This window comes from Urtica dioica, chromosome 3 (genome assembly GCF_054948205.1).
Source record: "Urtica dioica subsp. dioica isolate 48M chromosome 3, U.dioica_male_clone48M_v1_H2, whole genome shotgun sequence".
Lineage (NCBI taxonomy): Eukaryota > Viridiplantae > Streptophyta > Magnoliopsida > Rosales > Urticaceae > Urtica > Urtica dioica.
Genome location: NC_142758.1, coordinates 27,390,979 through 27,462,756, shown reverse-complemented (window position 1 = coordinate 27,462,756; position 71,778 = coordinate 27,390,979). Strand labels below are relative to the sequence as shown.

Here is a 71,778-nt window from a genome sequence, read left to right as displayed (position 1 = left end):
AGAGCTTAGTCGCTCTCTTAAGCCATCGCCACGCTCAATGCGTTGGGCGGTGAGGTGATCCCTAAGATTGGGGCTGGACATACGGAGGCGCAGGCTTTGTCTGCGACGATGCGCTCTCTGCGTGCCCTGACTCTCCGTAACATTCTCCCTTTGACCTAGTCGGTCGAAGGCCGAGCGTCGGGAGTTTCCCTCTTGAGAAGCAGCCGGTGCGTCGCCTTTCCGGGGTAGGGGATTCGAAGGACCGGCTTCAAACACGGCGGGGTGTTCCCCGTCCTTCGTGAGAGAAGTCTCGATATCCTCTAAATCGCCAGTACCCTCGTAATCAGGGTCGCGGTCGCGGCTTTCCTCGTTGAGGTTCTCAGGATCCCCGTTGGGGATTATCGCGTCACGCATAGGTTGCTTTATAGCCAGTTGGCTGTGGTACCTTGCGTTCCTCGCCTTTAGTTGGCGGATACTCTCCTCTAACTCCATGATGCGGTTGTCCCTGCTATCAGGAGATGGAGATGGTGAGCGGGTCGAGCTCTCTTCGTGGAGCGACTCTTCGTCACCATGCGCTCGGGAGCGCAAGAAGTATTTCTAGGTCCCAGTGACGTTTTCGGGGTTGTTCTCGCCCTCAGAACGTACAGGTGGTTGGTTACTCATCGTTTCTCAAGTTCGAGAAGGTTGAGTTTGCAGAAGAAAAGAAGAAGATGAACAGAAGGGATTTCGGGCTGAATAGGTCGGGAAGTCCCCTCCTTCTAGCGCCAAAATGTTGTCGCACGAAAATGAACAACTATTTAAAACCTCAGGCGGTTCGATCCAAGGCCGGACCAAGTGATCGCACCCGGGCCAAGAGTGGGAACTCGATAGTCTCGAGCTAGGGTTTTCTCCGATCAACCCGCCTCTCGGGAGAGGTAGGGGGTGAGGAGGAGGAGTGACCGTGCCTTGGTTGTCGGCTGCCTACGTACCCGTGCATGGGATCAGGTCAGAACGTAGTTCAAGCGCGTGAGACGCAGTATGAGCCGCGGAGCCTTGGTGGAGAGGCGTGCTCGATGAAGGAGACGAGGCGCGGAGGAGTCCTCGGCGACGTCTCAGAACTTCTGAGATTGCGTATGCGAGAGAGAATGTGTGTTTTCTCTCTTTTGGAGACGTGGAAGACTCTAAGTCAAGAGTTCCTTGTTGTGGCGGAGATTCCGGACGCGTAGGCGATTCCTAGTTGGAAATGCCGGACGCGTAGATCGCGCGTGCGTCTAGCGTGTTAGACGCGCGAGGGTAACTCTAGTTGAGAACCCTAGGGGCGTGCTTGAGCACCGGAGAATGTTCGGTCAGAGGGAGCGACGTCCGGGAAGTCCCCGTGAGTGCTTCGGAACCTCTGAGAACGAGGGAGGGAGAAGAGAGACTGCTTCAGGCCAAATATGGCATCCAGAGAAGCAGAGAAATCGAGCGTGTCGATAGGAGATGAAGAGAATTCTTGGATTGAATGGGATGGCTTTCCCCTCAATGGGAGGGGGTTTATATAGTGTTTGGCGGCCTTAGAAGGTCCCTTTTTCGTCCATGTGGGACTAGGAATGCGTGTGGCATCAAGTGGAGGCGCACGGCGCGCGCGGCGCACAAAGGGCGGCGCACAACGCGCGGTGCGCGGCGCAGGGGGCGCGGCGCGCGGGTCACCGGGCGCGGCGCGGGACGCGCGGCGCAGGGTGCCTTGACTGGCGCGGCGCGCTGCCTGGCCGGCACGGCGCGCTGCTTGCTGCCCGGCTGGCCGGCACAGCGCGTTGTGTGCGTAGTGGGCGGCTCGTCTTGCCGGGCTCTTGCGGGCCTTCGAATGTCATCCTTCCCACGTGAAATATGAGGATTTCCTCTTGACGAGAGTGACTAGTGGCTTGACTCGAGGAGCGACTCGAGAATGACTCGAGGCTCGACTCGAGGAGATTGACTCAAGGCTCGAGTCGAGGAGCGAAGCTCGACTCGAGGAGATTGACTCAAGGCTCGACTCGAGGAGCGAAGCTCGACTCGAGGAGATTGACTCAAGGCTCGACCTGAGGAGCGAAGCTCGACTCGAGGAGTCAAGAGTTTGGGCGAGGGCTTGGAGACTTGCCGCTCTTCAGGACCTCCGGCCTGACCATCGGCCCTTTGAGCGACGTGCCTTCTTGGCATCTCGGGTTTTCCGAAAACGACCGACAACAGTTACCGAAGCATGCTTAGTAGCTGATAATGTATCAACGTGGATTCTTGACTCCGCTGCTACTAACCATATTTGTTGTTCCTTGAATGGTTTCAAGAAAACCAAAAGCTTAGAGGAAGGCGAGTTCTGTTTCAAATGGGGTGATGGGAGCCTGGTGTCTGCGAAGGCTGTGGGATCCGTGACGCTGTCTTTTGAAGACCGTACTTTAAACTTGAATAATGTTTATTTCGTTCCTTCCTTTGGAAAGAACTTAATATCTGTTGCTCGTCTTCGTGAGCAAGATTATTGTTTAAAGTTCATTAAGAATGGAATTCGTATTTCGTTTCTGATAATTCTTTTGTCACTGATGCATGTATGAAGAATGCTCTTTTCTACATCTATCCCACTCAACCTTCTCTTTTAGACATCGAAATAGATAATGATCTAATTAGGGAGCCAAAGAGGATCAAACTTTCTGAATCCTCCGATCTAACAAAATCAACACACCTATGGCACTTAAGACATGGTAATATCAGTCTAGATAGGATTAAGAGACTCGTGAGGGATGGTCCACTCCAAGCCTCTGCAATAGGTTCACTACCTACTTGTTAATCCTGCATAGAAGGAAAAATGACTAAGCGACCTTTCTCCGATAAGGGTCGAAGAGCCACTGAGTTGCTGGAACTAATACATTCTGATGTATGTGGTCCGCTCAGCCAACAGGCACGTGGGGGATACGAATACTTCGTTACCTTCACCGATGATTAGTCGCGATATGGTTTTGTCTATTTGCTCAAACACAAATCCGAGACCTTTAACGTATTTAAGGTCTTTAGGGCTTTAGTGGAAAAGCAAACTGGCAAAGTGATCAAAACACTTCGATCTGATCGAGGTGGTGAGTATATGTCTGTAGAGTTCGATGACTTTCTTAAAGAAGAAGGAATCGCTTCTCAGCTTACCGCACCTGGCACACCTCAACAAAACGGAGTGTCAGAGAGAGGGAACCGAACTCTTATGGAGATGGTTAGATCAATGATGAGTTACTCATCACTCCCTCTTTCCTTTTGGGGATATTCCCTCGAAACAGCCGCCTACATTCTGAACCAAGTTCCATCCAAGACGGTTCCTGGTACTCCCTATGAACGATGGACTGGCCGTAAAGTAAGTTTGGGCCACATTCGAATTTGGGGTTGCCCTGCACACATGCTAAGGCAAAAGACTAGCAAGTTGGCTAGTAGTTCAGAATTGTGCTTGTTTGTGGGATATCCAAAGGAAACCAAGGGTTTCATCTTCTATAGTCCCGAGGAGGATAAGACTTTCGTTAGCACGAATGCTCGTTTCCTTGAGGAGGAGTTTATGAAGGATGCAAAACCTAGAAGCAAAATTGTGCTTGAAGAAAAGTTGGGTGAGGAAGCTTGTACCTCATTTGTAAGAACTGTTCTTACCCAAACTGAAACACAACCTAACTCATCAGAATCTCGTCAAGTAGTACTTAGACGTAGTGGGAGGGCTACTCAAAAGCCTGACAGGTACATGTCTTATGGAGACTCTCTTGTAGCCGTCTCTGACATGGATGATCCTGTTTCCTATAGCCAAGCGATGGCTTGTTCTGAATCAAACCTTTGGCTTCACGCCAAGAAAGTTGAAATGCACTCGATGTATGTCAACAAAGTCTGGAAACTTGTAGACCTTCCTGAAGGGATTAAACCCGTAGGCTGTAAGTGGATATACAAGAAGAAAACGGGTCCTGATGGGAACGTCGAGACGTTCAAAGCAGGACTTGTGGCGAAGGGTTATACCCAACAAGAAGGGATTGACTATGAAGAAACCTTCTCGCCAGTCGCGATGCTTAAATCCATCTGCATACTCCTATCCATAGCTGCAGCTCTCGACTATGAGATCTGGCAAATGGATGTCAAGACAGCCTTCCTGAATGGCAATCTTGACGAGCTCATTTACATGGCTCAACCAGACGGTTTCGTGGAAGAAGGTCAAGAGACCAAGGTTTGTGAGTTACTTAAGTCCATTTATGGACTAAAGCAAGCATCTAGGTCATGGAATATTAGATTCGATGAAACTGTAAAGAGCTTCGGCTTTGAACAGTCAATAGATGAGCCTTGTGTTTACAAGTTAATACACGAAGGCAAAGTTGTGTTTTTGGTGCTATATGTCGATGATATACTACTCATTGGTAATGACGTGGGTAAGTTATCTGAGGTTAAGGTCTGGCTGGCAAAGCAATTCGATATGAAGGATCTAGGAGAAGCCGCGTACATTCTGGGAATCCAAATCTTTCGAGATAGGAAAAACCGGACCCTGTCGCTCTCTCAAGCATCTTATATTGATAAGGTAATGGATCGCTTCTCGATGCAAGACTCTAAGAAGGGCCAAACACCCTTTAGGCATGGAGTTTCACTCTCTAAGGACCAGTCTCCCAAGACTGCACAAGAGATTGAGGACATGAGGACTGTTGTCAATGGTGCCCACAAGAAGAGTTGTAGTCTTTATTTTGAACATTTGATGTAATAAAGTCTCATAAAGACTCTTGCTTGAAATTGCCTATTCATTCATTAATAAAGTTGAAACGTTCATTCAATCTTCCTTGTCTGAAGCTTTATGATAAAACCATAGTCTTTTAGTCCATAAACAAACTTAACAACTTACGAAGAGACAAATGTAGATTTGCATGAACAAACTCTTCGTAGTTTGCTTAAAACGATATATTCGCAATCTTAGGGTCAAAGGACTATTGACCTCAGTATGATTGTTAGAAGAATCTATGATGTCTGGTTATGAGGCATTGAGAGTTAGGAACTCTATAGTTCTTCTAGGTATCTTCCGAAGGTACTGAATTGACCAGTGCACTTCTAGAGACAAGATAAGAACAAACCATTTAACCTCTTATGTCTCGAAGTCACTATGTATGAATTGCATCATGCTTACCTTAATCCTGAAATGAGACATGCCATTTCACACCTTAGTATTCTCATTTGAGAAAGTCAAAGTTCGGACTCACTATGTGATTCCGAACAAGGCCTATTGGTGAAGTACTAAGTTGTGAGTCTGTCATGAGTAACTTTGTGAAGTTCTCATAGATATGGAATTCATGTACAAGATTGCTGAAATGCAATGTATGTCACCTCATGCTTTGTTCCTTGGAGTGTGAATAAATGAACTGGCCAGTGTCCAAATTGAGTCTTGACTCTTTTGGATGAAACAATGTGACTTGTTAGCTCCTCGTCAATACATTGTTTCTAACTTATTCACAAGCGACAAAGGAGTTGAGGAAATAACAGCTAGAAGGGTAAAATGGTAATTTAGTAAATCCCGACTAGCTGATGACATTCATGAAGGGTAAACATAGATAATATTCAGTGGATCCGCTCATCATAATTAGGTCGAATTCTTGAGTAGAAAATAAATTCATTTGAACCGAGAGATTTTCAGTGTCAGCTCTTTAGTGGAGTCAGTTGGCATTAAGCTAAACTTGGAAAAGGTTTGTGAACTTTTGAGTCCAAGTGTTTAGCTAAAGCTTTGTTCATTTGGGTCCATGAGGTCACTGTCACGAATCACATCGATAGGAATAGTTAAACTGGAAGCTAAGCCAAAACAAGAACGAAAATAGTTAAAAGGGTATTTTTGTCTTTTGAGACATAAGGATGAAATGGATGTCAATAAATTTTGACAAGTTCATTTGATGATTTAATGTCACTCGGCCATAATATGATTAATTGGGCCTTGTGAATTAATTTCATTTCATAAGAATTTTATTGAAAACTCTTAATGGGCCTTTTTCATGTTCTCATGAATAAATGAAGAAGCTTCTAGAAGCTCCTTCTAGAAGTGAAATGGGCGCCCATAATACCCAAGGAAAGAGAGTTTATTTTGTGCATAAATGTATTTAGATACTTGCCAAAAGAAAAAGAGGAAACAAATTTCCCACACATGCTTGTAGGAAATTCGGCCAAGTGAGAAAAGGGAAAGCCAAGGAACAAAAAAGGAAACAAATCCTAGCCTCTAGGAGGCAGCCTTGGGCGCCCAACATGGAATGGGAAATGAAGGATTTTTGCTCATGAATATGTGATATTCTATAGAAGAGGAAACTACCTTATTGAAGGTGAGACCTCTCCTATAAATAGGAGCCCCATTTCCTCACAATTCATTCATCCAAGTTTAAGAGATTTGAGAGACTCTCTCTCTAGAACTTGGCCGAAGTCCTCTTCTCTCTCTCTCTAGTTTATTTTCGGTTTTCTCTTGTCTTGGCACCTAGGTCCTCACTCGACCTAGTCTTTAGCTCTGCGACTTCGAGACTCGTTCTCAAGTCGTAGTGTTTAAAAGTGCCCACTCACTAATTCCTTCTTTTCGAGTGATTTAGTGATAGAAACTATCGTGGTTGCTCGAGTTCCCGAGGAAAGAAAAGAGAGACGTGCTGCGAGGGGAGACGAACGTTGCCAACCTTCCAAAGGCTCATCAACGTTCAAGCATCAAAAAGGTTAGTAACTTTTATAGCTCATATTAGTTTTTATTTACATGCATATGCTCTTGTCTAGGTTAGTAAAAACTAGTTTTACTTAAAAAGAAAATTTTTAAAATTCCGCCGCTTAACGAAGCGTTAAACTTTTTCTCAAACCCTAGATCGATTCCAACAAATGGTATCAGAGCTATGGTCAAAGGAATGCATGTGCATGTTTTTAAAATTATGAGCTTGAAAATCGTTTTCGAAAGTTTACTAATTTTGTGACAAGTTAGAATTGTAATCTTAGATTTTTTTTTTAATTTATTGCTCATGCCTTTAAATTAAAAACCATGTTGATTTTCTATGAGTTTGGGATGATGTTAAAACACATTAGAATCAGTTCTAAAAGTTTTTAATTTTTTATATTGAAAAACGTGTTTTAAAGGTTTGAGAATTTTCGAGTAAATTTTGTGACTAGTTTTATTTTCTTGCTAGTTTCGTTTATTTACTTGAATCGTTTTATGCATGTTGTTATTTCTTTTATTCTATGTTATTACCCTGCTAATAAAACACAAATAAAAGCTTTAAACAACTTCATAAAACGTTCCGTTACACTCGATTCTTTTTCGCACCTAAAAGGACAAAGCTTTAATTTATTTCTTTTTCTTCGAGCTGGAATGTAAACCCGCATTAAAAGCGGCATAACTCTCTGCTCAGAAATCTAAATTTAATGATTCTTGAATCAAATTAAATCTCTGTCTGTCCTCTGTCCAATGCCACCGGTTTCGGCTCAAAAGGACATCGGAGCCGCCAGATATGGCGATTTTACTCCGACGTGCGCGGCTGTCTGAAACTCCAGTTTTTTAGAAATCCGGATTTTCAAACCCCACTACCATGAGTTATAGAACTCTAATGAGAAAATTTTCTTGAGCAAAAATGTTTTTCATATGATTATAAACATGATGTGTAAAGATTAAAAGTTTTGATTTTTGAAAGATTAATTGAAATTGAATTTTTACAAAACTAGTTTGAATTTTGAAAAACCGTTTTCACTTTCAAACTTGAAAATATTTTGTCATCCAAATCAAATAAATTTTCAAAATGTTTTCAAAACTATATCTATATCACATATGTTCAAAATCTATATGCTCTTGAAATTTTGAGTGGGAGGTCTCTTTGTAGACAAAGCCGAAAAATAAAAAGATGTGTAATCTCAAACATTCAAGTGTTCGAGTGAGTTGAAGTTCACACTTCCCTCACGCACTTTCCCGAAATAGAAAATAGGAAAAGATCGAGTATGTACCTTGTGCCTTTATGCACTAATACTGCTCTGAACATGTCGATCTAGGATTCTCTTCTAGTTGTCCGCTCTGTCGCTCTCTAACTAGGAAATTTGTTTCCGAACTTATAAGAGTCGATGAACCAACTCCAAAAACTAAGTGGGAGGGTTATATTCGTTGTTTGTAACCCGCGATCCCCAACACTAGTGAAAGATGCAATAACGTGGGACTAAGAGCCGCTCTTGCGACCCTCACTTAAATGTGAGTACTCCAAGGCGTTATTGCTTCGATCATTGCTCAATGAGCTACGTCCGATAGTGATGCAATGATGGCAAGGCCTCCCCTTGGGGGATTGTTTTTCAAAGCTGATCTTTTGGACTAAGTGGTTGGTTGCACACTTAGGCTCAATCCCTAGTATCCTTCCTTAAGGCTCTGCGAAAGGATGTGAGTGATCAAACCAATTTACAAGGTGGCTAGTCAAAATGATGTACTGACATCTTGGCTTAGCATTAATGATGTGTCATTTACTTATAAATGGAGATTTTTTGCGGCCTTCTCTTGAGGGAGTAAATTATCGTTTGGTTTATAACACCTTTGGATTTTATAAAAGTCTTAATGAAACTTAAATCCTAAACCAAAGACTAATCATAAACTTGTTTCAACTTAAATAAGCAACTTGTCTCTCAAACATCTCTCAATCTTTCTTCGATCAAACTCGAAAACGAAAACTACGTAGATTCGAAACGTAACCTCGACATAATACCTACCATTAACAAGCACAAATGGGTACTCACCACCCTGTGTCCTCCTCTGACAAATGATGATTCAACTCAAGAGGACAATGACGCCTTAGCGGCCTGGCTTCGATCCGATGAGATTGTGAGGTGCTATATCTTGGCATCTATGAACAATGTGCTGAAAGTGCAACATCGTGACATCGAGACTACCGCTGACATGCTCTACAATCTCCTTGAGATGTTTGGAGGGCAAAGGCGTCAAGCAAGGCAACAAGCAGTCCGACAGTTTATGAACTGTCATATGCAGGCTAGGACTCCTATAGGAGACTTTATGATATTGATCATTAGTCATCTGAGTAAAATGGAAATCCTAGGATCTGAGATTGATGGGAAGAATGTCATAGATGTGATCTTAGAAACTCTCCCCGCATCTCTTGATACCTTAAAGATGAACTACTCCATTAACAAGCTAGAGTACACTGTTACCAAGCTTATGGAGGAACTTCACACTGCTGTAGGTTTCACTAAGAGAAAGAGGAATCAAGGAGAGGCACATGCTACTGAGCAAAAAGCCTCCGCCTCTGGAACTGTGAAGAGACCTTACAAGGCCGATAAAAAGAACTGTCCCGCCTATCTCAAAGCAAAGGAACATAGTATTGTACTAGTTACCGAAGCATGCTTAGTAGCTGATAATGTATCATCGTGGATTATTGACTCCGCTGCTACTAATCATATTTGTTGTTCCTTGAATGGTTTCAAGAAAACCAAAAGCTTAGAGGAAGGCGAGTTCTGTTTCAAATGGGGTGATGGGAGCTTGGTGTCTGCAAAGGCTGTGGGATCTGTGACGCTGTCTTTTGAAGACCGCACTTTAAACTTGAATAATGTATATTTTGTTCCTACCTTTGGGAAGAACTTAATATCCGTTGCTCGTCTTCGTGAGCAAGATTATTGTTTAAAGTTCATTAAGAATGGAATTCGTATTTCGTTTCCTGATAATTCTTTTGTCACTGATGCATGTATGAAGAATGCTCTTTTCTACATCTATCCCACTCAACCTTCTCTTTTAGACACCGAAATAGATAATGATCTAATTAGGGAGCCAAAGAGGATCAAACTTTCTGAATCCTCCGATCTAACAAAATCAACACACCTATGGCACTTAAGACTTGGTCATATCAGTCTAGAAAGGATTAAGAGACTTGTGAGGGATGGTCCACTCCAAGCCTTTGCAATAGGTTCACTACCTACTTGTGAATCCTGCATAGAAGGAAAAATGACTAAGCGACCTTTCTCTGATAAAGGTCGAAGAGCCACTGAGTTGCTGGAACTAATACATTCTGATGTATGTGGTCCGCTCAGCCAACAGGCACGTGGAGGATACGAATACTTCGTTACCTTCACTGATGATTACTCACGATATGGGTTTGTCTATTTGCTCAAACACAAATCCGAGACCTTTAACGTATTTAAGGTCTTTAGGGCTTTAGTGGAAAAGCAAACTGGCAAAGTGATCAAAACCCTTCGATCTGATCGAGGTGGTGAGTATATGTCTGGAGAGTTCGACGACTTTCTTAAAGAAGAAGGTATTGCTTCTCAGCTTACCGCACCTGGCACACCTCAACAAAACGGAGTGTCAGAGAGAAGAAACCGAACTCTTATGGAGATGGTTAGATCGATGATGAGTTACTCATCACTCCCGCTTTCCTTTTGGGGATATGCCCTCGAAACAGCCGCTTACATTCTGAACCAAGTTCCGTCTAAAACGGTTCCTGGTACTCCTTATGAAAGATGGACTGGCCGTAAAGTAAGTTTGGGCCACATCCGAATTTGGGGTTGCCCTGCACATGTGCTAAGGCAAAAGACTAGCAAGTTGGCTAGTAGGTCAGAATTGTGCCTGTTTGTAGGATATCCGAAGGAAACCAAAGGTTTTACTTTCTATAGTCCCGAGGACGATAAGACTTTCGTTAGCACGAATGCTCGTTTCCTTGAGGAGGACTTTATGAAGGATGCGAAACCTAGAAGCAAAATTGTGCTTGAAGAAAAGTTGGGTGAGGAAGCTTCTACCTCATCTGTAAGAACTGTTCTTACCCCAACTGAAACACAACCTAACTCATCAGAATCTCGTCAAGTAGTACTTCGACGTAGTGGGAGGGCTACTCAAAAGCCTGACAGGTACATGTCTTATGGAGACTCTCTTGTAGCCGTCTCCGACATGGATGACCCTGTTTCCTATAGCCAAGCGATGGCTTGTTCTGAATCAAACCTTTGGCTTGACGCCATGAAAGTTGAAATGCACTCGATGTATGTCAACAAAGTCTGGAAACTTATAGACCTTCCTGAAGGGATTAAACCCGTAGGGTGTAAGTGGATATACAAGAAGAAAAGGGGTCCTGATGGGAACGTTGAGACGTTCAAAGCACGACTTGTGGCGAAGGGTTATACCCAACAAGAAGGGATTGACTATGAAGAAACCTTCTCGCCAGTCGCGATGCTTAAATCCATCCGCATACTCCTATCCATAGCTGCAGCTCTCGACTATGAGATCTGGCAAATGGATGTCAAGACAGCCTTTCTGAATGGCAATCTTGACGAGCGCATTTACATGGCTCAACCAGACGGTTTCGTGGATAAAGGTCAAGAGACCAAGGTTTGTGAGTTGTTTAAATCCATTTATGGACTAAAGCAAGCATCTAGGTCATGGAATATTAGATTCGATGAAACTATAAAGAGCTTCGGCTTTGAACAGTCAATAGATGAGCCTTGTGTTTACAAGTTAATACACGAAGGCAAAGTTGTGTTTCTGGTACTATATGTCGATGATATACTGCTCATTGGTAATGACGTGGGTAAGTTATCTAAGGTTAAAGTCTGGCTGGCAAAGCAATTCGATATGAAGGATCTAGGAGAAGCTGCATACATTCTGGGAATCCAAATCTTTCGAGATAGGAAAAACCGGACCCTGTCGCTCTCTCAAGCATCTTATATTGATAAGGTGATGGATCGCTTCTCGATGCAAGACTGCAAGAGGGGTCAAACACCCTTTAGGCATGGAGTTTCACTCTCTAAGGACCAGTCTCCCAAGACTGCACAAGAGATTGAAGACATGAGGAAAATTCCTTACGCCTCTGCCGTAGGAAGCCTCATGTATGCTATGCTTTGCACCCGACCTGATATATGTTTCGCCGTTGGCGTAGTTAGCCGTTTCCAATCCAAACCTGGACCCGAGCACTGGATTGCTGTTAAGCATGTTCTTAAGTATCTTCGAAGAACTAGGAACTTGATGCTTACATACTCAGGTACTGACCTGACTATGACGGGATATACCGACTCCGATTTTCAAGAGGATAAGGATTCCAGGAAATCCACTTCGGGATCTGTGTTCATCCTTAATGGTGGAGCTGTTGTGTGGAGAAGTATTAAGCAATCTTGCATTGCTGACTCCACAATGGAAGCAGAATATGTGGCTGCTTGTGAAGCATCCAAAGAGGCTGTATGGCTTAGAAAGTTCCTTAAGTATTTGGAAGTTGTTCCAAACGTCGACGAGCCCATGACCCTTTATTGTGATAATAGTGGGGCTGTCGCTAACTCAAAGGAACCTAGAAGCCATAAGCGCTCTAAGCATATTGAGAGGAAATACCATTTGATTCGAGAGATCGTGCAGCGCGGAGACGTGGAAGTGAAGAAGATCTCAACGGTGGACAACCTCGCAGATCCATTCACCAAGGCCCTAGCGAACAAGGTCTTCGACCAACATCGTGAGGGATTAGGCATGAAGGACTACACACACCTTCTTTGAGTCAAGTGGGAGTTTGTTGTCAATGGTGCCCACAAGAAGAGTTGTAGTCTTTATTTTGAACATTTGATGTAATAAAGTCTCATAAAGACTCTTGCTTGAAATTGCCTATTCATTCATTAATAAAGTTGAAACGTTCATTCAATCTTCCTTGTCTGAAGCTTTATGATAAAACCATAGTCTTTTAGTCCATAAACAAACTTAACAACTTACGAAGAGACAAATGTAGATTTGCATGAACAAACTCTTCGTAGTTTGCTTAAAACGATATATTCGCAATCTTAGGGTCAAAGGACTATTGACCTCAGTATGATTGTTAGAAGAATCTATGATGTCTGGTTATGAGGCATTGAGAGTTAGGAACTCTATAGTTCTTCTAGGTATCTTCCGAAGGTACTGAATTGACCAGTGCACTTCTAGAGACAAGATAAGAACAAACCATTTAACCTCTTATGTCTCGAAGTCACTATGTATGAATTGCATCATGCTTACCTTAATCCTGAAATGAGACATGCCATTTCACACCTTAGTATTCTCATTTGAGAAAGTCAAAGTTCGGACTCACTATGTGATTCCGAACAAGGCCTATTGGTGAAGTACTAAGTTGTGAGTCTGTCATGAGTAACTTTGTGAAGTTCTCATAGATATGGAATTCATGTACAAGATTGCTGAAATGCAATGTATGTCACCTCATGCTTTGTTCCTTGGAGTGTGAATAAATGAACTGGCCAGTGTCCAAATTGAGTCTTGACTCTTTTGGATGAAACAATGTGACTTGTTAGCTCCTCGTCAATACATTGTTTCTAACTTATTCACAAGCGACAAAGGAGTTGAGGAAATAACAGCTAGAAGGGTAAAATGGTAATTTAGTAAATCCCGACTAGCTGATGACATTCATGAAGGGTAAACATAGATAATATTCAGTGGATCCGCTCATCATAATTAGGTCGAATTCTTGAGTAGAAAATAAATTCATTTGAACCGAGAGATTTTCAGTGTCAGCTCTTTAGTGGAGTCAGTTGGCATTAAGCTAAACTTGGAAAAGGTTTGTGAACTTTTGAGTCCAAGTGTTTAGCTAAAGCTTTGTTCATTTGGGTCCATGAGGTCACTGTCACGAATCACATCGATAGGAATAGTTAAACTGGAAGCTAAGCCAAAACAAGAACGAAAATAGTTAAAAGGGTATTTTTGTCTTTTGAGACATAAGGATGAAATGGATGTCAATAAATTTTGACAAGTTCATTTGATGATTTAATGTCACTCGGCCATAATATGATTAATTGGGCCTTGTGAATTAATTTCATTTCATAAGAATTTTATTGAAAACTCTTAATGGGCCTTTTTCATGTTCTCATGAATAAATGAAGAAGCTTCTAGAAGCTCCTTCTAGAAGTGAAATGGGCGCCCATAATACCCAAGGAAAGAGAGTTTATTTTGTGCATAAATGTATTTAGATACTTGCCAAAAGAAAAAGAGGAAACAAATTTCCCACACATGCTTGTAGGAAATTCGGCCAAGTGAGAAAAGGGAAAGCCAAGGAACAAAAAAGGAAACAAATCCTAGCCTCTAGGAGGCAGCCTTGGGCGCCCAACATGGAATGGGAAATGAAGGATTTTTGCTCATGAATATGTGATATTCTATAGAAGAGGAAACTACCTTATTGAAGGTGAGACCTCTCCTATAAATAGGAGCCCCATTTCCTCACAATTCATTCATCCAAGTTTAAGAGATTTGAGAGACTCTCTCTCTAGAACTTGGCCGAAGTCCTCTTCTCTCTCTCTCTAGTTTATTTTCGGTTTTCTCTTGTCTTGGCACCTAGGTCCTCACTCGACCTAGTCTTTAGCTCTGCGACTTCGAGACTCGTTCTCAAGTCGTAGTGTTTAAAAGTGCCCACTCACTAATTCCTTCTTTTCGAGTGATTTAGTGATAGAAACTATCGTGGTTGCTCGAGTTCCCGAGGAAAGAAAAGAGAGACGTGCTGCGAGGGGAGACGAACGTTGCCAACCTTCCAAAGGCTCATCAACGTTCAAGCATCAAAAAGGTTAGTAACTTTTATAGCTCATATTAGTTTTTATTTACATGCATATGCTCTTGTCTAGGTTAGTAAAAACTAGTTTTACTTAAAAAGAAAATTTTTAAAATTCCGCCGCTTAACGAAGCGTTAAACTTTTTCTCAAACCCTAGATCGATTCCAACAAGGACAATTCCTTACGCCTCTGCCGTAGGAAGCCTTATGTATGCTATGCTTTGAACTAGACCTGACATCTGTTTCGCCGTTGGCGTAGTTAGCCGTTTCCAATCCAACCCTGGACCCGAGCACTGGATTGATGTTAAGCATGTTCTTAAGTATCTTCGAAGAACTAGGAACTTGATGCTTACATACTCAGGTACTGACCTGACTAAGACGGGATATACCGACTCCGATTTTCAAGCGGATAAGGATTCCAGGAAATCCATTTCAGGATCTGTGTTCATCCTTAATGGTGGAGCTGTTGTGTGGAGAAGTATTAAGCAATCTTGCATTGCTGACTCCACAATGGAAGCAGAATATGTGGCTGCTTGTGAAGCATCCAAAGAGGCTGTATGGCTTAGAAAATTCCTTAAGTATTTGGAAGTTGTTCCAAACGTCGACGAGCCCATGACCCTTTATTGTGATAATAGTGGGGCTAATGCTAACTCAAAGGAACCTAGAAGCCATAAGCGCTCTAAGCATATTGAGAGGAAATACCATTTGATTCGAGAGATCGTGCAGCGCGGAGACGTGGAAGTGAAGAAGATCTCAACGGTGGACAACCTAGCAGATCCATTCACAAAGGCCCTAGCAAACAAGGTCTTCGACGAACATCGAGAGGGATTAGGCATGAAAGACTACACACATCTTCTTTGAGTCAAGTGGGAGTTTGTTGTCAATGGTGCCCACAACAAGAGTTATAATCTTTATATTCTACATTTGATGTAATAAAGTATCATGAAGTCACTTGCTTGTAATTGCTTATTCATTAATAAAAAGTTGAAACGTTCATTCAATCTTCCTTGTCTGAAGCTTTATGATAAAACATTAGTCTTTAGTCCATAAACAAACTAAACAACTTACGAAGAGACAAATGTAGATTTGCATGAACAAACTCTTCGTAGTTTGCTTAAAATGATATATTCGCAATCTACGGTCAAAGGACTATTGACCTCAGTATGATTGTTAGAAGAATCTATGATGTCTGGTTATGAGGCATTGAGAGTTGGAGACTCTATAGTTCTTCTAGGTATCTTCCGAAGGCACTGAATTGACCAGTGCACTTCTAGAGACAAGATAAGAACAAACCATTTAACCTCTTATGTCTCGAAGTCACTACGTATGAATTGCATCGTGCTTACCTTAATCCTGAAATGAGACATGTCACTTCACACCTTAGTATTCTCATTTGAGAAAGTCAGAGTTCGGACTCACTATGTGATTTCGAACAGGGCCTATTGGTGAAGTACTAAGTTGTGAGAATGTCATGAGTAACTTTGTGAAGTTCTCATAGATATGGGATTCATGTACAAGATTGCTGAAATGCAATGTATATCACCTCATGCTTTGTTCCTTGGAGTGTGAATAAATGAACTGGCCAGTGTCCAAATTGAGTCTTGACTCTTTTGGGTGAAACAATGTGACTTGTTAGCTCCTCGTCAATACATTGTTTCTAACTTATTCACAAGCGACAAAGGAGTTGAGGAAATAACAGCTAGAAGGGTAAAATGGTAATTTTTGTAAATAAGGGATTTTTGAGGAAATAACAACTTATTCCAAGAAGGGAATGGGAAATAAGGGATTTTTGCTCATGAATATGTGATATTCTATAGAAGAGGAAACTACCTTATTGAAGGTGAAACCTCTCCTATAAATAGGAGCCTCATTCCACACATTTCATTCATCCAAGTTTAAGAGATTTGAGAGACTCTCTCTCTAGAAGTTTGGCCGCCCCTCTCCTCTCTCTCTCTAGTGAATTTCGTTTTATTGTTTTGGCACCTAGGTCCTCATTTGACCTAGTGTTTAGCTCTGCGACTTCAAGACTCGTTCTTAAGTCGTAGTGTTTAAAAGTGCCCACTCACTAATTCCTTTTATTTCGAGTGATTTAGTGATAGAAACCATCGTGGTTGCTCGAGTTGCCGAGGAAAGAAAGAGAGACTTGCTGCGAGGGGAGACGAGCGTTGCAAACTTTCCAAAAGCTTCTCAAAGTTCAAGCTTCAAGAAAGGTTAGTAAACTTCTATGCTCATAATAGTTTTTATTTATATGTACTTGCTCTTTGTCTAGGTTGGTAAAAAACTGTTTTTACTTGAAAAGAAAATTTTTAAAATTCCGCCGCTTTGCGAAGCGTTAAACTTTTTCTTAAACCCTAGATCAATTCCAACACGCGCCTCGCTCACCTCGGTGTCGTGGGCACGGCCCGGGCTTCCTATGCGCGCGGCCTTGGCCTCCACAAGTGGGCACAGCCCACGCCCGGTCGATCTCGATCATTTGGGCCAAGCTCGTCGCGCCCACCAACCCTAGGGTTAACGCCGGGCCGCCATCTCCTAGGCCTCCCCGGCCCTCATCGCCGGAAACGGCCAAGCTGCCACCGCCTCAACCCTCGCCGGTGCCGCGGAAGAAGTCCGAGACCGCCGGCCCGTGTGCCCCGGCACCCTCGGCCACTGACGCCCCCTCCGGCCCGGCCGAGCCGCGCAGCCTAGTGCCCATGGCCGAATGCACCTCGCCCGGCCTGCTCGGCTCGCGCGTCCCAGCATCCTCGGTAGCCGACGCCTCCTCCAACATTGCCGACCCGCGCAGCCCAGAACCCCTGGCCGCCCGCATCTCGCCCGACCTGGTCGACCCGCGCGTCCCGGCGCCCTCGATCACCGACGGTCCCCCTGGTCCGGCTGGTCCACACAACATGACGCTCCCGGTCGCCCGCGCTTCGTCCAGCCCATTCGACTCGCGCCGCCTTGCGATCTTGGTCGACAGCGCCCCGTCTAGACCCGCCGGCTCGCATGCTCCAGCGCCGGCGCCCACGTAGATCCGAGCCAATGGTGCTCCCACCGCCTCGGACAGACTACGCGCTCCAGCGCCCCTGGCAGCCTCGCCCTCCGCCGCCAGCATCTCCACACCACCAATCCAAGCATCCACCATTGAGTGATTGTCCTCCCCGATGTGCATGTCTCGCCTAAGGCCCGAGTTGTAAGGGGGAGGAAAAAAGGGAGTTTGGAATTGTTCCCAAAACTTGTCTAGATGGGGTTGAGAGAATAAGAGAAAGGAAAATGTATCCCCATCGATTGGACCCTCGTGAAGATGATTCGGGGATCCCATAGCACATGAGCGGCACGTGTTACGCATGCATCACGACTTAAAAGAGAAATAAAAAAGGAGAAGATGATAAGGAATAGCGGGACATAACGTTTCGTGTCGGCTTTCCTGGATTTGCAACCGCGACGCATCTCGTTAGCCCAGCGCATCATCATGGTATTGAGTTTGCCGTCCGAATTTGCAATTTCGAAGCAAACTCAAATGGATAATGTTGTCGGCACATCTCGAGCCGACGAGATTTAAAAACAGTTGCCACAAGGCACCCTCCATGGCTCGGCCGGAGTAACCAATCATCCCGACAAAAAGACTGGGTAGAGACTCTAGACCATTGCCCAAGGACGGCTCAGCCACGCAGCGCTTCCTGATCCTTCGCCAAGTGACCGTTCGGCCGTCCAGCAGGCGACTTGGCCGTCTAGTAGGTCACTCGGCCATCCAAAAGGCCACTCATCCAACCTGTAGGCATCTCGGCCGTCCAACAGGCCGCTCGGCCATCCAGCAGGCAGCTTGACTGTCCAGAAGGCCACATGGCCATCCAGCGGGCCGCTCGGCCGTCCAGCAGGTAGCTCGGCCGTCCAGAAGGCCACTCGACCTTGCACTTCTACAGACAGAAAAAGAACAAACCATTTAACCTCCTATGTCTCGAAGTCACTATGTATGAATTGCATCATGCTTACGTCAATCCTGAAATGAGACATGTCATTTCATAGCTTACATATTCTCATTTGAGAAAGTCGGAGTTCTAGATTCACTATGTGATATAGACGAGACCTATTGGTGAAGTACTAAGTTATGAAGATGTAATGAGTAACTTTGTGAAGATCTCATAGATATGGAATTCATGTACAAGATTGCTGAAATGTAATGTATATCACCTCATGCTTTGTTCCTTTGAATGTGAATAAATGAACTGGCCAGTGTCCAAACTGAGTCATGACTCTTTTGGATGAATCAATGTGACTTGTTAGCTCGTGATCAATACATTGTTTCTAACTTATTCACAAGCGATAAAGGCGTTGAGGAAATAACAACTAGAACGGTAAAATGATAAGTTTGTAAATCCCATCTAGTTGATGATGTTCATGAAGGGTAAACAGAGATAATATTCAATGGATCCACTTATTACAATTAAGTAGAAGTCTTGAGTAGAAAATATATTCATTTGAATCGAGAGATTTCAGTGTCAACTCTTTAGTGGAGTCAGTTGACATTAAGCTAGAACTTGGAAAAGGTTTGTGAACTTTTGAGTCCAAGTATGCTTGCTCAAGTCTTGTTCATTTGGATCCATAAGGTCACTACCACAAGTCTTTATAGTAGGATTAGTTAAATATGAAAGCTAAGTCAAAATAAGTTCAAATGTTGAACTAGACAAGTTTTACAAAAATTGGCTAAAGGGTTATTTTGTCTTTTTGACATGGGATGGTATGAATGTCTATAAATAAGTTTTTGGAGATTGTCATATGATGACAATGAAATCATGTCACACGGCCAAATTGAGTGTTTGGGCCTTGAGGATTGAACTTCACTTCATGGAATTTTATTTGAAAATTCTTAATAGGCTTTTCTTATGTTGTCATGAACCAATAAACAAACATCTAGAAGCTTGTTCTAGAGCCCCAAGACCGTGGCCATCATAGAAGAGAAGGGGAATTTATTTTGTGCATTTATGTATGAAGATACTTGCCAAAAGAAAAAGAGGAAACAAATTTGCTTCTAGAATTAATGGGATTTTCGGCCAAGAGAGAGCAAGCAAAAGAGGAAACAAATCCATGAGGCAATAAGGGCATGTTAGACATGCAAAGGAAGGGAAAAGAGGAAATTAGGATTTGCTCATGAATATGTGATATTCAATGGAAAAGAGGAAACTACCTTTTCAAGGCAAACCTCCTCCTATAAATACCTCACCTCATCCACAATTCACAACACACAATTTTAGAGATTGAGATCTTCTCTCTCTATGTTGGCCGCCCACCCTCTCTCTCTAGAATCTCTTATTGTCCTTTTTGTTTTGGCACCTAGGTCCTCATTAGACCTAGCATTTTGTTTTAGCTCTTTGGCTCAAAGACTTGTTCTTGACTGATTGTGTTTAAAAGTGCCCACACACTAAATCCTAACCATACTCAAAGACTCTAGTGGTAGAAAGTTTTATGGTTACACACAGGTTCAAAGAAGACTAGTGGGAGAGGCGAGCTGCATGGGGTGACGAGCGTTTCAACCTTTCCTAAGGCTTCTCAACATTCAAGCTTCATTCAAGGTTGGTACCGAGTAAAAACTAAATGTAGTTTTAAAATTTTAAATTATACGCTCATGCACTTTGTCTAGGTTGTAAAAACGTTTTACGAGTTTTAAAGAAATTTATTATATTCCGCCGCTAGCTAGAAGTGATAAATGTTTTCTTACTCGTAGATCTATTCCAACAGAATCGGCTTCCGATGCTGCTATTGTTGCAAGTGTTGTTGCAAGATCATCTTGAAAAGTTTGTGGAGCATCCTATTGAACATCTTCTGGAACATCTTCTGGTACATCTACTAGAATTGCTGATGAAGACTCTGTTGTCAATGGTGCCCACAAGAAGAGTTGTAGTCTTTACTTTTGTACATTTGATATAATAAAGTCTCACGAAGACTCTTGCTTGTAATTGCTTATTCATTAATAAAAAGTTGAAACGTTCATTCATTATTCCTTTGTGAAGCTTTATGATAAAACCTTAGTCTTTAGTCCATAAACAAACCTAACAACATACGAAGAGACAAATGCAGATTTGCATGAACAAACTCTTCGTAGTTTGCTTAAAACGATACATTCATGTATGAAGATACTTGCCAAAAGAAAGAGAGGAAAAAAATTTCCTCTAGAAGGAAATTCGTATCGGCGGCAATCAGGGTCAAGGAGAAGCAGGATAAAAGAGGAAACAAATACCTTGGACGTCCACATGGAGAGAAAGAGAGGCAATATTTGCTCATGAATATTTGATATTCTATAGAAGAGGAAACTACCTTCATGAAGGTAATCCCTCCCCTATAAATAGAGGCCACATTCTCATTGTTTTCTCATTCCACATAAGTTAGAGATTGAGAGCTTCTCACTCTAGACATTGTGGGCGCCCGAACCTCTCTCTCTCTCTCTAGTTCTTTTCGTTTTTGTTTTGGCACCTAAGTCCACATTTGACCTAGTGATTTAGCTCTTCGATTCTTAGACTTATTCTTGAGTCGTCGTGAATAAAAGTGCCCACACACTAATTCCTTTCTTTCTCTAGTGATTCTAGTGATAGAAACTTTCGTGGTTGCTCGAGTTCCCGAGGAAAGAAGAGAGACGTGCTATGAGCGGAGACGAACGTTTCAACCTTCCAAAGGCTCCTCAACGTTCAAGCTTCTCAAAGGTTAGCAAACATGTATTTCTCGTTTATAATTTTAATTTATATGTACTTGCTCTTTGTCTAGGTTAGTAAAATCGTTTTACTTCTTTTAAAGAAAATTTTTAAATACCGCCACTTGCTCGAAGCGTTAAATCTTTTCTTAACCCTAGATCAATTCCAATAAATGGTATCAGAGCTATGGTAAAAAATATGCATGTACATGTAATTAAAATTATGAGCTTGAAAATCGTTTTCGAAACTTTACTAATTTTCTGAGAAGTTAGAATTGTTTTTTTAGATTTTTTTTAATTTATTGCTCTTGCCTATAAATTAAAAATCTTGTTCATTTTCTATGAGTTTGGGATGTTATTAAAACACATTAGAATCAGTTCTAAAAGTTTTTAATTTTTTATATTGAAAAACGGGTTTTTAACTTTGAGAAAATTTCGTGTAAATTTTGTGACTAGTTTTCTTGTCTTGCTAGTTTCTTTAATTTACGTGAATCGTTTTATGCTTGTTGTTATTTTTTTATACCATGTTATTACCATGTTAATAAAACACAAATAAAAGTTTTAACAACTTCCAAAAACGTTATGTTACACTCGATTATTTTTTTTTCACACTCAAAGACAGACCTTTAATTATTTCAAGTTTTCTACGAGCTCGAGAAAACCTGCAGTAAACGTTGCATAACTCTTAACTCAGAATTCTAAATTTAATTATTCTTAAATCAAATTGAAGGTCTGTTTCTCCTCTTTCCAATGCAATTGGTTTCGGGTCAAAATGACATTGGAGCCGCGAATTATGGCGATTTTACTCCGAGGTGCGCGGCTGTTCCGAAAGTCTAGTTTTTTAGAAATCCGGATTTTCAGCCCCACTACCATGAGTTATAGAAATCTACTGAGAAAATTTTCTTGAGTAAAAATGTTTTTTTGTAAGATTATAAACATAATGTGAAAGTTTAAAATTTTTTGATTTTTGAAAGTTTAATTGAAATTGAATTTTTACAAAACTAGTTTGAATTTTGAAAAACCGTTTTAGTTTTCAAACTTGAAAATATTTTGTCATCCAAATCAAATAAGTTTTAAAAATGTTTTCAAAACTATATCTATATCACATATGTTCAATATCTATATGCTCTTGAAAAATTTGAGTGGGAGGTCTCTTCGTAGACAAGCCGAAAAATAAAGATTTGTAATCTCAAACTTTCAAGTGTTCGAGTGAGTTGAAGTTCACACTTCCCTCATGCACTTTCCCGAATAGAAAAAAGGAAAAGATCTGAGTATGTACCTTGTGCCTTTATGCACTAACACTGCTCTGAACATGAACCTCTATGATTCTTTTCTAGTTGTCCACTCTATCGTTCCATAACTAGGAAATCTGTTTCCGAACTTATAAGAGTCGTTGCACCATCTCCAATAACTAAGTGGGAGGGTTATACTTGTTGTTTGTGACCCACGATCCCCAACACTAATGAAAAGAGTACTCAAAGGTGCTTTGCTCTGATCATTGCTCAATGAGCTACGTCCGAGAGTGAGACGATGAAGACAAGGCCTCCTCATAGGGGATTGTTTTTTCAAAGTTGACCTTTTGGACTAAGTGGTTGGTTGCACACTTAGGCTCAATCCCTAGTAATCCTCCCTTGAGGCTCTGCGAAAGGATGTGAGTGATCAAACCAATATAAAAGGTGGCTAGTCAAAATTTGTGTTGTCGCTCATTTTCGGATACCTATTTAGGAGCCAAAAGCAGATAGATCCAAGGCCGGACCAAGTGATCTCGCTTTGGCTCGAGCGTGTCGAACTTGGTATCCCAAGTCGTCCCTCAGCTATCGATGATGACTACCTCGTCTCAACACCTGAAAAGAAGGAAAGAATGTGTGAACGACAAACGGGAAACAGAGGCGACCAAAGGGGTGTTTTAGGTCTTTAGAGAGGCCAAAGATGAGCACAACGAGTGAAGTATGAGTTCGGCAGCGTTTCTGGACTAAAAAATGGATTACCTTTGGGAGAGGATGGACCTCTCTATTTATAGGCGACCAAAGGGGTGTTTTGGGCAAGCCTTGGGCCGGCCAATGGCCGAGGGAAGCCTTGGGCCGGCCAATGGCCGAGGCAAGCCTTTGGGGCGGCAAATGGCCGAGGCAAGCCTTGAGCCGGCCAATGGCCGAGGAAAGCCTTGGGCCGGCCAATGGCCGAGGCAAGCCTTCGGCCGGCCAAGGGCTGAAGCAAGCCTTGGCCAGCCAATGGCCGGGGCAAGCCTTTGGGCCGGCCAATGGCCAGGGCAAGCCTTGAGCCGGCCAATGGCCGAGGGAAGCGTTGGGCCGGCCAATGGTTGAGGCAAGCCTTGGTCCGCCCAATGGCCGAGGAAAGCCTTTGGGTCGGCCAATGGCAGAGGCAAGCCTTCGGCCGGCCAATGGCTGAGGCAAGCCTTTAGGCTGGCCAACGGCCGAGGCAAGCCTTGAGCTGGCCAATGGCCGAGGCAAGCCTTGGGCCGGCCAATGGCCCGGGCAAGCCTTGGGCCGGCCAATGGTCGGGGCAAGCTTTTGGGCCAGGCAATGGCCGGGGCAAGCCTTGAGCCGGCCAATGGCTGAGGCAAGCCTTGGTTCGGCCAATGGCTGAGGGAAGCGTTGGGCCGGCCAATGGCTGAGGCAAGCCTTGGGCCGGCCAATGGCCGAGGCAAGCCTTTAGGCCGGCCAATGGCCGAGGCAAGCCTTCGTCCGGCCAACGGCCGAGGCAAGCCTTTGGGCTGGCAAACGGCCGAGGCAAGCCTTGGACCGGTCAATGGCCGAGGTAAACCTTGGGCTGGCCACTGGCCGAGGCAAGCCTTTTGCCGGCCGGGAGTTGGCCGGACGGGACTTATTTTCTCGACTTATCAATGAAGGCTTTATCGACTCGCACGTCTTGGAGGTGCGCGGCTTATTTTCTCGACTTACCAATGAAGGCGTAATCGATTCGCACGTCTTGGGGTGTGCGGCTTATTTATTCGACTTACCAATGAAGGCGTAATCGATTTGCACGTCTTAGGGGTGCGTGGCTTATTTTCTCGACCTACCAATGAAGGTGTAATCGATTTGCACGTCTTGTCCTCGAGGGGCCTCGGTGCCATATTGCGTGACCAGGTTTTTCGTCGACGCTAGCTAGACCAGTTTTGTCCGGCGGACGCCGGCCTTTGAAACCCATATGTGACTTGCTGCCTATTAGCGCATGAGCTGGGAGGCGAGCGTGACTATACCACATGAGCGTGGCACCCTTGGGTGCGCGTGTCATGTGATAGACGGGGTTAGGCGTGGACTTGATCCCCCGGCGAGTGTCGCACCTTAGTGCAGTGGTCGCGTTTTTGGGTTGAGTCTCTTGGGTCGAGTCTTATGCCCTTGTGAGCGCAACGCCAGGGCGTGCGTGTCACGTTTGGGGACTCAATTGGCCCATTCTTTCTCTCTCAAGAGGGTCGTGGAGCGAATTTTTGTACGTCGTTAGGGGCGACTTAAGCATGTCGTTAGGGACGATTTTTCTGTTGCTTGTAGGAGAGGATGTAGATTTGTCATAGAGACTTGTGAGTCTATCGTTGATTGGTGAGTCAAGAAATCGTGGATGTTTGATCCGAGGACTCGTAAGTCGAATCTTTGACTTGGAACTCAACTTGAGGAGTTACGCGTAAAGTTGAGGAGAGGATTTGTCAATCGACGTGCGAATCGAGACTCGGCTCGAGGAGCGGACTCAACTCGAGGAGTTATGTGTAGAGTTTGCATGATGACTTATCAGTCGACTCAAGGACTTAGAACTCAACTCGAGGAGTGAACTCATCTCGAGGAGTTATGTGTAGAGTCGGCACGATGACTTATCAGTCGACTCGTGGACTCGGAACTCAATTCGAGGAGTCACCTCAACTCGAGGAGTCGTGTGTAGAATCGGCACAAGGACTTATCAGTCGACTCGTGGACTTGGGACTCAACTCGAGGAGTCGTGTGTACAGTCAGCACGAGGACTTATCAGTCGACTCGTTGACTAGGGACTCAACTCGAGGAGTGAACTCAACTCGAGGAATCGTGTGTAGAGTCGGCAGGAGGACTTATCAGTCCACTCGTGGATTCGGAACTCAACTCGAGGAGTGAACTCAACTCGAGGAGTCGTGTGTAGAGTCGCCACGAGGAATTATCACTCGACTCATGGACTCAGAACTCAACTCGAGGAGTGAACTGAACTTCAGGAGTCGTGTGTAGAGTCGGCACGAGGAATTATCAGTCGAATCGTGGAGTCGGGACTCAACTCGAGGAGTGAACTTAACTCGAGGAGTCACGTGTAGAGTCGGCATGAGGAATTATAAGTCGACTTGTGTACTCGGGACTCAACTCGAGGAGTGAACTAAACTTGAGGAGTCGTGTGTAGAGTCGACACGAGGAATTATCAATCGATTCGAAACTCAACTCGAGGAGTGAACTCAACTCGAGGAGTCGTGTATAGAGTCGGCAGGAGGAATTATCTGTCGACTCGTGGAATCGGGACTCAACTCGAGGAGTCGTGTGTAGAGTTGGCACGAGGAACTATCAGTCGACTCGTGGACTCGGAACTCAACTCGAGGAGTCATGTGTAGAGTCAGCACGACGAATTATCAGTCGACTCGTGGACTCGGAACTCAACTCGAGGAGTGACCTCAACTCGAGGAGTCATGTGTAGAGTCGGCACGAGGACTTGTCTATCGACTCGTGGACTCGGAACTCAACTCAAGGAGTGACCTCAACTCAAGGAGTCGTGTGTAGAGTCGGCACGAGGACTTATCAGTCGACTCGTGGACTCGGAACTCAATTCGAGGAGTGGCCTCAACTCGAGGAGTCATGTGTAGAGTCGGCACGAGGACTTTTCAGTCGACTTGTGGACTTGGAACTCACCTCGAGGAGTGACCTCAACTCGAGGACGTCGCGACCATTAATGTCGTCACCTCTTCGGGGGTTTTGGACGCAAATGGTTAGCTCGGAGCATCCCTTTCGAGACCCTGAGATTGAGGGTCCTCGGTTATTGCGCGATATTTGACGCATTGATGTGGTCTCTCAAGAGTGTCCCCTCGAGGGCGCATGAGTGTGTTCACCCGGCGATTGATGTCTTGCCACGGTTGCCTGAGGGTGTCCCCTTGAAGGCGCTTATGCGCGCTCACTTTTGTGAATAATGTGGTCGAGGTTAGTCTCGATGGTTTTTTTTTTGCCACATGGTTGGGGTCTTTCTCGTCGGGGTTGACGTCATCGACGATATTGTAGCCGAGGAGGTCGGCGATGAGTGCACCATTCACCCCTAGCTGCTCGAGCAATTAAGAGAATCTCCATGCCGGGTCTTCAGGGAGGGCGTCGTTGATGTTGCCGGCCGGTTCATGGATGGCAGGTTCGAGGGGTAGGCTCTCGTTATCATGAGGCCCTTGATCCCCAATCCGGCGTGCCAAGCTTTCCAAGGTGTTTCTCGAGCTAGTCGCTCGGTCGGCTGCGGAGGTGACAGACAATTGACTCAAATATCGAGAGTTTTGTCGTCGAAGGTGGAAGAGGAGTAGTAGAGGGAATGCGTTGTCAAGGTCGGGAGATCCCCCTCCTTCTAGCACCAAAATGTTGTCGCTCGTTTTCGGACAGCTATTTAGGAGCCAAAAGCGGTTAGATTCAACGCTGGACCAAGTGATCTCGCTTTGGCTCGAGCGTGTCGAACTTGGTATCCCAAATCGTCCCTTAGTTGTCTATGATGACTACCTCGTCTCAACACCTGAAAAGCAGGAAAGAATGTGTGAACTACAAAGGTGAAACAAAGGGGGTACCTCTATTTACCTCTCCGACGCTCAACATTAGTAGGATTGAGGTGGGTAAAAGAGGTTAGGTGTTTAGAGAGGCCAAAGATGAGCGAAACGAGTGAAGTATGAGTTCGGCAGCGTTTCATGACTCAAAAATGGATTACCTTTGGGAGACGACGGACCTCTGTATTTATAGGCGACCAAAGGGGTGCCGAGTGAGTTTTTGGGTCGGCCATTGGCCGAGGTAAGCCTTGGGCCGGCCAAGGGCCGAGGCAAGCCTTGGACCGGCCAATGGCCGAGGCAAGCCTTGGGCCGGCCAATGGCCGAGGCAAGCCTCTGGGTCGGCCAACGGCTGAGGCAAACTTTTAGGCCGGCCAATGGTCGGGGTAAGCCTTGGGCCGGCCAATGGCCGAGGCAAACCTTTGGGCCGGCCAATGGCCGAGGAAAGCCTTGGGCCGGCCAACGGCCGAGGCAGGCCTTTGGGCCGGCCAACGGTCGAGGCAAGCCTTGGGCTGGTCAATGGCCGAGGCAAGCCTTGGGCCGACCACTGGCCGAGGCAAGCCTTTTGCCGGTCGGGAGGCTGCCGGCCGGGAGTTCGCCCGACGGGACTTGGCCGGCCGGGAGTCGACCGGACGGGTCTTGGCTGGCCGAGAGTCGACCGGACAGGTCTTGGCTGGCCGAGAGTCGACCGGACGGGACTTGGCTGGCTGGGAGGGTTTTGCCCTTGTTTGTCTAGATAGGCCAACAACACCTCGCTTCCAGGTGGTTCTTCGAATCGTGACGTGTATCGACTTCTTTGCCCCTGTCGGTCGTTGACGGGCCGTCAACAATTGGTGTATTGACATCTTGGCTAAGCATTAATGATGTGTCATCTACTTATAAATGGATATTTTGTGCGGCCTTCTCTTGAGGGAGTCAATTGTCGTTTGGTTTATAACACCTTTGGATTTTATCAAGTTGTTGTCGCAGTTTTTCGGACAACGATTTAGGAGTCACAGACGGTCAGACCCAACGATTTAGGCTGCCTCTGACTCGGCCATGGATGGCTCTGACTCGGCCATGGACGCCTCTGACCCGGCCATGGACGCCTCTTACCCGGCCATGGACGCCTCTGACCCGGCCATGGACATGGACGGCTCTGACTCGGCCTTGGACGCCTCTGACCCGGCCATGGAGGCCATGGACGGCTCTGACTCGGCCTTAGACGGCTCTGACCCGGCCCTGGAGGCCATGGACGGCTCTGACTCGGCCTTGGACGCCTCTGGCCCGGCCCTGGAGGCCATGGACGGCTCTGACTCGGCCTTGGACGCCTCTGACCCGGCCATGGAGGCCATGGACGGCTCTGACTCGGCCTTGGACGCCTCTGACCCGGCCATGGAGGCCATGGACGTCTCTGACTCGGCCATGGACGGCTCTGAGACGGCCACGGTGACGAGGGCCGGCTCTGGGGTGGTCGTGCGCCGGGAGAGACTCGGGGAAGCCGCTATCGTGGCCGTCGTTGCCCTACCGGGCCGGGACAGACCGGTAACATTAGCCCCCCGAGTTTATTATCGAGTGTAACTCGTGTGATAAACTCGAAGCCTCTACCGTTATCGGAGTAGCCCGCCGCCAAGAGGTATGTTCCGACGCCTTTTAATATTATTATTTTCTTTTTTGTCAGTCACCCTCGTCTTGTTATTCACGCCCATGGACCCCATTTACTGCCTATCGGGGTGTGGGACCATTGAAGACGAGTTGTTTCACTTGCTTGGGGATCAACATGTGGATTTGGAAACTTTTTGGACTCAATTCTCATCTCTCCCAAGCGTTCCTAACGCGCCTCACTCATCGGGCACGAGCAACATCGTTACGTTGGCCGGGGAAGACCTTGCCTTGGTTGAAGCGTGGTTGACCGGCGAGGGAGAGGGCGCGCGTGCCGGAGACGGCCAGCGCCGGTAGGTGGGCGCCGGAGATAGTGTGTGCGCCGGAGGAGGTGTCTGGGCTCGAAGCGGCGCCGGCGGCACCGGAGACGTCGGGGAAGATCCACCTAGGTCGAGGAACAGCGCCCTGGCGCCCACTGGTGGCCTGGGTGGCGCACGCGTGCTGGAGGCAGTCGCGCCTGGAGCGGCCGACATTGGAAGAGGCACGCCGGAGGAGGACGGCTCCGGGGAGAGTGCCTCGTCCCGGGGGGGCGTGACCTGGGTCGACCCCGACCCCGAGGAAACCCTTACCCGCTCGGGCGAGGACGACTGGATGCCCACATGGCGCGTCGGCGGGGAAGACCGCCCGGGCGGAGAAACCGGCGCCAAGAGGGGCTCGCCGGCCAGCGTCGGCGTGTCTTGGGTCGGCCCCGACGCGGGGGAGGTCGTCGGGTGGCCTGGAGATTGCGTCCAAGGGGAGAGCCCCTCGGGCCCAGCCGCGCCGGTGAAGACGACTGCCGCCGGGGAGTCGCCGGCGTTGGGGGACGCCGCCCATGGAGGAGCCGGCACTAGGCAGGGGGCGGCCCGGCCTGGCGGCGCCGGCCAGGGGGCGGCAGCTTGCCCGACCCCTGGGGAAACCCTAGGCCCGAATGGGCCGGTCTTGTGTGGCGAGAACCCAGCCGGCCAGGAACTGGGTCGGGCTGCTGGGTTAGGCGCGCGGGAAGATGGCCCGCCCGGGCAGGGACCGGACTGGGCCACCGGGCCGGGCGCGCGCGAGGAAAACCCAACCGGCCGGGATCCGAGCCAGACCGCCAGGCCGGACGCGCACGGGGCGAGCGTCGAGACGCCCGGGAAGAGCCCACGGGCCGAAGGCCTATGTAGCCGGGAGCCGGGCCGGGCCGGCGGGCCAGATGCACGCGCTGGATGCAAGGGGTCGCTCGTGCCGGGCCCGCACACGGAGGAATCGCCCAGCCAGGAGACGGGCTGGGTCCTTGGGCTGCACGCGCACGCTGGGGGGAGCACGGCCGGTCGGGAGCTGAGCCGGCCCGACGGAGGCGGCCCGGCCGGACGGCAATCGGGCGCGCGCCCGGGCGACCATGCCGAGGTCGAGGGGAACTGGCCAGCTTGCGAGGGCGGCCATGAGGGGGTCCCGCCCTGCCCAAGCGACGCTCCCGACGCCGAGCGCTCGAGCGATTCGCCGAACCGTCACGCCATACCTGCAGCGACACTTTCCTCAACCGTGCGGGAGGAAACGCGGGCCTCGGCCTTCCCGATCAGAGAGTCGCCCATACGAGGCGAGCTTGACTGCTCGGGCGTCGACGTCCCGAGTTCACTCTCGATTATCAGCTTCATGAGCCTGAGAAAACGTTACAGCATCCCAGAGTCCGTGTCGATCCTGAGACTATTACCCGACGATCTTCCGACTCGCCCGCGAAAGGGGTATGCCGCGGTCCACGAGGCGAGTCTCCGCGGAGGACTAAGACTGCCCTTCCAGCTGATTATCCAGGAATTGCTTGTTCGATTAGGGGTACATGCCTCGCAGATGTCCCCGTCCTTTTATCGAGTGGTTGCGGCGTGCCACATGATGTTTTATCGAGCGAAGAAAAGGGCTATCACTGCTGACAACATTCAGGACCTTATGATGGTACGAGGGGTGCCCGGGAAGCCGGGCTTCTACCTAGCGTCACATCGAAAGCGCCTCGCCGTCCTCACCAAGGTGAACTCGAAGCACAAATACCCTTGTGTGTAGGTGTCTGAGTCAGCTTTCGGGATCGCGCCTCTCATCTTCGGCCCTGCGGTCGACTTCCTACCCGTGGGCGACATCGAAGGATCCGAGCTCGACGCAGTCATCAGAGCGGTCCCGGAATCGAGGCAGCAAGGAACGCTCTTCGAGTCCCCAGACCTAATGGCGAGGACTGGGTGGTTCGTGCCTAGCGACGACGTTCCTCCATGCCCTGGCCTCAATGCGGGGGCTACGGAGGATCCCGAATCCGAGGCGGGGGGGTCGTCAGCCCCTTCCCCAGATGTGGGGGGTACTAGCCGTGCATATGCTTTCGCGTTTTCGCGTTCCTTTTTGTTATATTCATGCTTATCGTTCGCGTTCTAACTTATCGTCGTTTCTTTCTTGTTTTCAGATACCATGACCCGACGTCACCGACCACGTACACAAGTGCCGAAGGTGGCACCTACCGTCGAAGTTACGACCGCGGCTCATCCCCAAGCTGAGGCTCGCCACCGGGGGTCACCACCGAGATCGGGGAATGAGGTGATCTCTTCTAACAAGCGACCGTCATCGTCGACTTCCTTCGGACCATCCTCCGGTCATAAGCGTGCCCACACGTCGGCGGCACCGGACTGCATGGACTCGATGCTCCTAGCGGAGGCGGCAGAACTGCGAGGCCAATGCTCCCAAGGAATTCTTGAGACCCCTTTAGCGAATTTCAAGAGTCTGCTGACAACAAGTGACCTCGACCATTTCCAAAATGGAGTTCGCAACGCCCGAAAGGTATGGCCCGTCCATTCGATCTATGCGTGACCCTCGTACTTGTTATGATAATACGTGCACCATCATCCTTTGCAGATGCTCGCATGTCAAGAACGGAGCGATCGCATCCTCTGAGACTTGCTCCGTAGGATGCAGATCATGAAGAGAGACATGGAGAGCGCGGCGGCCGACCATGCTGCCGCACTAGTGGGGGTTCGAACCGCCCAAGAGTTTCAGGCGCTCGAGGAAGAGTCGAGGGGGCCCGCCAGGAGTTGGCGGCCGAGAGATCGCAGCGCATGGCGGCACAGACGTCTCTGGAGAAGGCGGAGCAAGCCGCCGACACTTTCTTGGGGGAGACGAAGAAACTTCAGTCGGCGCTGTCGAGTCGGGATGAGGAGTTGAAGATCGTTCACGGTCGACTGTTGGTGAGCGAGATTTCTCGGGTCCAAACCGAGAGGGAGAGGGATTCTTTGCTGGCGGAGGTGCAGACCCTCACTGAGGAGAAAGAAGATGCCGTGCGATCCAAGACGGACCTGGAGGACGCTTGGGATTGGCGTTGGAGGCGGCTCGTTACGAAGCGGCTAGGTGAGTCCGAGACGCGACCGCGAGGGAGAACGCGTCTCGAGGAACAACCTTTTCCTTTTTTAATACCATGTTCCCTCCTTTAGATGACGAACAAGAGGTGAACGACCCGCGCCCCCATGACGCTGCGGAGGCCGCCTAATCGACGAACCGTCCACTCGGCGGAGAGGCTACCGACGGGTCGGGCGCTCCTCGCCCTGAGGATGACGAAGAGCAGATAGACTTCGGCTCAGAATAGTCGAATTTACTTTGGTTTTTTGAGCACCTGTTTAGCGCTTGCTTTACGCTTTCTTTTGGATTTTTGTTATGTTTGACATGTGCCGTACTCTCGTACTTTCCTTGTTGGGTTGTTCGTACAACATTGTTTGCTTTAGTTAAAGCTTTTTTGTTTGTTGCGCGTCTTATTTTCTTGACTTGCCATGCTTAGCGCAATCGATTCGCGTAGTTTGATTAATGCGTGTCTTACGAACTCGGCTTACTATATCTAGCCTAACCGGTTTGCACGGCTTACTGCCGCACTTAGCGGCGAGGTTTCCCACGGACGCTGGCTAGACCAGTTTCGCCCGACGGGTGCGACTCTCGGCCATCCATTCGTGACTCACTGCCTATCGGCGTGTGCGAGCTGGGCGGCCGTCGCGCTCATCTTTTGGCGAGTACGCTACCTATCGGCATGCATATTGGGACGAGCTTGTTGTGGACACAGTTCCCAGTGAGCGTGGTACTTGTCGGTACGCGTGTCACATTTTGGGTTTTGACTGCCGGGATCGACGGTCCGGTGCGCGGACGCGATCCACCGTCGCCCCGCTGCCTATCGGTGTACGGGGCACGGAATCGTGCGAGAGCATCGCCCGAGGGTCGGAGGTCCGCTGCGCGGATCCGATTTGTTGGCGTTTTGCTACCTTTTGGCGCGTAAAACGTGTTATTCCGCGAGTGTGTCGGGTGAAAAAAAACGAGTTTGTTACCCTCAACTTATCCCCGTTAGCCCCCCCAGTTTCTTGGGTGCTCGTAGAGGAGACGAGAAATTGTAATACAATAAAGTAAAAGTGTCGAAGCGAAATGTAATTCAATTATAATGTTGAAATAGTTAAAAATTACATTCCCAAGCCGTTCGCCGTACTTGAAATATGAAATTGTCTTTGCAAAAATAAAAAATGAAATGAAAATAATTGCAGGTCGGGGATGCGGCGCCTCTATTGGTAGTATTGCCGCAGGTGCTCCGCGTTCCACGGGTGCGTGAACACGAGTCCTTCCAGGTTTTATTACCTGGACCAGGGGAGGGACCCCGGTATTTATAGGCGACCAAGGGACGTTTTGAGGGTCCCTTGGCCGAGGGCTGCCTCTGACTCGGCCATGGAGGCCATGGACGGCTCTGACTTGGCCATGGATGGCTCTGACTCGGCCATGGACGCCTCTGACCCGGCCATGGATGCCTCTGACCCGGCCATGGAGGCCATGGACGGCTCTGACTCGGCCTTGGACGCCTCTGACCCGGCCATGGAGGCCATGGACGGCTCTGACTCGACCTTGGATGCCTCTGACCCAGCCTTGGAGGCCATGGACGTCTCTAACTCGGCCTTGGACGCCTCTGGCCCGGCCCTGGAGGCCATGGACGGCTCTGACTCGGCCTTGGACGCCTCTGACCCGGCCATGGAGGCCATGGATGGCTCTGACTCGGCCTTGGACGCCTTTGACCCGGCCATGGAGGCCATGGACGTCTCTGACTCGGCCATGGACGGCTCTGAGACGGCCACGGTGACGAGGGCCAGCTCTGGGGTGGTCGTGCGCCGGGAGAGACTCGGGGAAGCCTCTATCGTGGCCGTCGTTGCCCTACCGGGCCGGGATTGACCGGTAACACAAGTCTTAAACAAACTTAAACCCTAAACCAAAGACTTAATCATAAATTGTGACCTTGGTTTTATCAGAGATAAGATCAGCTATCTTCTTCTCAAGATATATCTTCTAAATTTTCAAATAAGCAACATTCTTGCTCAGGTTTTTGTTATTTTCGACTACAATGACTTACTTTTCATTCAACAATGAATAGTTCTTGATGATTTCCTCTTTTATGACATTAGATTCTTCATCAATAGTTAGAGGTTTTGTCATCCTGTATGCTACTATCCGACTCCTCATTACCCAAGATAACCACAATAGATTTGTTATATTTTCGTGTATTGGCGCACTCAGCCTGGATATGGCCAAATCCCTCGCACTCCCTACACTGGATTCCTTAGGCTTTTGTCCTCCAGTATCTTGGTTGTTGTCGCCGAATATATTCTTGTTTTGAAAGTTTTTGGTTCTTCGGTTCTGTTCGTTTGAAGATCAGTTTTGACTTTGATCTCTATTCCTTTGATTGAACCTCCTTATGAATTTACCAAAGTTCTTAGAAATTAGGGCAAGGTGCTCTGCAAAGTCTTGATCGTCTTCAGACTTTGTGAAGGTTTCAACTTTTAGTGCTACACTTTTGCACTTCTTCTACGGCTCTCTTTCTTTTAGATTCATATCATAGGTTTTGAGAGACCCCAGGAGCTCGTTGAGCTTCATCACCTTTGGAGTGTGAGTTTCTTCAACTGCAACAACTTTCATAGTAACTATCTTTTCAAGTGTACTCATAATTTTGCATACAAGCTTAGTGTTATCAATAGGCTTGTTGTCGCACGAAAATGAACAACTATTGAAAACCTCGGGCGGTTCGATCCAAGGCCGGACCAAGTGATCGCACCCGGGCCAAGAGTGTGAACTCGATAGTCTCGAGCTAGGTTTTCTCCGATCAACCCGCCTCTCGGGAGAGGTAGGGGGTGAGGAGGAGGAGTGACCGTGCCTTGGGTGTCGGCTGCCTACGTACCCGTGTGTGGGATCAGGTCAGAACGTAGTTCAAGCGTGTGAGACGCAGTATGAGGCGCGGAGCCTTGGTGGAGACGCGTGCTCGACGAAGGAGACGAGGCGCGGAGGAGTCCTCGGCGACGTCTCAGAACTTTGGAGATCGCGTATGCGAGAGAGAATGTGTGTTTTCTCTCTTTTGGAGACGTGGAAGACTCTAAGTCAAGAGTTCCTTGTTGTGGCGGAGATTCCGGACGCGTCGGCGATTCCTAGTTGGAAATGCCGGACGCGTAGGCGATTTCTTGTCAGAAATGGTGGACGCCTCTAGGGTGCTAGACGCGTAGGCGATTTTCAGTCGAAAACCGTTAGAGCACTCGTGTGCTCAAGATTAATCGTTCGATCAAGAGAGGCGGCGCTCGGGAGTCCCCGGAAAGCGCTTCAGAATCTCTGAGAACGAGAAATCGAGGAGAATCTGCTTCAGGCCAAGGATGGCATCCAGAGAAGCAGAGAGAAGTCTCAAGTTCCTTGAGAATGAATGGGATGGCTTTCCCCTCAATGAGAGGGGTATTTATAGGTGTTTGAGGGCCTTAGAAGGTCCCTTTTTTGTCCTTGTGGGACTAGGGGCGCGCGCGCCGTCAATTGGAGGCGCACGGCGCGCGGCGCAGGTCACCGGGCGCGGCGCGGGATGCGCGGCGCAGGACGCGCGACGCAGGATGCGCGGCGCATGGATCGGGTGGCGCGCTGTCTGCCTGGCGCGGCGCGCGCCCGGCGCGCTGCTTGCTGTGCTGATAGGCCGGCGCGAGGTGCTGCGCGCGCGGTTTCCCCGAGTGGTGTGCGGTGCATGGGCCGTCTTATCGGACTCTTGTGTGGTCCTTAGGGGTCTTAGATACCATGCTTGCCACGCGAAATATAAAGGTCTCTACTCGACGAGAGTGGCTCGACTCGAGGAGCGAAGCTCGACTCGAGAAAACTGACTCAAGGCTCGACTCGAGGAGCGAAGCTCGACTCGAGGAGACTGACTCAAGGCTCAACTCGAGGAGCAAAGCTTGACTCGAGGAGACTGAATGAAGTCTCAACTCGAGGAGCGAGGCTCAACTCGGGGAGCCGACTCAAGTCTCAACTCGAGGGGCTAGGCTCGACTCAAGGAGTCAAGAGTTTGGGCGAGGGCTTGTAGACTTGCCGCTCTTCAGGACCCCCGGCCTGACCATCGGCCCTTTGAGCGACGTGCCTTCTTGGCGTCTCGGGTTTTCCGAAAACGACCGACAACATTAGCCCCCCAAGTTCATTGCTCGGGAGGCCCAGGGCGGTGAACTTTTAGTTGTTTCCGCCGGGTGTTTGAGGAAAATAGACTTCCCAGAGCTTCACTGTCACGAAGCTTTTGTGGCTATAAAGAATATTCTAACAATTGCTAGTGCTCTCTCTCGCTTTTCCGTCTCTGTCGACACGAGTGTGTGATCGACACGTGGAGGAGGATCTAAGCGGATAGGAGACGTAGCTCGACGTGGGCGAGGCAGACGCGTTTGCGTCTGTCGGTCTAGCCCCGGAGCAAAGGGGACATGCGTGAGCAAGCGGGGCACGCATTTGTGTAGAGGCGGCCCGTCGTGTCGCGGCTTGTTGATCTTTTGGTGAAGTCACGCCTAAGTCTTTCTTCGATGGGACTTGACGGTGACTAGCAGGGCGAAGATTGTCTAATCGTGACCTATTGGGGGAAGATCATGGAGTCCATCTCGGCCAGCTTGGAAGGCGACTGCACTTTTGTGTTCCGCAATGGCGTGCTCATTCCGAGGTCTCGGAGATGGAGGTTGATGATGCGGGCTGATGCTTCGAGAAGACGGAGTGGCACGTGGTGGGAGGCTCTGCCGCACCAGAGGGCTTCGACTACTCGGGGATCAACGCTAAAAGTTTGACCACGCATCAAGCATAAGTCGGTCTCACGGGGCATCCGCCATTCCCACCCTGGTGACGCTTCCCTGTCTACATTCGGAAGATCGGCCCTTATTCCCCAAGCGCGAGCGCGGGTCTCTACTTTGGCTGACATGTTCTTCAGGTCGCTCCAGGTGTTTGTTCGAGGAGCGGGACTCGACTCGAGGAGAACGACTCAAGGCTCTACTCGAGGAGCACAACTCAAGGCTCGACTCGAGGAGAACAACTCGAGGCTGGACTCGAGGAGGACAACTCGAGGCTCGACTCGAGGAGGACGACTCGAGGCTCGACTCGAGGAGGATGACTCGAGGCTCGACTCGAGGAGGACGACTCGAGGCTCGACTCGAGGAGAACGACTAGAGGCTCGACCCAAGGAGAACGACTCAAGGCTCGACTCGAGGAGCGACTCGAGGCTCGACTCGAGGAGCGACTCGAGGCTCGACTCGAGGAGGACGACTCGATGCTCGACTCGAAGAGAACGACTCGAGGCTCGACCCGAGGAGAACGACTCAAGGATCGACTCGAGCAGCGACTCGAGGCTCGGCTCGAGGAGCATGATTCAAGGCTCGACTCGAGGAGAACAACTCGAGGCTCGACTCGGGGAGGACGACTCGAGGCTCGACTCGAGGAGGATGACTCGGCTCGAGGAGCAAGGCTCGACTCGAGGAGAGTGACTCGACTCGAGGAGGGAGGCTCAACTCGAGGAGAATGTCTCAACTCGAGGAGCGAAGCACGACTCGAGGAGAATGACTCGACTCGAGGAGCAAGGCTCGACTCGAGGAGAGTGACTTGTCTCGAGGAGCGAAGATCGACTCGAGGAACGAAGCTCGACTCGAGGAGAATGACTCGACTCGAGGAGCGAAGCTCGACTCGAGGCGAATGGTTCGATTTTAGGAGCAAGGATCGACTCGAGGAGAATGACTCAACTCGAGGAGCGAGGCTCGGTTCGAGGAGAATGGCTCGACTCGAGGAGCGTGACTCGAATTGAGGAGCAAGGCTCGACTCGAGGAGAATGACTCAATGCGAGGAGCGAGTCTCGACTTAAGGGGAATGACTTGACTCGAGGAGCGAAGCTCGACTCGAGGAGAGTGACTTGTCTCGAGGAGCGAAGCTCGACTCGAGGAGAATGACTCGACTCGAGGAGCGAAGTTCGACTCGAAGAGAATGGTTCGATTTGAGGAGCAAGGATCGACTCGAGGAGAATGACTCAACTCGAGAAGCGAGGCTCGGTTCGAGGAGAATGGCTCGACTCGAGGAGCGAAGTCTCAGCTAGTTCAGGCCGAGCGAGGTTCTTGCTCAGAGGCGGGGTTCGCGAGTCTTTGCGAGCAGCTTCAATTAACTCGGATGGAATGAGGAGTCTCCCAAGGTGAGTGTGATCGTGTTTAGTTGGCGGTGGCGAAGATGGCATGAACTGCGCCTCGTACGGCGGTTCAGGTGCGTTGCGATTTAGTCATCATATGCAACGCCTCGTGGCGACTCAGAGCGCGTTGTGAGAGACGGTTCTATGCGTCATTTAGGTGTCTTAGGCACGCCGCAAGGGATGGCCAAGATACACCATGCAGGCTTCTTAGGTGTGCCGTATAGGCGTTTTAGATGTGCCATGTAGGCATCTTGGTTGTGCCATGTAGGCGTCTTACGTTGCGCCATGCAGGCGTCTTAGGTTGCGCCATGTAGGCATCTTAGGTTGCGCCATGTAGGCGTCTTACGTTGCGCCATGTAGGCATCTTAGGTTGCGCCATGTAGGCGTCTTAGTTGCGCCATGTAGGCGTCTTAGGTTGCGCCATGTAGGCGTCTTACGTTGCGCCATGTAGGCATCTTAGGTTGCGCCATATAGGCGTCTTAGGTTGCGCCATGTAGGCGTCTTACGTTGCGCCATGTAGGCGTCTTAGGTCCGCCATGTAGGCGTCTTGTGTGCGCCATGTAGGCGGCTTTGGTGCGTCGCGAGGGATGGCTTTGGTGCGCCATGTAGGCGTCTTAAGTGCGCCATGTAGGCATCTTGGGTGCGCCATGTAGGCGGCTTTGGTGCGTCGCGAGGGACGGCTTTGGTGCGCCATGTAGGCGTCTTAAGTACGCCATGTAGGCGTCTTAGGCACGTTGCGAGGGACGACTTTAGCCTGCATCTCTGGGACGTCTTATGGCACGCCGCGGAGGCGTCTTAGCCTGCATCTCAGGGATGGCTTATGGCGCGCCGCGGAAAAGTCTTAGCCTGCATCTCTGGGATGGCTTATGGCGCGCCGCGGAGGCGTCTTAGCCTACATCTCTGGGATGGCTTATGGCGCGCCGCGGAGGCGTCTTAGCCTGCATCTCTGGGATGGCTTATGGCGCGCCGCGGAGGCGTCTTGAGCCTGCATCTCTGGGATGTCTTATGGCGCGCCGCGGAGACGTCTTCGGCCTGTATCTCAGGGATGTCTTATGGCGCACCGCGGAGGCGTCTTGGCCTGCATCTTAGGGATGGCTTATGACGCGCCGCGGAGGCGTCTTAGCCTGCATCTCGTGGATGTCTTACGGCGCGCCGCGAAGGTGTCTTAGTTGAACGCTTGTCCCCGTTTGTGTTCGGGTATTTTGTTTTGGTGGAGCGTTCTTTCTATTTGTGGAGAGTACTTTTTTTAGGGTTTTGAGTGTACTTGTCGTTGCCTATGTCACCAGCCCCCCTAGTTTTTGGGTTTACGATCGTATTTTGATGACTGAAAATCTCTGATAAAGTGGATTTTGAAAGAAAAACCTCGAACTTTATTAATATTGCAAAAATTTGAAATCCTAAAACATTGGCTCGTAGGCCTTATTGAATGTTGGAAAGCAAAGAAATAAAATGGGGGGAGTGCTGGCTAGTGGTAGTAGTCTCTCAAGTTTTCCGCATTCCACAGGCGACGGATCGGTGTCTCGTCCGTGAAGTATGTCCCGTCATGTATGACTTGGCAGACTTTGAAGGGTCTCCCCCTGTTTGGGATGAGGACGCCAGCACCTTGCACTTGGGTGTCATGCAGAGGTCTTCGTGGATTTTGCGGAGGACCTTGGTCGACTCGACGCTATCTCTGAATTGGGAGATCGTGTTAACCGTCTTTCTAGCGGTCTTTCCATCGATTCCTTGGATGTAGCATACTCTGGCTTGGGATTGGTCTCCAGCCATGATGCCGATTCCATCCTCAGTTGGGAACTTCACCAGTAGATGGTATGTTGAAGTAATAGCCCTTAGTCGGTTCAGCGTGGGTCGCCCGATGATTACATTGTAGGGCGACTCACTACTACATAAAGCACATTAGAAGACATGAGATTTAAGACGTTCTCTAAAATGCACGACTTTAATAATCTAAATTTTCGTTTGGCTTTACAAGTCATTTAAAAAACGTCTCAAACAAACCTTTTAAGTCATTAAAATAACGTCTTTAAAGGGTGTATAAAAAATATTTTGAGTCAATTAAAAAATGACTTGAAATACATACATATTTTTAAGACGTTTAAAAAATGACTTAATAATGTATTTGAAGTTATTTATTAGACGACTTAATAAATTAAATCATATCATTTAAGTCATTTAATAAACGTCTTGTAATATATATGGAAATAGTTTTACAAATTTCTTCAAATGTTGTATTTTCAAATTACTGTAAATTGATTTGTTATTTCCACGTACACAAATAAATTCCATGTGGCAATGAAAAAAAATTCCACCATGATAGATGCATCTGAACTTCCAACTATGCACATATTATATACTAAATCCACTGTCGTATTGCTTGTCATTCTTTCTTATCATTTACCCTGTTGTGAGCAAAAAAAAATAAATAAAAAAAATAATCATCCATAGTTTCAACAGGAAGAGAAGAGATGCCACCACGAACGTCAATCTCTCACTCTAATAATCCCCGTCACCGCGAAGCTCACCACCACGAACGTCAATCTCTCACTCTAATTCGGCAACGCTGACACCAAGATCGGGTACCAGATCCACAACACGATGAGGCCAAGGATTTTCTGTCCCCGATCGGGGACTTTTCTCGAAGAGGAGAGCATAGCGAAGGACTGTCCAAAGAGGTTGTTGCAGGCGATGTGGTGAGCGTTGTGGTTCCACTTCCACCATCCGATGGTGATTCCGGCGAGGCAATATCCGGTCTGGATTTGGGCGAACCGGTTCGTCTTCTATACCAACGGAGAGTTTAAAAAGGCCTTGGCTGCGGCGGCACGGTACGGTTCTAATTACCTCAGTCACACTAGGATTGGGCGGTCGGCAAGATTGATTTGTAAGCTACGGTTGAGTACGAAGGATTTTGAGTACAGAGACATAGACTAGGAAGGAAGATTGATTTGTTATCTTGGCGGACGGACATCAAATTGCAAAACCGGCGGTGGGAAAGTGTGCTTCGAAACCCAAAGGCAGTGGAATCCTCTAGGTGCTCGACGAAATGTCTGAACGAAAAAACAGCAAAGAACAACTTCTAAATACCCACGTAAGCATCAATTTATCAGTTTCCTTTTTTTTTCCTCTGAAGATTATTTTGAGGACTTTTTTTTATTAACTTAATTACTTTCCTTCTAAACTCATATATTCAATTTTTTTTATTAGTGTTGCAGAAAATAAAGTATAAAAAAAGGGAAACCTAATTTTTTTTATTCTGAAACAGTTTTCCACGTTTTGTGCATTCACTTTGTGCCCGTCCTTCACGATTTTTTTCAGTCCTTCCCATTGTTCGTCGAGTACGAGCAAACACAATGTTTCTCTTTGGCTGACATTTGCTGATTCTAACAGTTAGTATATCTCTGTACACGACTATATATGGTCTCCGTTTCTGGTTGTTTTTTTTATACTCTGTGTTTGGCCCCATATCTCATTAATCAGTCATACTAACCATCAAATATCTGAATATGGTAAATTACATATGCTAACATGAGCCATGACCCTTCAAGAAAATAAAAATAGCCATTAAACAAGCATGTATAACATGTGTGTATATATACATACAAATTTCAAAAGAATAATAATATCATAACGTGTGTATGTATATATGTATCGATTTGTAGGTAGAGGTTCGAATGATTGTGACTGAGATCATTACTTGTTTGAAACAGGGGAATAATATTTGACAAACGATGTGCAACTCTTTCTATTAACTAGATTTCATTATGCTAATAAAAAAATTTGATGGTCGTCATGTATAATACTCTATTCCATAAATACGTTTGTCTATTCAATCCAGTATTTTCCAAAGAGAAACATAGCCTATTATTACTATTATTATTATTCAATTCTGTCTATTTTTTGTTGTTGGCTGGGTTATGAGCCAGGGAATATTGTTGGTCTGCGTTTCTGTTTATCAGAGTGTTCGTAAGTGGACAAGAAAAGTAGACCTTTTCAGAAAAGATTACATATTCATTCCAGTAAATTACAGGTAAGAATGGTTTCAGTGTTGTATTGCCTGAATTTTTTTACTATGCGATTAACCAATGCAACATGGTTACAGTTTTCACTGGAGTTTGCTTGTCATTTGCCATCCCGGTGAAGTGCAAAATTCAGTAGGTAAGAATAAATATTGATACACTGTTATCTTTTTTCTTGAATAATAGTTATCTCTCGGTCATTTTATGTTTCATTATCATAGATGAAGAATCTGAAAGTGTATCCAAGGTACCGTGCATATTGCACATGGATTCTATCTGAGGAAGTCACAAGGGCCTTAAGAATCTCATCCAGAGGTAGCTTTTGACATTTGCCTGATAACTAAGCTAAAGGATACTATGTTTTATATTTTTGCTTAAACTAACTATTTAGTTCTCAAGTAAGAAGCTGTTATTATAGCAGTAGATGCTAATTGTGACCAATTTTTCTCATTGTGTCTGTAATGTAGTTATCCAACCATCATTACTCACTGTTTATGAAGAAGGCATTTCTTATTTACAGTTTCATTGTTTTTCATCTTCATTAGTTACCACAGCAGGAGAATTTCTTTGACTGTGGTGTATTCTTGCTCCATTATGTGGAGCGCTTTCTGGAAGAAGCCCCTTTTAACTTCTGCCCCTTCAATGTCACAAAGTCATCCAATTTTGTAAGTTTTCATATATTCCAATTTACATTTTGATAAATTTATTTATTTTTCAGTAGTTCCCCGGTTAGGATTTTAAGAGTGGGAATCAGTACCCTGCAGTACTTCTCTTTTAATCATACTTTGTAGAACGTTGTTTATAAACTTTTACCATTCACACTATAACTGAATAATATATATATATATATTTTTGGTTTTTACATTACTGTTTTTCAATTATAACATACTCTCTATGCGAATGACATTCGTAGAATAACTTACCAGTTCACGTATTTCCAGTTAAGCAGAAACTGGTTCCTGCCTAAGGAGGCTTCTCTCAAAAGACAAAAAATCAAGAAGTTAATATACAAGATCTTTGAAAATCGCTCTCGAAATATGCCAAAAGCTGATAGCATTGATCGAGATCCTTCTACGACACCCAGCGAGACATGTGATCAAGAAACTGAAGTAGTAGTTCTTGAACGGATAAACGGTCATGAAGTCAGAGAATCGTTGTCTGAGCCAAGAGGTGATTTGTGCTTTGGAAAATCGGGCTTGGTTTCATCGAATTTATCTGAACTAGGACCTTCTTCGAGCTCATATACTGGCGCGAATTACCAGCAATCACCGGCTCCTGGGCTCGCCACATTACAGTTCAAGGTAAATTTTTTGTATTTATATTTGACAGCAAAATACTTTTTTTTTTTGCATCGAGACTTTAATCAAGAACATGCTATTAATTTCTGGGTTATCTTCAAATATGATTATTGTTTTCTGTGAACTGGAGCCTCATTTATGGTATAAGCATCTACGCAGAACATTCTTTTCATGCTTACCATGACAAAGAGCTATATCTCCGTGCATTGCTCTTCAACATTGAGTACAGTAAATCAAAACTCAGTGAGCCTTTGAAAATGATTAGAAATTTACATTCCATTTACTATCTTTGCTTGCAAACAGGAAGTTGAAGACATCGATGAGAGAGTGCCCGAGACACCATTAGACGTCTATTCGTTTCTAGACTCGCCTTTACGCACAGAAGGGCAAGTTTCTGATTCTCTGTTAATTGTTGAAGATTCCGTTGAAGATCAAAGCACGGAGCAACACGAAGTCTCGGGCTATATCAGGAAACATGAGAAACAACAACAAGAGATCAGGCAATTCGAAAAAGATAATGTTACTTGTGTTATGCAAGGAAAATGAAAGCAGTTAGCTGGAAACGTTTATGGGGCCGAAGGTTGATTGGCATATCTAGAAACGTTCATCTGCAAGGCTCAAGGCAGGCTCTTTTTACACTCTTTTCTTTTGAATATAGCATTGTGGCTGTTGTTTTTTGTTAATTTGCAAGGCAGAAGACATATAATTTTTTTTCTACTGTTTTCTTTTGAATATAAAATTGTGGCTGTTATTTTTGGTTTCCCTACGTTTGCATTTTGGAACGATATGTTGCATTTTGAATTGTTATTGTGCATTTTGGATTGCTATTGTGAATTTGAATATTATAAATGATTTTTTTTTTTGTGGTGTTATTTTTTTAATATTGACGAGGTATTAAATATATGATTATAATTATTTAAATTTCTCAAAAATAGTAAAATTAAAGCATCCATTTGAAGTCGTTTTCTAGAGGAATTGGAGTGGTTTTTTGTTCTTTAGAGACATCTAAAAAACGTCTTCAAACACTTCTCCACGTCATCATCTACTGCTGACGTGGGCCAATTTGAAGTCGTTTTCTACGGGAATTGGAGTCGTTTTTTTTAGTTCTTTAGAGACATCTAAAAAACGTCTTCAAACACTTCTCCACGTCATCATCTACTGCTGACGTGGACCCATTTGAAGTCGTTTTCTAGAGGAATTGGAGTCATTTTTTTAAGTTCTTTAGAGACATCTAAAAAACGTCTTCAAAGACATATCCACGTCAGCATATTTTTGCCTACGTGGAAACTTTTTTAAGACGTTTTATTTAGATTTTAAGTCATTTTTATAGGGGAATTGAAGACGTTTCTTAAACGTCTTCAAATATATAGACTTTTTAAGTCACTCACCTAGAGGTCGTTTTCTGGTACGACTTTGAATGTTTTTTAAGTCACCATTTCGATGTCTTAAAATGTAATGTTTGTAGTAGTGACTCTTGATCAACCACTAGGAATGGGACCATGTGAATGACTTCAATGCCTCCGGGAGTTCCGAAGGTGACCGGCAAATCGATGATGCCTTCGGTCATGACTCTCTCCCCAGTGAACACGAATAGAGGAGTTTGGGTCGGAGTTGGGCGTAGCCCCCCGAGCTTCATGCGCTCTAGGGTGGACTTGAAAATTATGTCGGCAGCGCTGCCGTTGTCGATGAGAACTCTTTTCACCAAATTATTAGCCACTTGGGCTTTGAGCACAATCGCGTCACTGTGCGGATGCACAACGCGCTTGGCCTCTTTGTTGGTGAAATGCATCGTCTCGTGAGGGACGGACGGAGGTTCTTCATAGGTGAGGTTGACGTGCATAGCAGCGTCTTCTTGAGCTACGGCCCTTAGGAATTTTTTTCGTTGTCGGGCTGAATCTCCATCTTGTGTGCAACCCAGTATGGTGGTTACAACGTGGAGTTGCGGATTGGCGTTGGCAGTAGTCGTGGTTCGGTCGGTAGAAGCGGCTGTTCCTCCTCCCTTTCCAGACTGTTTTCTGTTTGTTGTGGGGTCCGCAGCGCTAATCATGCGTAACACGAACTCTTTTAACTCACCCCGTTGGATCAATGCCTCGATCTGCCTTTTAAGACTATGGCATTCAGAGGTCAAGTGACCGTATTCCTGATGGAACTCGCAACATTTAGATCGATCGCGAATTGCGGGATCTTTGCTCATTGGAGCCGGGGGACTGAATTTGTCACGTGCCAAAGCTAGGATTCGCTCCGGTGTCATGTTCAATGGCGTGAACGACGAGTAGCCCTTAAAGTCTTCCGCAAGTCGCGGCTTTTGGGGCATCGGAGGTCGGCTATTAGAAGTCTGACCCCCTCTATTTCGTCTTTTACTAGAGTTGCCTTGCTCGTCGCTAGGCTCGTCTCGGCGGTGAGGGCTTTGATTATTGCCCTTGCGGCCATCGAGGTAATCTTCGACTCCCATGAAGGTCTTGGCTCGAGTCATCAACTCGGCCATGGTAGAAGGGACACGGCCGACGATGGACTTAAGGAAGTCACTTGTGCGCAAGCCTTCAATGATGGCAGTGATTGCGTCTTTGTCGTCAAAGCGGTCGATCTTATTCGATTCCTCAGTGAATCGGGCGAGGTATCGTCTAAGAGACTCGCCATCCTCTTGCCTGATTGACCACAGGTACATCTTGGTCTTCTTTTAGACCATAGATGTAGTGAATCGTGCTAGGAACATGTCCTTCAGGTCTTTGAACGATCGGATATTTCCCGGCCTTAAGTTCTTGAACCACTCGAAGCCGGGTCCGGCGAGGGTAAGACTAAAAGCTTGGCACCATGCACCGGGAGCGACACCCTGCATCGTCATCCAGGTTTCATAGTGCTGGATATGGTAAGCGGGATCCGCTTTTCCATCATATGGAGTAAGGTTCGGGAGTTTGAAATTTCCCGTGCATACCTCGGCCAATATCTGAGCCGTGAAAGGCGAGGACTTCTCCTCAACGACCCCATAGGCACTTCCGCCTATTCCGTGTTCTCGGAGATCTCGTACTTCATTTCGAAGAATGTGGATCATTGTGATCACATCGAGACCGGTAGTCGGAGTAACTCCCTGTTCGAGAGGAGTCACATGTCGTCTTTCATTTGACCCTTGACTCGTTCGGCGGTTCCCATTAGTTGGGGCTGCTACGGGGATGTTTGGCCGAGAGCTTAGTCGCTCCCTAAGGTCATCGCCACGCTCGATGCGTTGGGCGGTGAGGTGATCCCTAAGATCAGGGCTGGTCGTACGGAGGCGCAGACTTCGTCTGCGACGGCGCGCTCTCCGCCTGCCCTGACTCTCCGTAACATTCTCCCTTTGACCTAGTCGGTCGAGGGCCGAACGTCGGGAATTTCCCTCTTGAGAAGCAGCCGGCACGTCGCCTGTCCGGGGTAGGGGATTCAAAGGACCGGCTTCAAACACGGCGGGGTGTTCCCCGTCCTTCGTGAGAGAAGTCTCGATATCCTCCAAATCGCCAATACCCTCGTAATCATGGTCGCGGTCGCGGCTTTCCTCATTGACGTTCTCAGGATCCCCGTTTTGGATTATCGTGTCACGCATAGGTTGCTTCGCAGCCAGTTGGCTGTGGTACCTTGCGTTCCTTGCCTTTAGTCGGCGGATACTCTCCTCCAACTCCATGATGCGGTTGTCCCTGCTATCAGGAGATGGAGATCGTGAGCGGGTCGAGCTCTCTTCACGGAGCGACTCTTCGTCACGATGCGCTCGGGAGGGCAAGAAGTACTTTTTGGTCCCCGTGACATTATCGGGGTCGTCAACGCCCTCAGTATGTACGGGTGGTTGACTACTCATCTTTTCTCAAGTTCGAGAAAGTTGAGTTTGTAGAAGAAAAGAAGAAGATGAACAGAAGGGATTTCGGGCTGTACAGGTCGGGAAGTCCCCTCCTTCTAGCGCCAAAATGTTGTCGCACGAAAATGAACAACTATTGAAAACCTCGGGCGGTTCGATCCAAGGCCGGACCAAGTGATCGCACCCGGGCCAAGAGTGTGAACTCGATAGTCTCGAGCTAGGTTTTCTCCGATCAACCCGCCTCTCGGGAGAGGTAGGGGGTGAGGAGGAGGAGTGACCGTGCCTTGGGTGTCGGCTGCCTATGTACCCGTTTGTGGGATCAGGTCAGAACGTAGTTCAAGCGTGTGAGACGCAGTATGAGGCGCGGAGCCTTGGTGGAGACGCGTGCTCGACGAAGGAGACGAGGCGCGGAGGAGTCCTCGGTGACGTCTCAGAACTTCGGAGATCGCATATGCGAGAGAGAATGTGTGTTTTCTCTCTTTTGGAGACGTGGAAAACTCTAAGTCAAGAGTTCCTTGTTGTGGCGGAGATTCCGGACGCGTAGGCGATTCCTAGTTGGAAATGCCGGACGCGTAGGCGATTTCTTGTCAGAAATGGTGGACGCATCTAGGGTGCTAGACGCGTAGGCGATTTTCAGTCGAAAACCGTTAGAGCACTCGTGGGCTCAAGATTAATCGTTCGATCAAGAGAGGCGGCGCTCGGGAGTCCCCGGAAAGCGCTTCAGAATCTCTGAGAACGAGAAATCGAGGAGAATCTGCTTCAGGCCAAGGATGGCATCCAGAGAAGCAGAGAGAAGTCTCAAGTTCCTTGAGAATGAATGGGATGGCTTTCCCCTCAATGAGAGGGGTATTTATAGGTGTTTGAGGGCCTTAGAAGGTCCTTTTTTCGTCCATGTGGGACTACGGGCGCGCGCGCCGTCAATTGGAGGTGGACGGCGCACAAAGCGCGGCGCACAACGCGCGGCGCGCGGCGCGCGGCGCAGGGGGCTCGGCGCGCAGGTCACCGGGCGCAGCGTGGGATGCGCGGCGCAGGACGCACGGCGCAGGATGCGCGGCGCATGGATCGCGCGGCGCGCTGTCTGCCTGGCGCGGCGCGAGGTGAGGGCTGCGCGGCGCGCGGTTTCCCTGAGGGGTGTGCGGTGCATGGGCCGTTTAATCGGACTCTTGTGTGGTCCTTAGGGGTCTTAGATACCATGCTTGCCACGCGAAATATAAAGGTCTCTACTCGACGAGAGTGGCTCGACTCGAGGAGCGAAGCTCGACTCGAGGAGACTGACTCATGGCTCGACTCGAGGAGCGAAGCTCGACTCGAGGAGACTGACTCAAGGCTCAACTCGAGGAGCAAAGCTCGACTCGAGGAGACTGAATGAAGTCTCAAATCGAGGAGCGAGGCTCAACTCGGGGAGCCGACTCAAGTCTCAACTCGAGGGGCTAGGCTCGACTCAAAGAGTCAAGAGTTTGGGCGAGGGCTTGAAAACTTGCCGCTCTTCAAGACCCCCGGCCTGACCATCGGCCCTTTGAGCGACGTGCCTTCTTGGCGTCTCGGGTTTTCCGAAAATGACCGACAACAAGGCTCTCCAAAACAGAAGGACTCATTAGTGATATCTTATATTCTAGCACGGTATTGAGAGATAGTTTCATATTCCTTCATCATGATATTCTCAAACCTAGTAGTGAGAATTTGAAGACGTTGTTCTCTGACCTTTTGAGTTCCGTCATGAGCTATAAGTAAGATATCCAATGCTTGTTGTTGTCGGCCTATCCATGACCGACAGGGGCAAAACCGTCACGCCACGTCCCGGCCGGCTCCTGGCCGACAAAGGCTTGTCCGGCCGAACCGTGGCCGGACAAGGACCGTCAGGGCACCTCCCGGCCAATAGCCTCCCGGCCGGCCCAAGTCTCGACGGCCAATGGCCGGCCCAAGCGCACTCGGCCATTGGCCGGCCCACACCCTTCACCCGGCCAATGGCCGAGTGAAACCTTCACCCGTCTAGGCAGTTCACTCGGCCAATGGCCGAGTGAACCTTCATCCGGCCAAGCAGTTCATTCGTCCAATGGCCGAGTGAACCTCCCAGCAAATCACTCGGCCAATGGCCGAATGAACCTTTATCCGGCCAAGCAGTTCACTCGGCCAATGGCCGAGTAAACCTCCCAGCAGTTCACTCGGCCAATGGCCAAGTGAACCTACCAGCAGTTCACTCGGCCAATGGCCGAGTGACCCTTCATCCGGCCCGAGCTACTCACTCGGCCATTGGCCGATCAAGTCTCATTCAGCCAATGGCCGACCCAAGGGACTCACTCGGGCAAGGGGTTCCCCAAAAACCCCTTGGTCGCCTATAAATGCAAAGGTCCTCCCTCTCCCAAAGGTAATCCATTTTTTAGTCCCGAAATGATGTCGAACTCATATTTCACTCGTTTCACTCATCTTTGGCCTCTCACCTTCTAAAACCTCTATACTCCACCTCAATCCCACTAATGTTGAGCGTCGGAGAGGTAAACAGAGGCACCCCCTCTGTTTTTCCTTCCTAGTTCACGGTTCTCTTCTCCTTTTCAGGTACGCCTGTGATCTCAAGGACCATTGACAGCTAAGGGAAGACTCGAGATATCTAGTCTGACATGGTCAAGACAAAGCGAGAACACTTGGTCCGGCCTTTGGTCTAACCGCTTGAGGCTTCTAAATCGTTGTCCTAAAACGAGCGACAACATTTTGGCACTAGAAGGAGGGGATCTCCCGACCTTGGAGACACATTCCCTCTACTACTCTTCTTCCACCGTCGACGACAAAACTCTCGATATAGAGTCAATTATCTGTCACCTCCGCGGTCGACCGAGCGACTAGCTCGAGATACGCTTTGGGAAACTTGGCATGCCGGATTGGGAATCAAGGGCCTCGTGATAATGAGAGCCTACCCCTCGAACCAGCCTTCCATGAACCGACGCTAACAACGCTCTCCGTGAAGACACGCCCGTAAACTCTCTGTATTGCTCTGGCAGCCAGGGGTAAATGGCGCTCTCATCGCCGACCTCCTCGGCTACGACATCGTCGGCGGCGTCAACAACGATGAGAATGACACCAACCATGTGGCGAAACAAAAAACTAGCCCTAACCACGATATTCATGAAAGTGAGCGCGCACGCGCGCCTTCAAGGGGACACCCTCAGGCGACCGCGTCAAGACATCAATCGTCGAGTGAACACACTCATGCGCCCTCGAGGGGACACCCTCAAGAAAACCACCTCAATGCGTCAAAGATCGAGCAATGCTCAAGGATGCTCAATCTCAAGGTCCAGAAAGGGATGCTCCAAGTTCACCATTTACGTCCGAAACACCCGGACAGATGACGACATCGATGGTCGCGGCGTCCGTCGAGGACGTCGCTTGAATAGCACACCCTTGGCAAGGGTGATAGGAACGGCCAACAGAGACTTGAGAGACCGCCTCAATTCCCAAAGGGAGAATCATGGAAGCGACTTAAAGGAAAAAATCAACGCCCGACGCGAGATCGCGAGATAGGTCGTCGTGGGAGACCAACGACCCAACGTTGTTGATCGAGCATCCAACAAGAAGCGCGTTACCACACTCGTCACACCGGCCGTCAGTCCCAACTCGCGAAGGAAGAGGCGTGGAAATGGTCAGGTCCATAATGACCATCCTTCTCCGACCCCGAAGCAATCCTTCGTCCCTCTCAACACGACGCCCGACAAGATCCTGAGCTTACGCAGAAAGAAGCTGGGATCCCCGCCTCCAATGAAGAGGGACCCCGCAACGCGGGATAGGAGCGAAGAATGTGAGTATCACCGGGACCATGGACACGTGACGGTCGAATCCTACCAGCTTAGGAAGCAAATTGATTCCCTCATTCGAGGTGGGAATCTCAAAGAGTTCATCGCATTCGCTAGCGAGGTGACAACCCCAACTGAGCGCCCAACGTGTCAAAGGGGAAAATCCTCGAGCATAAAGACAATGAGACGGTGAGCACTGTCTATCAACTAAAGAACAAGCTCCCACCGCTTGCGGCCATGACCGACATAGTTTTTGCCATAAATTCGTTCATGAACTTGCTCAACTCTGTGATCATTTTATTCCAAATATGCTGTTTTCCTTTTCCTAAAAAAGACCAAGCGCCAAGGCAAGCTGTAAACAACCTCCTCGTTTCAATAAAATGGTGTTCTGCCCATTGTCACATATTATTGTATATCCCCTACACGAAAGTTTCCTTGTTTTCATCTCACAAACACAAGAAACTCGGGGGGCTAATGGGGAATAGTACTCAATGAAAACCAACCTCAAAAACAAAAACAAAACAAAAAATAAAAGCATAACAAAGTCTCAAGGGGCCGATGGTTAGGCCGAATGTCCCAAAGAGAAGCGTAATCTACACATAACTCCTCGAGTTGAGTTCACTTCTCGAGTTGAGTCCCGAGTCCACGAGTCGACTGATAAGTCCTCATGCTGACTCTTCACGTGTCTCCTCAAGTTGAGGTCACTCCTCGAGTTGAGTTCTGAGGTCACGAGTCGACTAACTACTGCTCGTGCCGACTCTACACACGACTCCTCCAGTTGAGTTCACTCCTCGATGTGAATTATGATTCCATGAGTCGACTAACTACTCCTCATGCCGACTCTACATAACTCCTCGAGTTGAGTTCACTCCTCGAGTTAAGTCCCGAGTCCACGAGTCGACTGATAAGTCCTCGTGCCGACTCCTCACGCGTCTCCTCGAGTTGAGGTCACTACTCGAGTCGAATTTCCGAGTCCACGAGTCGACTCATGAGTCCTCATGCTGACTCTTCACATGACTCCTCGAGTTGAGGTCACTCCTCAAGTTGAGTCCCGAGTCCACGAGTCGAGTGATAAGTCCTCGTGCCGACTCTTCACGTGTCTCCTCGAGTTGAGTTCTGAGTCCACGAGTCGACTAACTACTCCTTGTGCCTACTCTACATGACTCCTCGAGTTGAGTTCACTCCTCGAGTCAATTACCGAGTCCACGAGTTGGCTGATAAGCCCTCGTGCCGATTCTACACACGACTCCTCGAGTTGAGTTCACTCGTCGAGCTAGGTTTTGAGTCCGCGACTCGATTAACTACTCCTCGTGCTGACTCTACATGACTCCTCGAGTTAAGTTCACTCCTCGAGTTGAATACCGGCTCCACGAGTTGGCTTATAAGCCCTCGTACAAACTCTACACACGACTCCTCGAGTTGAGTTCACTCCTCGAGTTGAGTTCTGAGTCCACGAGTCGACTAACTACTCCTCGTGCCGACTCTGCATGACTCCTCGAGTCGAGTACCAATTCCACGAGTTGGGTGATAAGTCCTCGTGCTGACTCTACACATGACTCCTTGAGTTGAGTTCACTCCTCGAGTTGAATTCTGAGTCCACGAGTCGACTAACTACTCCTCGTGCCGACTCTACGTGACTCCTCGAGTTGAGTTCACTCCTCGAGTCGAGCTGTGAGTCCACGAGTCGACTGATAAGTCCTCGTGCCAACTCTACACGTGGCTCCTTGAGTTCAGTTCACTCCTCGAGATGAGTTCTGAGTCCAGGAGTGGACTAACTATTCCTCGTGCCGACTCTACATGACTCCTCGAGTCGGGTATCGAGTCCACGAGTTGGCTGATAAGTCCTCGTGCCGACTCTACACACGACTCCTCGAGTTGAGTTCACTCCTCGAGTCGAGTTCTAAGTCCACGAGTCGACTAACTACTCCTGGTGCCGACTCTACACATGATTGCTGTTGCGATATTTTTATAACTAGCACGCAAGCGGATGTATCGAACAAGTAATAGTGTTACGTAAGTAACGGATATTGATACCACAGAGACTAGTTACTATAGCTACGTTAAACAACCTAAGCAAATAGATTTCACGGTATTAAAGTGGGAGGTGCAAGAATTAACTATAATTAAAATAACAAAAACAGCAACGGAAACTTAACACGAAACTTTGAATAAGAGAAAATGGGGATCACGACTTCACCGGAAAATTAAGACTCGGGGGTTTCGGGTTCCAACAACTTGACCTACTCTACTCACGCTAATCTCATTCTCCCTATGATATTACTAGCCTCTCTCGAGTGATCTAACAACCTACGCAATTGGCGGATTATATATCCTCTCGACCTCTAATCCTATTACAACAATCACGAGCAATAAACACGAGAATTCAAACGATCACATTAAGATTAAGCCGTCTAGAAACCTAAGAACAAAATGAAGCATGGATTATGAGCATGAGTTTTTGCCCTCTCTCGAGTGACAGAAAACTCCTAAAGACAATCCTAAAGATGGCCAATCCAAAGAACGCATTAAGAACACATCCACACAAGCATGAATAATTAAGTAATTCAAAGCATAATTTCACCCTAACGAAACCCCCTAACCTAATTCAATCCAGTTACATCGCAACCCCGCTAAAAAATCTAGCCTCTAACGGAATCCATAGTTAACAACATAATGATCAAAACAATAATTAACATAATCATAACCAAGAAAAACACTATGAGATTCATAACGGGAAGAATGAAACTATCAATTAATCGAGAAATAAAAGTAATGGAGAGTAAGGGAAATGAAGAAAAACTATTAAAAACGGGAGTTCACGGTTGCTTGTTCATCGGATCGTCGACTCAACTTTGCTCCCAAACAAAAGCTCTCAAAAGAAAAGTGCAGCCAAAAGTAGAAAAAAACTAAAAACAAAACTAGAATGAGTTAATTAGGTTACAAGAGGTGTTTTTAGCCCTGAATGTGTGTTTTTCGGAGTCATCTAAGCCTTCCAATTCAATCCAAGGGTCAAAAATCTTCAAAAATCGTTAATTTCCTAATCAAGTAATCCGAAGGCACGCGGCGCGCGGTAGTCAATGCGCGGCGCGTGGACTCAGCTCCAGGATATGCGCGCTCCGTGCATAAGACTCTGTGCGATTTCATGGTTTCTGTCCCCGTATGTGCGGCGCGCGACTAGAGGCACTCGGCCCGCAGTCTCGGATTCTGCCTTCCTGCCGCGCGCGGTGAAAGGCGTGCGTAGTCGCCAAGTTTCTTGCCCATCTCATTTTTTACTCTATTTTGACCATTTTGACTCTGAATACCAACATCCTTCCACGAAATTGATTGTAGACGCTCTAATGCTCCTCTGAAAATAGGAGTTTTACGCGTGATTAACACACCTATCAACTCCTCGAGTTGAGTTATGAGTCCACGAGTCGACTAACTACTCCTTGTGCCGACTCTACATAACTCCTCGAGTTGAGTCCCGAGTCCACGAGTCGACTGATAAGTCCTCATGCCGACTCCTCACGCGTCTCCTCGAGTTGAGGTCACTCCTCGAGTTGAATTCCGAGTCCACGGGTCGACTGATGAGTCCTTGTGCCGACTCTTGACATGACTCCTCGAGTTGAGGTCACTCCTCGAGTTGAGTCCCGAGTCCACGAGTCTACTGATAAGTCCTCGTGCTGACTCTTCACATGTCTCCTCGAGTTGAGTCCACGAGTCAACTAACTACTCCTCGTGCCGACTATACATTACTCCTCGTGTTGAGTTCACTCCTTGAGTCGAATACCGAGTCCACGAGTTGGTTGATAAGCCCTCGTACCGACTCTACACACGACTCCTCGAGTTGAGTTCTGAGTCCACGAGTCGACTAACTACTCCTCGTGCTGACTCTACATGACTCCTCGAGTTGACTTCACTCCTCGAGTCGAGTACGAATTCCACGAGTTGGCTGATAAGTCCTCGTGCCGACTCTACACATGACTCCTTGAGTTGAGTTCACTCCTCGAGTTGAGTTCTGAGTCCACGAGTCGACTAACTACTCCTCGTGCCGACTCTACATGACTCCTCCAGTTGAGTTCACTGCTCGAGTCGAGCTACGAGTCCACAAGTCGACTGATAAGTCCTCGTGCCGACTCTACACGTGGCTCCTCGAGTTAATTTCTCTCCTCGAGATGAGTTCTGAGTCCACGAGTCGACTAACTACTCCTCGTGCTGACTCTACATGACTCCTTGATTTGAGTTTACTCCTCGAGTCGGGTACTGAGTCCACGAGTTGGCTGATAAGTCCTCGTGCCGACTCTACACACGACTCCTCGAGTTGAGTTCACTCCTCGAGTCGAGTTCTGAGTCCACGAGTTGACTAACTACTCCGGTGCCGGCTCTACACGACTCCTCGAGTTGAATTCACTCCTCGAGTTGAGCTCTGAGTCCAGGAGTCAACTGATAAGTCCTCGTGTCGACTCTACATGTGGCTCGTCGAGTTGAGTTCACTCCTCGAGATGAGTTCCGAGTCCACGAGTTGACTGATATGTTGGAATCGATCTAGGGTTTGAGAAAAAGTTTAACGCTTCGTTAAGCGGCGGAATTTTAAAAATTTTCTTTTTAAGTAAAACTAGTTTTTACTAACCTAGACAAGAGCATGTGCATGTAAATAAAAACTAATATGAGCTATTAAAGTTTACTAACCTTTCTTGAAGCTTGAACTTTGAAGAAGCTTGTGGAAAGTTTGCAACACTCGTCTCCCCTCGCAGCACGTCTCTCTTTCTTTCCTCGCCAACTCGAGCAACCACGAAAGTTTTTATCACATGAATCACTCGAGAATAAAGGAATTAGTGAGTGGGCACTTTTAAACACGACGACTCGAGAACAAGTCTCAAAGTCGAAGAGCTAAAACCACTAGGTCAAATGAGGACCTAGGTGCCAAAACAAAAACAAAAATAACTAGAGAGAGAGAGAGAGGAGAAATCGGCCACAAGGTCTAGAGAGAGAGTCTCTCAATCTCTAACTTATGTGGAATGAATCAAATGAGAGGAATGAGGTGGGGTATTTATAGGAGGAGGATTACCTTCAAAAGGTAGTTTCCTCATACCCCTTGCACGTCCAAATGAGCTTCTAGAAGCCTTTGGATTTGTTTCCTCATTTGCTTTCTCTTTTATTGGCCGAAAATGCACTTTCCTTCTAAAGGAAATTTGTTTCCTCTTTTTCTTTTGGCAAGTATCTTCATACATCAATGCACAAAATAAACTCTCTTTTTCTCTATGGGGCTGCACGAAATTAGTCTCCCATTCTCTTGGGTTGGACGGCCAAAGGGCTTCCAGAAAGCCTTTCTAGATTTTTCTTTACTTGTTCATGACAACATAAGAAAAGCCCATTGAGAATTTTGAAGTAAAATTCTATGAAATGAAATTAATCCACAAGGCCCAATGAACACATCATGGCCAAGTGATCTAGGCCATCATATGACCATGTCAAAAAAATTTATTGACATTCATTTCATGCTATGTCCAAAAAGACAAATTTACCCTTTTGACAATTTTCGTAAAACTTGTCTCGTTCTTGTTTTGACTTAGCTTCTAGTTTAACTATTCCTACTCGATATGATTTGTGACAGTGACCTCATGGATCCAAATGAACAAAGCTTGAGCTAAACACTTGGACTCAAAAGTTCACAAACCTTTTCCAAGTTTAGCTTAATGCCAACTGACTCCACTAAAGAGTTGACACTGAAAATCTCTCGGTTCAAATGAATTTATTTTCTACTCAAGAATTCAACCTAATTATGATGAGCGGATCCACTGAATATTATCTATGTTTACCCTTCATGAATGTCATCAGCTAGTCGGGATTTACTAAATTACCATTTTACCCTTCTAGCTGTTATTTCCTCAACTCCTTTGTCGCTTGTGAATAAGTTAGAAACAATGTATTGACGAGGAGCTAACAAGTCACATTGTTTCATCCAAAAGAGTCAGGACTCAATTTGGACACTGGCCAGTTCATTTATTCACACTCCAAGGAACAAAGCATGAGGTGACATACATTGCATTTCAGCAATCTTGTCCATGAATTCCATATCTATGAGAACTTCACAAAGTTACTCATGACAGACTCACAACTTAGTACTTCACCAATAGGCCTTGTTCGGAATCACATAGTGAGTCCGAACTTTGACTTTCTCAAATGAGAATACTAAGGTGTGAAATGGCATGTCTCATTTCAGGATTAAGGTAAGCATGATGCAATTCATACATAGTGACTTCGAGACATAAGACGTTAAATGGTTTGTTCTTATATTGTCTCTAGAACTGCACTGGTCAATTCAGTACCTTCGGAAGATACCTAGAAGAACTATAGAGTCCCCAACTCTCAATGCCTCATAACCAGACATCATAGATTCTTCTAACAATCATACTGAGGTCAATAGTCCTTTGACCCTAAGATTGCGAATATATCGTTTTAAGCAAGCTACGAAGAGTTTGTTCATGCAAATCTACATTTGTCTCTTCGTAAGTTGTTAAGTTTGTTTATGGACTAAAAGACTAAGGTGTTATCATAAAGCTTCAAACAAAGAAGATTGAATGAACGTTTCAACTTTTTATTAATGAATAAGCAATTACAAGCAAGAGTCTTCGTAAGACTATATGACATCAAATGTACATAAATAGACACTACTACTCTTCTTGTGGGCACCATTGACAACAAACTCCCACTTGACTCAAAGAAGATGTGAGTAGTCCTACATGCCTAATCCCTCTCGAAGTTGGTCGAAGACCATGTTCGCTAGGGCCTTGGTGAATGGATCTTCCAGAGATCTACTTCACCTCCACGTCTCCGCGTTGCGCGATCTCTCGAATCAAATGGTATTTCCTCTCAATATGTTTAGAGCGCTTATGGCTTCTAGGTTCCTTTGAGTTAGCGACAACCCCACTATTATCACAATAAAGGGTCGTGGGCTCGTCGACGTTTGGAACAACTTCCAAATACTTAAGGAATTTTCTAAGCCATACAGCCTCTTTGGATGCTTCAAAAGCAGCCACATATTCTGCTTCCATTGTGGAGTCAGCAATGCAAGATTGCTTAATACTTCTCCACACAACAGCTCCACCATTAAGGATGAACATAGATCCCGAAGTGGATTTCCTGGAATCCTTATCCGCTTGAAAATCGGAGTCGGTATATCCCGTCATAGTCAGGGCAGTACCTGAGTATGTAAGCATCAAGTTCCTAGTTCTTCGAAGATACTTAAGAACATGCTTAACAGCAATCCAGTGCTCGGGTCCAGTGTTGGATTGGAAACGGCTAACTACGCCAACGGCGAAACATATATCAGGTCTAGTGCAAAGCATAGCATACATGAGGCTTCCTACGGTAGAGGCGTAAGGAATTTTCCTCATGTCTTCCATCTCTTGTGCAGTCTTGGGAGACTGGTCCTTAGAGAGTGAAACTCCATGCCTAAAGGGTGTTTGGCCCTTCTTGGAGTCTTGCATCGAGAAGTGATCCATTATCTTATCAATATAAGATGCTTGAGAGAGCGACAGGGTCCGGTTTTTCCTACCTCGAAAGATTTGGATCCCCAGAATGTACGCGGCTTCTCCTGGATCCTTCATATCGAATTGCTTTGCTAGCCAGACCTTAACCTCAGATAACTTACCCACGTCATTACCAATGAGTAGTATATCATCGACATATAGTACCAGAAACACAACTTTACCTTCGTGTACTAACTTGTAAACACAAGGCTCATCTATTGACTGTTCAAAGCCAAAGCTCTTTACAGTTTCATCGAATCTAATATTCCATGACCTAGATGCTTGCTTTAGTCCATAAATGGATTTAAGCAACTCACAAACCTTGGTCTCTTGACCTTTATCCACGAAACCGTCTGGTTGAGCCATGTAAATGCGCTCGTCAAGATTGCCATTCAGAAAGGCTGTCTTGACATCCATTTGCCAGATCTCATAGTCGAGAGCTGCAGCTATGGATAGGAGTATGCGGATGGATTTAAGCATCGCGATTGGCGAGAAGGTTTCTTCATAGTCAATCCCTTCTTGTTGGGTATAACCCTTCACCACAAGTCGTGCTTTGAACGTCTCGACGTTCCCATCAGGACCCCTTTTCTTCTTGTATATCCACTTACACCCTACGGGTTTAATCCCTTCAGGAAGGTCTACAAGTTTCCAGACTTTGTTGACATACATCGAGTGCATTTCAACTTTCATGGCATCAAGCCAAAGGTTTGATTCAGAACAAGCCATCGCTTGGCTATAGGAAACAGGGTCATCCATGTCGGAGACGGCTACGAGAGAGTCTCCATAAGACATGTACCTATCAGGCTGTTGAACAGCCCTCCCACTACGTCGAAGTACTACTTGACGATATTCTGATGAGTTAGGTTGTGTTTCAGTTGGGGTAAGAACAGTTCTTACAGATGAGGTAGAAGCTTCCTCACCCAACTTTTCTTCAAGCACAATTTTGCTTCTAGGTTTCGCATCCTTCATAAAGTCTTCCTCAAGGAAACGAGCATTCGTGCTAACAAAAGTCTTATCGTCCTCGGGACTATAGAAAGTAAAACCTTTGGTTTCCTTCGGATATCCTACAAACAGGCACAATTCTGACCTACTAGCCAACTTGCTAGTCTTCTGCCTCAGCACGTGTGCAGGGCAACCCCAAATTCGGATGCGGCCAAGATTCACTTTACGACCAGTCCATCGTTCATAAGGAGTACCAGGAACCGTTTTAGACGGAACTTGGTTCAGAATGTAAGCGGCTGTTTCGAGGGCATATCCCCAAAAGGAAAGCGGGAGTAATGAGTAACTCATCATCGATCTAACCATCTCCATACGAGTTCGGTTTCTTCTCTCTGACACTCCATTTTGTTGAGGTGTGCCAGGTGCGGTAAGCTGAGAAGCGATACCTTCTTCTTTAAGAAAGTCATCGAACTCTCCAGACATATACTCACCACCTCGATCAGATCGAAGGGTTTTGATCACTTTACCAGTTTGCTTTTCCACTAAAGCCCTAAAGACCTTAAATACGTTAAAGGTCTCGGATTTGTGTTTGAGCAAATAGACCAACCCATATCGTGAGTAATCATCAGTGAAGGTAACGAAGTATTCGTATCCTCCACGTGCCTGTTGGTTGAGCGGACCACATACATCAGAATGTATTAGTTCCAGCAACTCAGTGGCTCTTCGACCTTTATCAGAGAAAGGTCGCTTAGTCATTTTTCCTTCTATGCAGGATTCACAAGTAGGTAGTGAACCTATTGCAGAGGCTTGGAGTGGACCATCCCTCACAAGTCTCTTAATCCTTTCTAGACTGATATGACCAAGTCTTAAGTGCCATAGGTGTGTTGATTTTGTTAGATCGGAGGATTCAGAAAGTTTGATCCTCTTTGGCTCCCTAATTAGATCATTATCTATTTCGGTGTCTAAAAGAGAAGGTTGAGTGGGATAGATGTAGAAAAGAGCATTCTTCATACATGCATCAGTGACAAAAGAATTATCAGGAAACGAAATACGAATTTCATTCTTAATGAACTTTAAACAATAATCTTGCTCACGAAGACGAGCAACGGATATTAAGTTCTTCCCAAAGGTAGGAACAAAATAAACATTATTCAAGTTTAAAGTGCGGTCTTCAAAAGACAGCGTCACGGATCCCACAGCCTTTGCAGACACCAGGCTCCCATCACCCCATTTGAAACAGGACTCGCCTTCCTCTAAGCTTTTGGTTTTCTTGAAACCATTCAAGGAACAACAAATATGGTTAGTAGCAGCGGAGTCAATAATCCACGATGATACATTATCAGCTACTAAGCAGGCTTCGGTAACTAGTACAATACTATGTTCCTTTGCTTTGAGATAGGCGGGACAGTTCTTTTTATCGGCCTTGTAAGGTCTCTTCACAGTTCCAGAGGCGGAGGCTTTTTGCTCAGTAGCATGTGCCTCTCCTTGATTCCTCTTTCTCTTAGTGAAACCTACAGCAGTGTGAAGTTCCTCCATAAGCTTGGTAACAGTGTACTCTAGCTTGTTAATGGAGTAGTTCATCTTGAAGGTATCAAGAGATGCGGGGAGAGTTTCTAAGATCACATCTATGACATTCTTCCCATCAATCTCAGATCCTAGGATTTCCATTTTACTCAGATGACTAATGATCAATATCATAAAGTCTCTAACAGGAGTCCTAGCCTGCATATGACAGTTCATAAACTGTCGGACTGCTTGTAGCCTTGTTTGACGCCTTTGCCCTCCAAACATCTCAAGGAGATTGTAGAGCATGTCAGCGGCAGTCTCGAAGTCACGATGTTGCTCTTTCAGCATATTGTTCATAGATGCCAAGATATAGCACCTCACAATCTCATCGGATCGAAGCCAGGCCGCTAAGGCGTCATTGTCCTCTTGATTTGAATCATCATTCGTCAGAGGGGGACACGGGGTGGTGAGTACCCATTTGTGCTTGTTAACGGTAGGTATTATGTCGAGGTTACGTTTCGAATCTACATAGTTTTCGTTTTCGAGTTTGATCGAGGAAAGAAAGATTGAGAGATGGTTGAGAGACATATTGCCTATGTAAGTTGAAACAAGTTTATGATTAGTCTTTGGTTTAGGATTTAAGTTTCATTAAGACTTTTGTAAAATCCAAATGTGTTATAAACTAAACGATAATTTACTCCCTCAAGAGAAGGCCGCAAAAAATCTCCATTTATAAGTAAATGACACATCATTAATGCTAAGCCAAGATGTCAGTACATCTTTTTGACTAGCCACCTTGTAAATTGGTTTGATCACTCACATCCTTTCGCAGAGCCTTAAGGAAGGATACTAGGGATTGAGCCTAAGTGTGCAACCAACCACTTAGTCCAAAAGATCAGCTTTGAAAAACAATCCCCCAAGGGGAGGCCTTGCCATCATTGCATCACTCTCGGACGTAGCTCATTGAGCAATGATCGAAGCAATAACGCCTTGGAGTACTCACATTTAAGTGAGGGTCGCAAGAGCGGCTCTTAGTCCCACGTTATTGCATCTTTCATTAGTGTTGGGGATCGTGGGTTACAAACAACGAATATAACCCTCCCACTTAGTTTTTGGAGTTGGTTCATCGACTCTTTTAAGTTCGGAAACAAATTTCCTAGTTAGAGAGCGACAGAGCGGACAGCTAGAAGAGAATCCTAGATCGACATGTTCAGAGCAGTATTAGTGCATAAAGGCACAAGGTACATACTCGATCTTTTCCTATTTTCTATTTCGGGAAAGTGCGTGAGGGAAGCGTGAACTTCAACTCACTCGAACACTTGAAAGTTTGAGATTACACATCCTTTTATTTTTCGGCTTTTGTCTACAAAGAGACCTCCCACTCAAATTTTCAAGAGCATATAGATTTTGAACATATGTGATATAAATATAGTTTTGAAAACATTTCGAAAACTTATTTGATTTGGATGACAAAATATTTTTCAAGTTTGAAAGTGAAAACGGTTTTTCAAAATTCAAACTAGTTTTGTAAAAACTCAATTTCAATTAATCTTTCAAAAATCAAAACTTTTTAATCTTACACATCATGTTTATAATCATAAAAAAAAAAATTTTGCTCAAGAAAATTTTCTCATTAGAGTTCTATAACTCTTGGTAGTGGGGTTTGAAAATCCGGAGTTAAAAAAAAAAAAAGAAACTGGAGTTTCAGACAGCCGCGCACCTCAGAGTAAAATCGCCATAACTGGCGGCTCCGTTGTCCTTTTGAGCCGAAACTGGTGGCATTGGACAGAGGACAGACAGAGCTTTAATTTGATTCAAGAATCATTAAATTTCGATTTCTGAGCAGAGAGTTATGCCGCTTTTAATGCGGGTTTACATTCCAGCTCGAAAAAAGAAATAAATTAAAGCTTCGTCCTTTTAGGTGCGAAAAAGAATCGAGTGTAACGGAACGTTTTAAGATGTTGTTTAAAGCTTTTATTTGTGTTTTATTAGCAGGGTAATAACATAGAATAAAAGAAATAACAACAAGCATAAAACGAATCAAGTAAATAAACGAAACTAGCAAGAAAATAAAACTAGTCACAAAATTTACTCGAAAATTCTCAAACCTTTAAAACACGTTTTTCAATATAAAAAATTAAAAACTTTTAGAACTGATTCTAATGTGTTTTAACATCATCCCAAACTCATAGAAAATCAACATGGTTTTTAATTTAGAGACAAGAGCAATAAATTAAAAAAAAATCTAAGATTACAATTCTAACTTGTCACAAAATTAGTAAACTTTCGAAAACGATTTTCAAGCTCATAATTTAAAAACATGCACATGCATTCCTTTGACCATAGCTCTGATACCATTTGTTGGAATCGATCTAGGGTTTGAGAAAAAGTTTAACGCTTCGTTAAGCGGCGGAATTTTAAAAATTTTCTTTTTAAGTAAAACTAGTTTTTACTAACCTAGACAAGAGCATGTGCATGTAAATAAAAACTAATATGAGCTATTAAAGTTTACTAACCTTTCTTGAAGCTTGAACTTTGAAGAAGCTTGTGGAAAGTTTGCAACACTCGTCTCCCCTCGCAGCACGTCTCTCTTTCTTTACTCGCCAACTCGAGCAACCACGAAAGTTTCTATCACATGAATCACTCGAGAATAAAGGAATTAGTGAGTGGGCACTTTTAAACACGACGACTCGAGAACAAGTCTCAAAGTCGAAGAGCTAAAACCACTAGGTCAAATGAGGACCTAGGTGCCAAAACAAAAACAAAAATAACTAGAGAGAGAGAGAGAGGAGAAATCGGCCACAAGGTCTAGAGAGAGAGTCTCTCAATCTCTAACTTATGTGGAATGAATCAAATGAGAGGAATGAGGTGGGGTATTTATAGGAGGAGGATTACCTTCAAAAGGTAGTTTCCTCATACCCCTTGCACGTCCAAATGAGCTTCTAGAAGCCTTTGGATTTGTTTCCTCATTTGCTTTCTCTTTTATTGGCCGAAAATGCACTTTCCTTCTAAAGGAAATTTGTTTCCTCTTTTTCTTTTGGCAAGTATCTTCATACATCAATGCACAAAATAAACTCTCTTTTTCTCTATGGGGCTGCACGAAATTAGTCTCCCATTCTCTTGGGTTGGACGGCCAAAGGGCTTCCAGAAAGCCTTTCTAGATTTTTCTTTACTTGTTCATGACAACATAAGAAAAGCCCATTGAGAATTTTGAAGTAAAATTCTATGAAATGAAATTAATCCACAAGGCCCAATGAACACATCATGGCCAAGTGATCTAGGCCATCATATGACCATGTCAAAAAAATTTATTGACATTCATTTCATGCTATGTCCAAAAAGACAAATTTACCCTTTTGACAATTTTCGTAAAACTTGTCTCGTTCTTGTTTTGACTTAGCTTCTAGTTTAACTATTCCTACTCGATATGATTTGTGACAGTGACCTCATGGATCCAAATGAACAAAGCTTGAGCTAAACACTTGGACTCAAAAGTTCACAAACCTTTTCCAAGTTTAGCTTAATGCCAACTGACTCCACTAAAGAGTTGACACTGAAAATCTCTCGGTTCAAATGAATTTATTTTCTACTCAAGAATTCAACCTAATTATGATGAGCGGATCCACTGAATATTATCTATGTTTACCCTTCATGAATGTCATCAGCTAGTCGGGATTTACTAAATTACCATTTTACCCTTCTAGCTGTTATTTCCTCAACTCCTTTGTCGCTTGTGAATAAGTTAGAAACAATGTATTGACGAGGAGCTAACAAGTCACATTGTTTCATCCAAAAGAGTCAGGACTCAATTTGGACACTGGCCAGTTCATTTATTCACACTCCAAGGAACAAAGCATGAGGTGACATACATTGCATTTCAGCAATCTTGTCCATGAATTCCATATCTATGAGAACTTCACAAAGTTACTCATGACAGACTCACAACTTAGTACTTCACCAATAGGCCTTGTTCGGAATCACATAGTGAGTCCGAACTTTGACTTTCTCAAATGAGAATACTAAGGTGTGAAATGGCATGTCTCATTTCAGGATTAAGGTAAGCATGATGCAATTCATACATAGTGACTTCGAGACATAAGAGGTTAAATGGTTTGTTCTTATATTGTCTCTAGAAGTGCACTGGTCAATTCAGTACCTTCAGAAGATACCTAGAAGAACTATAGAGTCCCCAACTCTCAATGCCTCATAACCAGACATCATAGATTCTTCTAACAATCATACTGAGGTCAATAGTCCTTTGACCCTAAGATTGCGAATATATCGTTTTAAGCAAACTACGAAGAGTTTGTTCATGCAAATCTACATTTGTCTCTTCGTAAGTTGTTAAGTTTGTTTATGGACTAAAAGACTAAGGTGTTATCATAAAGCTTCAAACAAAGAAGATTGAATGAACGTTTCAACTTTTTATTAATGAATAAGCAATTACAAGCAAGAGTCTTCGTAAGACTATATGACATCAAATGTACATAAATAGACACTACTACTCTTCTTGTGGGCACCATTGACAACATGATAAGTCGTCGTGCCGACACTACACATGACTCCTCGAGTTGAGTTTCGAGTCCACGAGTCGACTGATAAGTCCTCGTGCCAACTCTACACATGACTCCTCGAGTTAAGTTCACTCCTCGAGTCGAGTACCAATTCCACGAGTTGGCTGATAAGTCCTCGTGCCAACTCTACACATGACTCCTTGAGTTGAGTTCACTCCTCGAGTTGAGTTCTGAGTCCACGAGTCGACTAACTACTCCTCGTGCCGACTCTAAATGACTCCTCCAGTTGAGTTCACTGTTGAGTCGAGCTACGAGTCCACAAGTCGACTGATAAGTCCTCGTGCCGACTCTACACGTGGCTCCTCGAGTTAATTTCTCTCCTCGAGATGAGTTATGAGTCCACGAGTCGACTAACTACTCCTCGTGCTGACTCTACATGACTCCTCGATTTGAGTTCACTCCTCGAGTCGGGTACTGAGTCCACGAGTTGGATGATAAGTCCTCGTGTCGACTCTACACACGACTCCTCGAGTTGAGTTCACTCCTCGAGTCGAGTTCTGAGTCCACGAGTTGACTAACTACTCCGGTGCTGGCTCTACACGACTCCTCGAGTTGAATTCACTCCTCGAGTTGAGCTCTGAGTCCACGAGTCAACTGATAAGTCCTCGTGTCGACTCTACATGTGGCTCCTCGAGTTGAGTTCACTCCTCGAGATGAGTTCCGAGTCCATGAGTTGACTGATAAGTCCTCGTGCCGGCACTACACATGACTCCTCGAGTTGAGTTCCGAGTCAACGAGTCGACTGATAAGTCCTCGTGCCAACTCTACACATGACTCCTTGAGTTAAGTTCACTCCTTGAGTTGAGTTTCGAGACCACGAGTTGATTGATACTTCCTCGTGTCGACTCTACACATGACTCCTCGACTTGAGTTCACTCCTCGAGTTGAGTTCACTCCTCGAGTTGATTTCGGAGTCAACGATACACTCACAAGTCTCGATGAGAAATCTACATGCTCTATTACGAGCAACAAGAAAGCAGTCCCTAACGACGTGCTTAAGTCGCCCCTAACGGCGACCAAAATTCACTCTACGACGCTCTCGTGAGAGTAAGAATGGGCCTATTGAGTCCCCAAACGTGACACGCGTGCCGTGGCGCCACGCTCACAAGGGCACGAGACTCAACCCAAGGGACTCAACCCGAAAACGCGACCAGTGCACTAAGGTGCCACACTCCCTGGGGGATCAAGTCTACACCTAACCCTGCCTATCACATGACATGTGCACCCAAGGGTGCCACGCTCATGAGGTCGTATGGTCGCGCTCGCCGTCCAGGTCATGCGCCAATAGGCAGCGAGTCACATCTGGGTGTCAAAGGCCTGCGCCGTCCGGACGAAACTGGTCTAGCCAGCGTCCACGGAAAACCTTATCACGCAATGTGGCACTGAGGCCACTCGAGGCCCAAGCCGTGCAAATCGATTACGCCTTCATTAGTAAGTCGAAAAAATAAGCCACGCACAACCAAGTCGTTCGAATCGATTACGCCTTCGTTGGTAAGTCGAGAAAATAAGCCACGCACAATAAAGCCGTGCAAATCGATCATTCCTTCATTGGTAGGTCGAGAAAATAAGCCACGCACAACCAAGTCATGCAAATCGATGACACCTTCATTGGTAGGTCGAGAAAATAATCCGCGCACAATCAAGCCGTTCAAATCGATTACGTCTTCATTAGTAAATCGAGAAAATAAACCACGCACCCCCATCAAGACGTGCAAATCGATTACGCCGTCATTGGTAAATCAAGAAAATAAGCCACGCACCAGCAATAAAGCCGTGCAAATCGATTACGCCTTCGTTGGTGAGTCGAGAAAATAAGCCACGTACCGACAAGACGCGCGAATCGATTACGCCTTCACCGGAAAATCGAGAGAATAAGACGCACATTAACATCACCGTGCGAGTCGATTACGATAGTATGTCGAGAGCATAAGACACATGTAACGAAAGACAACAAAAGCCGTCCCTCGCGATGCGCTAAAGCCATCCCTCGCGACGCGCAAAAGCCGTCCCTTGTGACGCACCAAAGTCGTCCCTCGCGACGTACCAAAGCCGTCCCTCGCGACGCACCAAAGTCCTCCCTCCTGACGTGAAAAAGTTATCCCTTGCGACGTGAACCTTCATTCGGCCAAGAAGTTCACTCGGCCAATGGCCGAGTGAACTTCATCCGGCCAAGCAATTCACTCGGCCAATGGTCGAGTGAACCTCCCAGCAGTTCACTCGGCCAATGGCTGAGTGAACCTTCATCCGGCCCGAGCTTCTCACTCGGCCATCGGCCGATCAAGTTTCTTTCGGCCAATGGCCGACCCAAGGGACTCACTCGGCCAAGGGGTTCCCGAAACACCCCTATGTCCCCTATAAATGTAGAGGTCCTCCCTCTCCCAAAGGTAATCCATTTTTGAGTCCCGAAACGCTGTCGAACTCATACTTCACTCGTTTCACTCATCTTTGGCCTCTCACCCTCTAAAGCCTCTATACTCTACCTCAATCCCACTAATGTTGAGCGTCGGAGAGGTAAACAGAGGCACCCCCTCTGTTTTCCCTTCCTAGTTCACGGTTCTCTTATCCTTTTCAGGTACGCCGGCGAACTCAAGGACCATTGACAGCTAAGGGAAGACTCGAGATATCGAGTCCGAGACGCTCAAGCCAATGTGAGACCACTTGGTCCGGCCTTGGGTCTAACCGCTTGAGGTTTCTAAATCGTTGTCCAAAAACGAGCGACAACACTTCCTTTGCTATCTCACGGTTTGATATTAGCTTTAATATATTCTCGTACATGGAGGAGAATATGGCATTCCTTGGCATCTCTATCTTCTAACCACTTGTCTTGTACAAGAGTAACAACTTTTCCTTCTGCATCTGTAACTGTAACAGATTTCCATCCTTGTTCAACTGCTTGCCAAGCTTTTTCATCAATGATCTTCAGAAAATCTTTCATCCTAGCACTAGGAAAATTTGGGTCATTGACGTCGGTTGACTTATAAGTGTGACTAGTCGCATCCAATGAGATCAGTGAATGCAACTAGGCGCATCCGATGTCTGCCAGGTCTGTGGATACGACTAATGGATACGAATACTAGGATCCACAAGTAAAAAATTTAACCCGGGATATATTTCAAATTTTTTTTTCGTTCAGTTGATGACGCAGATTTATTTTAACTTCATTACTTTTGAATGCAACTTTATCGCATTCAAAAGTTAGGTCATGCCCATTTAAACTTCATCTTCTCTGCCGTTCATTCCTTCATCTTCGTCCATTCCTTCTTCTTCTCTAGTTTCTCTAAAAAAACAAAAAATATGTACGCCTCAATTCAAAATCACTCTTTCTCATCTCTCATCTCCACTCTATTTCTCTTCTCTCGAAACCCACTAAAACCCTAACACACTTTATATGCCGCAAGACTTCAACAGTTCTCCCAAGACTTCAACTGTTGGAATATATCTAGGATTAAGAATAATTTATCTCTTCTTGTAAGCGACGGAATATGAAAAATTCTTTAAAACGTGTAAAAACGATTTTACTACCTAGACAGAGTGCATGAACATGTAATCTAAAATAAAACTATAATGAGTTTTCACTCGGTACCAACCTCGGTTAAATCTTGAGCATTCGTGTCTCATTCGTGTCTTCTTGAATCCGAGTAACCACGATAGTTTCTACCACTAGAGTTGTTGTCGCTGTTTTTCGGACAACGATTTAGAAGCCCCAAACGGTTCGACCCAAGGCCGGACCAAGTGGTCGCGTTCGGGCTTGGGCGTGTCGGACTCGGTATCCCGAGTCTTCCCTTAGCTGTGGTTGGTGTTTGCCTCGCCCGTCGTTTGTCCTGCAAGAGAAAGTAACGATGAAATACAAAGGGGAAACAGAGGGGTTGCCTCTGTTTACCTCTCTGACGCTCAACATTAGTAGGATTGAGATGGATATAGAGGGCTTAGGTGTTTAAAGGCCGAGACTTGAGAGAAACGAGCGAGGTACGAGTTCGACAGCGTTTCAGTCCTCAAATTCGGATTACCTAGACCAGGGGAGGGACCCCGGTATTTATTAGCGACCAAGGGGCGTTTTGGGCATCCCCTTGGCCGAAGGTCGGCCCTGGGTCGGCCATGGAGGTGAAGGCCGGCTCAGTGTCGGCCATGGAGGCGAGGACCGGCCCTGGGTCAGCCATGGAGGCGAGGGCCGGCCCTGGGTCGGCCATGGAGGCGAAGGCCGGTCCTGGGTCGGCCATGGAGGCGAGGGCCGGCCCTGGGTCGGCCATGGGGGCGAGGGCCGGCCTTGGGTCGGTCATAGAGGCGAGGGCCGGCCTTGGGTCGGCCATGGAGGCGAAGGCCGGCCCTGGGTTGGCCATGGAGGCGAAGGCCGGCCCTGGGTCGGCCATGGAGGCGAAGGCCGGCCCTGGATCGGCCATGGAGGCGAAGGCCGGCCCTGGATCGGCCATGGAGGCGAAGGCCGGCCCTGGGTCGGCCATGGAGGTGAAGGCCGGCCCTGGGTTGGCCGTGGAGGCGAAGACCGGCCCTGAGTCGGCCATGGACGCGAAGGCCGGCCCTGGGTCGGCCATGGAGTAGCCCGTCGTTTGTCCTGCAAGAGAAAGTAACGATGAACTACAAAGTGGAAACAGAGGGGTTGCCTCTGTTTACCTCTCCGACGCTCAACATTAGTAGGATTGAGGTGGATATAGAGGGCTTAGGTGTTTAAAGGCCGAGACTTGAGAGAAACGAGCGAGGTACGAGTTCGACAGTGTTTCAGTCCTCAAATTCGGATTACCTGGACCAGGGGAGGGACCTCGGTATTTATAAACGACCAAGGGGCGTTTTGGGCATCCCCTTGGCCGAAGGCCGGCCCTGTGTCGGCCATGGAGGCGAGGACCGGCCCTGGGTCGGCCATGGAGGCGAAGGCCGGCCCTGTGTCGGCCATGGAGGCAAGGACCGGCCCTAGGTCGGCCATGGAGGCGAGGGCCGGCCCTAGGTCGGCCATGGAGGCGAGGGCCGGCCCTGGGTCGGCCATGGAGGCGAGGGCTGGCCCTGGGTCGGCCATGGAGGCGAAGGCCGACCCTGGGTCGGCCATGGACGCGAAGGCTGGCCCTGGGTCGGCCATGGAGGCGAAGGCCAGCCCTGGGTCGGCCATGGAGGCCATGACTTACTTCACTTGTTCGGGGACAACCACGTAGACTTGGACAATTTTTGGGCTCAATTTTCGCCCCCTTCAATGATCTCCGACATCCGACATTCGTCGAATTCATCCGACTCAATCGAGATGACCGGGGAGGATCTCTTTTTGGTTGAGGCGTGGCTGGCCGGCGAGGGAGAGGGCGCGCGTGCCGGAGATGGCCAGCGTCGGCAGGCGGACGACAACGGCGGCCCACGCGCCGGAGGAGGCGCCTTGGCCCAGGGCGGCGTCGGCGGCGCTGGAGGTGTCGGGGAAGACCCACCCAGGCCGAGGAACGATGCCCAACCACCCACCAGTGGCCTGGGCGGTGTGTGCGTGCCAGGGAAGGCCGCGCCGAGAGCGGCCGGCGTTGGAGGAGACGCGCCGGAGGGGGACGACGCCAGGGAGGACGCCTTGCCCAGGGGCGGCGCGATCTAGGTCGACCCCAACGCCGAAGGAGCCTCCACTCGACCAGGTGGGGCCGTCTGGATGGTCACTAGGCGCGCCAGTGAGGAGGAACGCCCGGGCGGTGCAAGCGAGCCCAGGGGGACCGCGCGCGGCGAATCCGGCGCCGCGAGGGGTGCGTCGGCTGGCGTCGGCATCTTCTGGGCCGGTCTCGACGCGAGGGAGGCCGCTGCCCGGCCGGGTGAGGCCGCCGGGTGGCCTGCAGATCGCACCTAGGAGGAGAGCCCCCCGGGCCTGGCCGCGCCGGCGATGGCGCACGCCGCTGGAGGATCGCCGGCGACGGGCGACACAGCCCAGGGAGGGGCCGACGCCTGGCATGAGGCGGCCCGGCCAGGTGGCGGCGACCTGCCCAGCCCTTGGGCAAACCCTAGGCCCCATTGGGCCTGGCCTGTGTGGTGAGGACCCAGCCGGCCAAGAGCCGGGCTGGGCTGGCGCGCGCGAGGAAGGCCCAACCGGCCAGGGGCCGGACGGGGCCGCTGAGCTGGGCGCGCCCGAGGAGGGCCCAGCCGGCCGGGAGCCGGGTTGGGCCGTTGGGCCCGACGCACTTGGGGCGAGCGATGGAACGCCCGGGCAGGGCTCACGAGTCGGAGACCCAGTTGGCCGAGAGCTGGGCCGAGCCGACGGGCTGGACGACGCGAGGGGTGCCTCTGAGGCGTCCATGGAGGCGAGGGGTGCCTCTGAGGCGGCCATGGAGGCGAGGGGTGCCTCTGAGGCGGCCATGGAGGCGAGGGGTGCCTCTGAGGTGGCCATGCAGGCGAGGGGTGCCTCTGAGGCGGCCATGGAGGCGAGGGGTGCCGCTGAGGCGGCCATGGAGGCGAAGGCTCCCTCTGAGCCG

General features: G+C 47.3%; 1 protein-coding gene across 9 annotated transcripts; it reads left to right on the top strand.

The window, feature by feature from the left end:
• Positions 1 to 40,318: 40,318 nt before the first annotated feature.
• On the top strand, positions 40,319 to 43,972 carry LOC149402533 (uncharacterized). Of its 9 annotated transcripts, none has more exons than XR_016296225.1 (7): positions 40,319 to 40,986; positions 41,822 to 41,925; positions 41,998 to 42,053; positions 42,136 to 42,229; positions 42,472 to 42,579; positions 42,856 to 43,215; positions 43,516 to 43,972. XR_016296225.1 is itself a non-coding variant. In XM_089610184.1 (6 exons), exons 5-6 carry the CDS (start codon positions 42,952 to 42,954, stop codon positions 43,756 to 43,758), a joined length of 507 nt encoding a protein of 168 aa, XP_089466310.1. In that variant the 5' UTR covers positions 41,782 to 41,925; positions 41,998 to 42,053; positions 42,162 to 42,229; positions 42,460 to 42,579; positions 42,856 to 42,951; the 3' UTR covers positions 43,759 to 43,972. The 9 variants fall into 9 exon arrangements, 6 of the variants coding, with proteins under 6 accessions (XP_089466310.1, XP_089466312.1, XP_089466308.1 ...); XR_016296224.1 differs by having other exon boundaries at positions 42,469 to 42,579; XR_016296223.1 differs by having other exon boundaries at positions 42,460 to 42,579.
• Positions 43,973 to 71,778: the final 27,806 nt, after the last annotated feature.

Coding starts and splice junctions, on each gene's coding strand:
- LOC149402533 (XM_089610184.1), top strand. CDS start 42,952: ATGCCAAAAGCTGATAGCATTGATCGAGATCCTTCTACGACACCCAGC. Junction 43,216..43,515: donor TCGCCACATTACAGTTCAAG/GTAAATTTTTTG, acceptor GCTTGCAAACAG/GAAGTTGAAGACATCGATGA.